The sequence below is a fragment of the Pleurodeles waltl genome, chromosome 7 (genome assembly GCF_031143425.1).
Source record: "Pleurodeles waltl isolate 20211129_DDA chromosome 7, aPleWal1.hap1.20221129, whole genome shotgun sequence".
Classification (NCBI taxonomy): domain Eukaryota; kingdom Metazoa; phylum Chordata; class Amphibia; order Caudata; family Salamandridae; genus Pleurodeles; species Pleurodeles waltl.
In genome coordinates this window covers 1120233082-1120305170 of record NC_090446.1, presented here as the reverse complement: position 1 = coordinate 1120305170, position 72089 = coordinate 1120233082, and the positions used below count along the sequence as shown (strand labels likewise).

Below are 72089 nucleotides of genomic sequence, written 5' to 3'. Positions count from 1 at the left end.
TAGGAAGAAGTAATTGTGTAATCAAGGATAATGTACAGTTGTTATTAGTGAATGAGTTAGAATGGCCAAAAGAATTGGAAGATTTACTGTGGGCTTTACAGTACGTACAACTCCCAGTGTGGTCACAGGGATGTCACTTTTTCATTACTCAAGGGAAGGGAGGTGGCAAATAAATTGGTGCGGACGTGGGTGATTGGTTTAGAAGTGTCAGAAGAAAAAAATGAGAGTGGAAGGAAAACGACTGGATGCGCAAAGGAAATATGTTGCTGAGAAAAATATGCGACGAATGCATGTCAAGGAAGGAAATTGGGTCAGGGACAGATTACCTGATATAATCACCGAAGAATATTCAAAATTTTAAAATCCCAGGAAAGTGATGTGTGTGAAGGAGTGTGTGGTTACCAGAAGATGCAAAGTGGTAGAATAAAGAAAAGTTGGCTATACAAAGAGAGACAGTGGTCACACCTGGTATGGAAAATTCAGATACAAGGGAGAACGTGGTTCTGATAACCGGAACCGAGTGTGCAAAAGAACACAGAGGGAAAGGGAAAAACAGTATTGTTGAAGAACTATGTGATATGAAGATTTTATTGTGCAAGAATATCTTAATTGTATGAATGTATAGTTTAACGTTTTTTCATATATTGTTGTGGAGGAAGTAGAGTGCTGTAGAGTGGAAGAGCGTAGAGTTCAGTGGTGTAGAGTGGAGTAGAGTGTCACAGAGTGGAGTGGCATAGTGTCATGGAATGGTGTGTAGGGCAGGGTGGAGTGGGATAGAGGGTGGCGCATAGAGTGAAGTAGAGTGTTGCAGAGTAGAGTGAAGTAGATTGTTGTAGAGTGGAGTGTCAGATAGTGTGGTAGTGTAGGAGCCAGTGGCACAGAGTGCACTGGCATATAGTGTTGCAGAGTAGAGTAAAGTGGCATAGAGTACAGCAATGCAGAGAAGGTGGCACAGACTGCAGTGGCGTACAGTGCATTGGTCTTGAGTAAAGTGGTGTTTAGTGCAGTGATCTAGAGTAGAGTGGAACAGAGTGCAGTGGATTGTTTCAGAGTAGATTGGAGTGGTTCAGGGTAAAGTGGAGTGGTTGAGGTTGGAGTACAGAGTTGTGTAGTAAGGTGGTGTAGAGTGAATGGCATTGGGGGGTGGTGTAGAGTGCATTTGAGTGGCATAGAGTTGAATAGTGCAGAGTGGAGTGCAGTGGCATAGAGTAGAGTGGTGCAGAGCAGAGTGGTTTAGAATAGAGTGAAATAGAGTACAGTGGTACAGAGTAGAATAGAGTGGCTTTGTGTGCAGTGGCATAGCATGCAGTGACGTAGAGCTCTGTGGTGTAAAGTATTGCAGAGTACAATATCATGGCATAGAGTTCAGTGGTGCAGTGTATTTGATGTAGAGTGCAGTGGCAATGGCAGTGAGTGTATTGATATGTAGTGTATTGGCATAGAATGGGGTGGCATAGAGTGCAGTGTTGCAGAGTAGATTGGCATAGAGTGGAGTGACGCAGAGTGGAGTGGTGTAGAGTGCAGTGGTGAAGAGTGCAGTAGTGCATAGTAAAGTAATGTGAGGTACAGAGCACTGGCATAGAGTTCAGTGGTGTAGAGTAGAGAAGTGTACAGTGAAGTGGCATAGAGTTGAGTGGCGCAGAATAGAGTGGGGTGGGGTAGAATGCTATGTGCCTGGTGTGCTAGCACACTGCCATTACAAACAACACATCTTCAGTTGAAATGACTATTACATCCAAAAGTGCAGTGAAGTGCACTATTTACACTCATCCACATATACAAAGAGATGTCTTGATCTTTATCGTAAAATACAACAGTCCAGGATATAATCATTGGGTATTGTGTCCAATATATTTTGTACATTCAGATAACTCGATTAAAACAGTTGACGTTTCGAACCTTATGTAATTTTATAGGGTTTTCACCAGGACAAACATGCTATTTAATAATTCACTTCTATTGGAAATGGCCCTTTTTTGCAGGGTTATCCCCAGACTTTTAACTTCTGATGTTCTGTTTTGATCCTGTACTGGATTTCGTCTTTGCTGGCTTTAGGACTCTGGGCACTTTACAACTATTGACCAGTGCTTAAGTGCAAATGCTCTCTGTCTAAATGGTATTGGTGATTGGTTTATTCATGATTGGCTTATTTGATGTACTGGTAAGTCCCTAGTAATGTGCACTATGTGTGCCCGGGACCTGTAAATCAAATGCTACTAGTGGGTTTGCAGCACTCATTGTGCCACCCACATGAGTAGCCCTGTAAACATGTCTCAGATCTGCCACTGCAGTGTCTGTGTGTGTAGCTTTAAACTACAAGTTCGACCTGGTATGTGTACCCACTTGCCAGGCAAAAAACCTCTCTTTTACTACATGTAAGTCACCCCTAAGGCAGGCCCAAGCGAGCCCCATGGGCAGGGTGAAGTGTATTCAAAGGTAGGATATGTACTGGTGTGCTTCACATGTCCTGATAGTGACATATCGCTAAATTTGATTCAGTTTTCACTATTGTAAAGCCTATCTCTTCCATAGGTTAACATAGGGATTGCCTTGAAATGTGTTTTAAGTGTCATTTCTCATTAGGAGCAGATAGAGATTTGGAGTTTGGGATCTCTGAACTCACAATTTAAAAATACATCTTGTGGTGAAGTTGTTTTTTAAATTGAAAGTTTGTAAATGCCCCTTTTAGAAAGTGAGAATTTTCTTGGAAATGGAAACTGGTGTCCTGAAGAAGAAAATCCACAGATCAGATCGCCGTGGCTGAAAACCGACACATCTCCTGTTCCACCACAGCTCTATCATCACAGTGCCTCTGGATTTTCCCATGCATCCTCCCTGGGTGTCATTTTCACATTAAATCCCGCACTGCAGCAAAGAATTAAGGTTGCATGCCTGAAAACTGACAGATCCCCCCGCCTGGGGGGAGAAAAGGAATGCATCACCTACCCTGCCAGTAAGGAACCAACGCATCAGCTCTACTGAGAGGAGAGAATTGAGGTATCACTTTCCCTGTCAGTAAGGAACCGACGCATCACCTCCCCCCTGCAGTAAGGAACCGATGCATCAATTTGTTTTCCGGCGCCTCACCTCCTCTGCAGTCCTCATCGTCTTTGTTTTTGATGCATTCCAGGAACTGTATGTTAAAAAGAGGCAACCATTGATTCCTCTGGATTAAGACTTTACAACTTTTTAAAAGTGATATCTTTGATTGTGTATGTTGGAGTTTTGTCGTTTCGGTCTTGTTTTATTGAGATAAATATTGGCTACTTTTCTAACATTGTGTAGAGACCTTTTGTAGTGTTTTCACTGTGTTACTGTGTAGGTGTGTGTGTACAAATACTTTACACATTGCCTCTGAGATAAGCCTGACTGCCTGTGCCAAGCTACCTAGGCGGTGAGCAGGGGTTATCCTAGCTGTGTGGCCCCCATGCCCTGACTACAGTGAAAGGCCCTACTTTGACAGGGTGCAAACTTCTGCCAACTAGAGATCCCCATTTCTACAACCTCCTAGCAGCGTGTGTATAGTTTCTGATGGGATACAGACACTAGTGGACATGTGCATTAAATTCTCATTGAAGTGCAGTTATTACACTAACAATGTGCCTCCTGGGTTGCCTGCCACAGAACGATGCCTCATCCACACACTGCGGCACCTTCAAAACGAATTGCGGTCCATTGTAAGTAATGCAGTTCACTACATTATGCACTGACTTTGGTCAAATATGTCTGTTGGCCCACCACTACATAAAAGCATTTTTAAAGAAGGCTAAATCTATATCATGGGCTAAAATATATGATGACTCAAACAAACTTTTTATCATCTTAGCTTGGTTAAAATTGTGACATTTGTACATTTTGTTCATTTGATAAATATTGAAATTACAGTCATTTGAATTTTCAAGTGAAACCCTAATTATGTAATGGTCTGACCACATGCAAGCAGAGACAGAAAGCTCCTCTATAATAGTATTATGAGTTCAGAGTAGATCTCGTATGTGACCGGAGTCTTGCAGGCAGGTAAATGAACAGAATATAATTTAAGGAGGTCAGTGTGTCTATAAATTCCTTGTCCTTAAACCCACTCAGTGTTCTTCAGCCCTATAATTGACATCACCAAATAAAACCAAATGAGAATGATTTATCATAAGGGAGAGAGTAAGTTTGTGAGAAATCCTCAGGGATATTTTACATGAATGACACAACAACAGACCAGTGGATGAAGAGGGCTAGCTAAAAGCCCCTATATTTGTTAAACATGTTTGTTTATTGAGTTTCTGCACAAGCATTTAACATATAACAAGTTCATGCATGTGTATAAAATACGTTTGCATAATATTTGAGATGATCACAAAGCCCAGTTGCCCGGAAGGGACTTAAAATGCATAATTCTGTGATATTCCTGTGCAGGAGGGTGGAAAGGACAGGGGACGACATGATGGGAATAGAGTGGGGGTAGAGATAAGAAACTGGTCTCCATTATCAGGGAGTGGGGGTGCCTTATGGGCAGGGAGTGGCCATAAGTGAAAAAGGAGTGGGCACTCATGGTTAGGCCTGGACAGAAAAAAATCACTCTGCTCACAAAGTTTGTGGAATTCAGGCACTCCGCGCTCTGTGGAGTAACGCAGAGTTCCCAAATTCTGCCGTCCAGTGCGTGGCAGAATTCTTTCTGATACCGCGCATGAGAATTGTTTTTGGCATGCGCTCGCGAGTGCCACAATAGTCACTAGCAAAAGCGACTGCGGCATTATAGTGCCTCTTCCAAACGACCATGAGTGCACATCGAGCAGATTCTCTACTTGAGAATCAGTTAAATCTACTTGAAAAGATGGTTTCAAGTGGATTTTCTACTCTAATGGAATGTTCAAATAGTTTTGTGAGTGTGAAAAGCCTTTTTTTACTTATTTTCCAACAGGAAGGAAGTGCCCCAGAGACTCCAACGTCCTGTTCCTGCCCAGCAGGCTCCTCCCTGTTTCTTTGTCCATCTTTTGGTCACTTTTCACTTGGATTTTAAGGTGGAAGGATCACGCTTTTTATCTGTGGAGTATATACCTTTGGATTTAAGGACTTTGATTTTGTGATATCGCACAAGTAAGTTACAAAACGTATTGTATAAGGGTGTTGTTTGTTTGATAGGGCATGAACCACTATTTATTTGTACTTTCATTTGATCTTTTAGATTTCTTTGTGGTGGGTTGCCTGGAGTTTCAGTAGGTGCCCAGTTATTTATTTTGCAGTTCATTTTTCACCTTTTGTAAAGGGAAAATGTTACACAGTTCAGTACCTTTTCTCCAAGTTTGCTACATTTGTAATATTCATTTATTTTACCATGTGGCCTACTCTGCCAACGGCGCATCCAGCCAGTAGGCTGTGTTGGAAAATGGGTTATTGGTAAGGGCAGGTAAGTACCTACACTTAGCAATAGGCCACTAACCTCCACTTAGGTCCAGTTAGGTCTCAGTAAATTAAACCCAGCTCAACCCTTGGTAGCTTGGCAACGAGCGACAAGGCTTAACTTAGGAAACAGAGTGTAAAGCATTCAAATATCACAAAACAGTAATTAAATAAAATACAGGAAACAGTTTAAAAATCCAAAACCAATTTATAAAAATAAATTATATTTTTATCTTTAAAATGACACAAATACGAATGAAATCGGATAAGGGGAACCGGAGATATTAATTTTTAAAGAATTATTGTTTTTTAGTGCCTAGAAACAAAAAGCGCCAATCGGGTCATCTGGTTGCACCTCGACCAGGGCAAAGTCAAAGTTTAAGGCCGACCGCGATGGAGCCCTGCTCAGATACAGCTCGCGGGACGCCTCAGTCAAAAGTTTACCTTCGGACTTGGTCTCTTTTCTGAAGATTTTCTTCAGCGGGACAAACCTGCCAGTCCAATCCGACCTCCTGGAACTCTTCTCCGGATACGTGTCGCGGGAACCCTCGGTGGAGATTTTTACCTTCGGACTTAGTTGTTTTTTCGAGGTGAAAATCCTTCTACCGGGGTAAACCTGGATCTTGATCCGACGTCCTTGGAGCCCTCCTCGGATACGCTGGCTGGGAGGTCCTTGTCAACTTTTTACCTTCGGACTTACTCTCTTTTTTGGAGATTTTCTTCACCGGGACGAATCTGCAAATCAGGCCGGCTAGAGATGCTGTGGTGGGTCGGTCCCTCTATGGAGCTTTTTTTCAAAAGTACTCCTAACTTCTGGGGCTTCTCCCAGATGTTCTTTTAAGGTTCTTTTGGGGTCCACAGCTCACCCCAAGGGTCCAGAAGCTCTGAGATGATCCTTTGGGGATGCGGACTACAACTCCCAGAATGCACCTGGTGCAAACTCCTTTTTGACCACTGGACAGTGGTCAGCTGGTCGGTTTCTTCAGGAGTTGGTGCGGGGGACTCTGGTTAGCAATTTGTCACCTGTAGCAAACAGGGAGTCCCTCCTTGAACCAGTTAAAGCCAGGCAAAACTACTTTGATAAGGTCCCTGCTTATAGTTACATGGCACCCAGCCCTAGGGGCACATAGGGCCCACCTTAGGGGTGACTTATATGTAAAAATAAGGTAGTTTAAGACTGTGGAACTACTTTTAATTCCAAAGTCGAATTCGCATATAACTTTAATATAAAAGCAGCCAGCAAGGCAGGCCTGCCTTTTAAATGACACTGGGCACCTCAGCAGTGCACCTATTGGTGCACTACCTATGCTGTGGTCCCTAAACCTACATGCCCTACCATATACTAGGGACTTATAGGTAGGTTAACTTAGCCAATTATAATTAGCCTAATTTGCATATTGATTTCACACAGAGCACAGGCCCTGGGACTGGTTAGCAGTACCCAGGGCACCACCAGAGTCAGGAAAACACCAACAAAAAGTGGGAAATGGGGGCAACAAGTTAGGGGGCCTCTGCAATCAGCCCTGTTTTTGCACAATATGTTGTTTAGTCAGCAACATACTGACCACCTGCAGAAGAATCTGCACTCATTTCAGAAATTCTTTTAAAATCCAGAAGAAGTTGAGGCTTATTCAGCGTGCTATTATTGTACCAATAATGCCCTCATTCAGGAAGTGTCAACAGGTTGGAACTCAACATGTTGCAATGTCTTGCAATGTCTGTTTGAGCACTACAGACAGATCAATGACTGTGTCATTCAAAGAGGAGGAGATGCAATTGGGAAAATTATGATGTGGATGCGGACAAGTGGAGCCTAGTCAAATACCTGACACAGATGCTACTTCCTTTTGAGGTTTTTACACTGGATGTTAGCAAGGAGGACAGTACGATGGGCCAAGCTATCCCATTGTTGTATCTGCAACAGGACCAGTTAAAGAAGGCGTCTGAAAGGTTCGCACTCACAGGTGTGATTGAAAATGCAGAAGTGCAAGCCTTGGTTGAGAGCTTAATCCTTCGCTTGGCTGTTAATGCATCATGTTGTCAAAAGAATACATGTGTGTCACACTACCTGATCCATGGTACAAAATCTTTCTGGCCACTTTCTTTCTTTTTTCTGAAGGGTTTGTTTCAAAATACAAGAGAGATATTGTTGAGGATGCCGGGGACCTGGAAAAAGATGTCTGGAAATTACTAGAGTCCCACTCCTGAAGAGAATTTCTGCGGTGCCACCTTCAACTTCCAGAGAGGGCAGTATTGTTTCAAGCAGCCAACACCAGCAAGAAGAACACCGGCAACAGGCACAACTACAGGAACAGAAGAATTTGCCTCAATCTCTACATTGGCTTGGTTTCAAGTGGCAGATCTTAAGTCCAGTGCTAAGGTGAAGGCAAAAGGGATCGAGCAAGTGGCAGCACTAGTGACCATAATGGACTTTCTGGATGACCCAAAAGAGGTCTGTGTAGATCAAAACCCATTGGTGTTGATAGCGCGTCAGAACCTTGATAAGTAAACTTACAAGGGGACACGCCTAGGTCAATGAACCTTCGGACCACGTTCAGGGACTTCCCAGTACGCAATATCTTTTTGGCATCACAAAATCAATAGATCAATAACCCAATCAATATTCATAGCAACTAATCAACAAGTTAATCAATTATATTTATAAGAATCAATCAAGTGAACACACCATGTCCTTTCAGTCATGAATAACCACACCAACTTAGTTAAGTGTTAGGATATTTATTTCCCTATTAGTTACAATCTAAAGTTATTTCCGTTAATCTCATTAGCAATTCATCTCATTAGTAACTCCTCAGATTTATATTAGAACACAATTAATCAATACACAGAGAACATTCATTCAGCATTAACACATCATTAATAAGAAGCAGCTTAGCAAAGTCTCAGTAGTGCATGATTGAACAAAGCAAGAACTCAGTCATGTATCTATTTGCGTCAGATATTAGTGAACACCTTAACTAACCTCGAATTAGCATCAGCATGTTGGGCTTCATGCAAAACAAATTAGCAAACACAAATTTGGAAAACATCTAATTATGGCCTCTATAAAAAGCGCAGTTGGTACCTAGAGAGAAAGGCAAACAGACAATTACAATTTTCATCAGATAGTTACCCATCCAATGAATCAACAAACAGCGTCAGCCTTCGTCCTCAGGACACCAATCGATTCACCATCAGCAAAGATAGGACAGGGCAAAGTCTCAGTATGGGATAGCTAAGGAATAAGACTCTTCCCTCATATGGAGGAGAAGTAAGTATCAGGTAAGAACGAATAGAAGATGGTTTAAAGTATCAGGAAGAATAAAGGCAAAGTCTCAAAAGAATGGCCTAAATGCCTCAGTAAAATGGCAAAGTATGGCTTGGAGTGGAATGTCCAATAATGGCTGATTTCTCCTCGGGTCATGCGGTTAAATCAATACTGCCTAATTTGCTCCTAATTCTTCATTGGATAATAATTTGCACATCGTTATCTCTGTCCAATAATTCTCCACGCATTTCACTAGAATTGTCCATAAAACACAGTTCTCATATTGTTGATTGGCCCATGTTATTGACGTCTTCATCGGTTGGAATGTCAGGTAAGAAAAGTTACACTTTACGCTCCACTCAGTAGCTCTATTGTTTTCTCCTACTCCAGGCAGCCTTGCACCTGTTACAAATTACACTGTTGCATTCAGCAAGAATGTCTCCTTGAGCAAGTCGGGTCCCATGAGAAAGAATTTACTACGGCTACACACACATCTATCTTCTGGAAAAGTACAGCGTCGTGTCCTTCAGGAAAACAGCACATTGCACGTTAGGAAAACACAGTTTAATATGAGACCAGGCAGCTAGGCCCAGACCCTCGCTAAACTAAGGCCTAGTAATTTAGTTAACAAACCCCAAATACATGATTCTAATTATGATATGCTAATACAAATTCAAAACATTAGTACATAATTCATTACTAATAAGTTTCATTAGTCTTTGTATACATTGGTAGCCACTCCCCGTGGGCACATTTCAAAAGTGTGCATTATTTTCTACATTAACACATTTTCTATGCAGCTTCATTACAGAATATATTGCAAGCTTTTCATGTTAATATTGCTTTTAAAAGACACACTCCAACAGTGTATTGGTATGCAAATATGCACCAATGGCCAGCGCTCAGCAGGCTGGCAATAAAGTATCTGGCTTGTCCAATAGCCAGTGTGTTTGCTAAGTGTGTGCTCAGTGCAGCTGGTGCAGTTGTCACAGTGAGAAGGACCCGTTTCTCACCTCAAATTGTGGAGAGATCGACCATGATCAAAATGAACCAACATTTCGTACCACACAATTACACTGTTCCTGAAACAGCACAGGAGGAGAAAGAGGATGATTGGTCAGACTCAATTGTGTTAGCTGACCAAGTCATGGGTGAATCACCCGAGTTTGAAGACAAACACTACTTTCTTGACTGAGTATGCCACAATAGTACTTTTTCAATTGTTTATTATCAAACTTCTTTCTATGCCAAAAAATATATATAGCTAGTGGAACATTATGTTTGTGTCTGATTTGCGCTGCCACACCATTTTTAGTCATATGTATGGCCAGATTGAAGTTGGACCAGTGACAACTAAATAAGCCTCCCCATTGCCATCAGGACATTAGAGACAATGCCTGCCTCCCTCCCTCCATGCCTATTCTTCTTTTTGCCTCACCTAGCAGGGCTGTCCCAGAAGTTCATTGATTTACAAGACTGACAAATTCCAATGTGTTGCTTGTAGCAAAGAGCAAATACAATTGTGTACCTACCACCATGCTTGGATTGGAAGAGATAGGTATTGCACCAATGAGTGATGATATATTATTGATTAATTATGAGTGAGGATTGTTGATTTATGTGGTGGCAGACAGTGACAGAGGGTGTTCAACTAATTAGTAAACCTGATTTCGATGATTTGCAATGTTTGGGGCCTGATGGGTGATCATTTTTGCTGAACGCGATTGTCCCTTTCAAACATAGTGAAATTTACCTGCAGGGTCCACTCCTTTTTTTCTGGTTCATCAGAGACCAGACTAGTCACTTAGTTAACAAACACAAATCTACACAAAATACTCTTCTAATTCTGTTTCTCTTCTTGTTCTTCAAAAGCAGTGCACTACAGGTCTCTGTCGCTCAGGGCGGGAGTGGGACAGAGTTACTCGGAGTCAGGGGGAGAACAGAAGGGCTCTGAACGGGACTATGTCAACAGTCAGAAGAAGGAAGTTATCGACTTCAAAGGGAAACCATGTTAATGATGACTCTGAGGCCTAGTACTCAGCTCTGTGGAATGGAGAGAGGTGTGTTGATTTGGGAAATGCTGCTGAGTCTTCTTGGTACACTCCTCATGAAGCATATCCTCCTTCTGTCTTTTTCTTGACTCTGCAATACAGTTTCTGTTTTACAGTCTGCAGTCCTTCTCTTCTCCTGCACAAACAAAAGGGAAAAGTTGAACTCAACACTACTGCTTACCTACAGGACTGCCCAGTTTGGCAATACAGTATAATTTTTCTGTTGACAACTGTATTGTTTAGAACTGGATGTGTAAACTTCACTCCTCCATTATTTGTATTTTCCAAACCTAGGTGACAGAACATATAGATATCTAATAATAATTACTTGGACTTCTGAGGCAGAAGGACTGTTTACAATGCATTCAACTAAACAGTGTCATACTCATTCCTTCATTTCCTTCCACAACACACTGATGATGATGTACTGCTCATTGCCCCGATGAATATTGTTGTTGTGTTGTTTAGAGTTTGTCTTTGTCACACCTTTCCCCAAGTCTCCTTTCCCATCCATTCATAAAACCCCTAAGCCTCTTCCCCATAGCTGTGTGATTTATTGAGGTGTGACTCAATTTATGCCAATTGGATCACACACTTAGTGGGGGGGTGTGGTTAAATGCAACACCAACTCACTGCATGATCTGCTATCTCCTGAGCGATAGTTCATACCAGCCCCACTTACCCAACCACGCATAAAAGAACATTATTTATCAACATCAACATCATTATTCCTGACTGAGGATTTCCTAACTTTGGCTTTCATTAAAGTCCATGATTCCTATTACTTAGAATAATTTACTATTGCTAGTTTTTGTTATAATATTTGGTATTCTTTGTTGTGCCATGGTAGTAGTAGTCTGGTCTTTATAAAGCTATGATATAAATGTATAAGCCACTAAACCTGTGTTTTTCTTTCAATTTAGTTGCCTGTGATGGATAATCCTTTTAATTAATCCTACATTTGAAGCACACCCAGGTGGTAGTGGGACCTTGCTTGTGATGCCTTCCGTATTAGTGCACTACCACTACCATTAAGAAGGCACCTTCAGAAACCCTCCACTAAGGTTTTGGAAGATTGAGAGAAGTAGTAGCCATGGCTTCATCTATTTAGGTAAGAGAACTATGGAGTTAAATGAACTAGATTAGTTAGTATGTAACTAACTTCTACTGCAGATAAGTAATTGATTATCTAGGTAGCTGTAGACAATATAGGGAATGGCTGCATACCCCCCTAATGGTCAATATAATTACAGAGGTTAGTAGAACAACGTTATAACTAACTATAACTAACTGGCATACACTTTGAGAAGCAGATTAAAAAACACAGGCTGTGCAAGAATACATCAGTAAAAAATTAAAGTACAACACAAAAAAACTTCTTCATGCATAAAGTATAATAGACATTTTCCCTTTACTCAAAACACTCCCAAACAACAAAAGTAAAATCACCCTCTCCACCCACAACATGCCCACTTATCTCGCTAAATAATATCTCCCCAACCAATATGCAAAAGTAAATGTCCAAGTAAAAGTCCAAAAGAAATTGCCTTGCCCATTTCCCACCCTATCCACACACAACAAAACTCCCTCCCACCAAAACAAAAAATGTAAAAAGGGCTCAGAGAAGGGCATTCTATAAGAGGGTCCACAGTTCTTGAAGCTGGGCCTCGAGGCATGTCATCCAACGGCATAAGTGCGCCAGCTCTTGTATTACGGAGCCATGGACTAGGCGGTCTGAGAGGGGGCAGCAATGTTGGTATGGGCGGCTGATATCTTCTGGTGGTGCTGGCGTTGACGTGACCTGAAGGCTGGAGGTGCAGGCAGCTGGCTAGAGGAACTGGGACCTTGGGTAAGGGCATGTACTTTTGCTGGTTACATGGATAATTGCACTTTTGCCGGTAACATGGATAATTGCACTTTTGCTGATAAGTTTCACTGCGAGCGAACTTCTGTTTCCTTTTCTGTGTCTCCTTCATGCTTATGGCGACCATCGGCTCACATATGTGAAACTGTTTTACTTTTCATTATTAGTTTATGTGGCAAGAGAAGTCCAGTTAGGAGTTTAAAATGCTAATAGCTCTAACGTGGGCAAACGTGAGATCGGTTGTATTGCAACTGCTTGTTTTACCTATTAACAAAAGTCTGCAAGGCCAAAGTGTGGCATCATTGACTCTACAGAGAGCTAATGGCCTTTAGAATGAAAAGTACCATCCAGCTTCTTGAATAATTTTTACAATTTGGCTGTGGTCCATAATCTTTCTGGTCAATCACGTATAATTCTTTTATCCCTAGGTCTATTTATGAACACCTAATTTCGTAACACCTAATGGCCATTTTAGCCCATGTAGATAGTTATTTTCTGAATTTACACAAATCTGGTTCCGGTAACTATTTTGAAACTGTATTGAATTGCAATGTTATAGAAAAACTTTCCCCCTCCTGCACCGGCTTCTCAAAGAAGCCGTGATCTAGTGTCATATCAAACCTTGACAACTTGTGAGCTATCACAGTGCAGTGCCCCTTCACTGCGCCTGCGTCGAGCTTCAAACAATAGGTAAGAACATGAAATGTGTGTTTCAAGGTGACAAACGATCCCTTCTGGGAAAGGTTCGAGCTTGTTCACAAATGTATTAAAGGCTTCAGTTTATAGTGATATATGCAGTAATTCTAGGATACAAGTTTAGGGGTGCTCCTTCAATTTATGTTAAAGTAGATATCTCTTCAGGGGGATCTATTGTCAGCGAGGGCCATAGTAACCTGCAGTTTCAGTGTGAACGTTTCAGAAAAATCTTCTAATCCCTGCAAACCCCCAAATCTTCTAATCCCTGCAAACCCCAATTTTTCCGAAGAAGCCTTGATCTGGACCTGCTGTCCGTAAGTGAGCAGCGTGCTGACTATGGGAGCCTCTGTCCTGACTACTTTTTGTGTGTTTTAAGTCCTAGTCGACTGGCTTGTCCTCCCATCCTTAAATGGTGAATGAGGCTCACGGCACATGGCATATGTTCTTTTTGGATTAAGCCGAAGACTGTAACTTGTGATCATAACTTTACCTAACATTGTTGACCTCTGTCAGTGATTGAAACGGGCGAGGCAACATGCCAAGTCGAGTGACAGGAACACAAGGGCCCATCTCAGCCACTAGAAGTAATTTCATTTCCCCTATGTTTTTTAATGCCATGTTTCCTTTTTTCACACCTCGCTTACTGAGGATTTTCTGATACTCAGTAATGCGAAGAGAGATGCCTTAGTGCTGGTGTATTTGTAGTAACACCCACCCGCTGCTACCAGATAGATGTCAGAATGGCAAATATGATCATAAACTGTCTCTGATGTGTCTCTCGTAGTGGAAGCTTTATCTCAGTTATGTACCTGATAACTGCCCACCCTAATGCCAGGAGACCAGAACATGGTTATAACTGGGGTATGGTTGGGGTCACAAGTAAATCAAAGAACCCCTGGGTGACAGGTTGGAAATCTGAACAAGTCATCGCGTGTTTTATTACTACTCACATACCTGTGCATCTCATTGTATCTGAATATATGAGCCTCATCTTTGTTCCAGCCAAGCTATGTCTGGATATTTCACAATATGTAGCGGGGAGAAGATTGTGCGCAGAGAGCCAGAGTAGAAAAGAGACTGAGACAGATGACAGAAGTCAATACACCAGAATACCAGGAGCAATGGAAATTACACAACACACCCTTTGATGCCCATTGATTTGTCGGATTGAGCCGTTGTACACCCCTTAAACCCGTCGAGTTGATTTAAGCTAAAGTAAATAGAGCTCTTAAAGAACTGCTTCCTCTCTCTCTTCCTGCTGCCGGTTCCAGGGCTCCTCAGACCAGTAGGAAACATTGGTAGTCCCAGGACCACCCGGTTTGATCTGCTGACCCTTAGTTCCATGAATTAGCAGGAAAAGAGGAAAGGCACAGGCAATGGGTGAGAACTCAGATGGGGGTGTGATGATGTGTGTGTGTTTGCATACATGGGTGCATGCTGTCACATCTGAGACACAAATAGTAGGAGAGGGCAGTGAATGGGAAGGAGACTCTTTGCTTTCTGCCCTAGACTATGTATGACACATTTATTGTGGAAGAGACGACACTGCAGAGAATGATGGATTTTGTAATTTTATAGTATCCCTAAGGTGGCAGGTGGGATGACAATGGTAAAACATATAGAGCGCACTGTACATGAACACAACCCTGTTCACTTTATTTACTAAAAGTATATGAATCAACTAGGAAAAAATTGAAAATATGCATTCCTCCAGTTGTATGTTGAAGAAAAAAGCTCCATACCTATAGTAGTTTGGTGGAAGGGCTACTTGTAAAATAGGTTTTTATTTCTGAATCGCAAAGCTTTATTGGTTTGTAGAAAAGTAATTTTCTTAGTCATGGTACACATCTAAGTCCTAGAGCAAGGCATCTATCCTAGATGTGACTTGCAGATGGTGGAATTATATTCTACAGTGTAAAAATGCAAAGAGACCTTCGTAGACAGATAGTTAATCTAACTCCAGCATTTGTTGCAACCCAGAGCTTTACTAGCTGGTTTCAATAACTCCAAAATGTAAAGACAATTGTGAGACTGAATCTGGAGTTCACCCCAACACCCACCACAAATGTGTCAAGCAGGGATTTATAATCAAGATTAAGGGGTCATTATGAACACAGCGGGAATCCCTGCCGTGTTCATACTGGCGGTCTTTTCACAGACCGCCAGCCCCCTTGGGGCCCCGCCTACCGTATAATAGTCATTCTGCTGGGCTGGGGGGCAGAAACAGTGTTTCCACCTGCCGGCCCAGCAGAATGCAGGGCCGGGACATTGCCGACGGCTCCATATGGAGCTGTCATCAATGCAGGTGTGCGGCGGGTGCAGCAGCACCCGTCATGCAGATCACTGACCATGAATCGGGCAGTGACTTGCGTAACGGGGCACTGCACGGGGGCCCTGGAGCAACCCTTCCGCTAGCCTTCCCCCGCCAGGGAAAGGCTGGAGCAACAAGGGTTCTTTATCCGCAGGGCAGCGCTGCCCTGTGGATAAAGTATTCCGCCATTGTCAGGCTGCCTGTTGGCAGTAGCCTGGCGGTGGCGGAGGGCCGCCTGTAGCTGCCCTCCCTTGTTCATAAAATGGCGGTTCAGACCGAAAATGCCGGTGGCGGTATTTTCCACCAGCGCCGGCATGGCATGTTCGTAATGAGGGCCTAAGTTTCCTAGCTTTGAGATGGTATCTGTATTTGTAAAAAGCACTATCACCCACAAGGATATCCTGGTTCTGCACAGGTGTGTGTGCCTATCCCTGCCTGTGGTAAGTTACTTAATTGAAAAGCTAGGTCTTCAGATTCTTGCAGAATACAAGAAGAGAGGAGGAGGCTCTGATTTGGAGTCGGTGGTCATTCCATGCTTTTGGAGCGGTATAAGAGAATGCCCGTCCCCCTGATCTGTGTGAGATATGTGTGAGTGTAAGTCCTGCGGAGCAGACGTGTCGGGTGGTTGTTGGAAGGAGATGTTACTGTTCAGGTAAGTGGGGCTGAATTGTGTAGTGCCTTGAGTGTATGTGTGAGGAGTTTGAATTGAGTGCATTTGTCTATTGGGAGGCAGTATAATTCCCTTAAATGCGATGTGAGTGCTGTGTGGGGGATTAAGGATGAGTCTGTGTGCTGAGTTCTGGAAGGTTTGTAGTCTTCTAGTAAGTTGCTTGGTGATCCCGCCATACAGGGTTTTTCCACAGTAGAACTTGCTGGTGAGTGGTAGTTTTTTCTAGTGGTGCTTGGTAGCCATTAGAAGATCTTCCTTGGCATCTTCAGGGTATGGAAGCAGGATGCAGTTGCAGCATTCACTTGTGAAGTCGCGTCCATTTTTCTGTCGATGATTATTCTGAAGTTCCTTGTGTGAGTTCTGGGTGTGTGTGTCCAATTTTGACCAGTGATCAGATGGAGTCCCATGGTGTGGTGTTCTTGTCAAAGACCACTACTTCTATCTTGTTGGTGTTGATATTGAGACAGCTGGCTTTCATCCACTGCAGGCGGTGAACTTGTTGCTTGTGTTGGGCGTCTCGTCTGAGAAGGAGAGTATGAGTTGTGTATTATCTGCATAGGAAAGAATGTAGATATTGTGTGCGCAGATGACAATGGCCAGAGGGATAATGTATGCATTGAAGGGGTTGGGGATAAGCAATGAACCTTGAGGTCCTTTGCAGATGAGTTTGTGGGCTTCCGAGAGGCTGGTGGGAGCTGCTGTAATTGGTGAGGTGTTAGTTGATTAGTTTCTCTAAGACCCTTGCTGGGTATGGTAGAAGGGAGATGAGTGTGTAGTTGGAAAGCGTAGGTGGGTCAGCAGATGGTTTCTTGAGCAGGGGCATGACCGTAGCATGTTTCCATGTGTCCAGTAATATGGCTCAGTCGATAGAGGTATTAGTGCCACGCCGATTGGTAGGGGTAATTTGATGAAGTGTGGTGGGAGTAAGGGTCAGATGAAGCCCCCAAGCGGATGGCCTTCATTGTAGGAGTGATTTTGCCTGCGTTGACAGCAGGCCTCAAGGTCATGGTTCATTCATCAGCCGTGATGGGAAGTTGTGACGGTGACAGGGTCCAGTTGAGGGTCGAAGCTGCTGTATCTGGAGATGATTTTGTTATAGAAGAATTCTGCAAGCTTGTTGCAAAGGTCTTGTGGGGGTTTGATGTTGCTGGAGGCTACCAGAGGTGTGGTGACATCTTTGATTATGGAGAAGTTTTCCTTGCTGCTATTGGTACTGGCTTCAATGTGATCTGCAAGAGCTGTGCACTTGGTGTTCTGTATCTGCTGCTGGTAGTGTATCATGGCTGATTTGAAGATGAGCTAAAGTTAACAGCATTGGCTGGGACCTTGCTTACCTGAGGATTAAGTAAAAGTTGTGCATCTAAGACTACTTCTGTTACTTTTGATTTTTAATGGGAAGTAATGAACCGGCCAATGAGAGTGTGAATAGTGTCACACAGGCACACCTGTCAGTGTCTCAGTTGTCCCAATATTGGCTTGTGACCAGCTGTGATGCCTCTAGGATGTCATATCCTTAAAACACGTTTGAATGATCTTTGTTTGATTTGGAAAATCACTGCAAATTTCCTATCATCTTGGTATCTCTGTCAGAAGAATCCCCATCCCATCCCTGGTTGATGTGTACTAGGAGATGAATGTAGCTACTGAAAAGGCATGGCCAATGGAGAAGCCCTATGGCACACTACAAATAATTTAGGATGATGTAGAAGAGATGGAACCCATCAAAAGCATGCTTTATTGGCCTAGAGGAAAGGATTGAAACCCCCACAGTGTTGTGACGTTCACGCCAGCTACTGTCATTGGTCTTTCTGTGGTATGGCCAAGTTAAGAAAAGGTCTGATTCAATTAAAGAGCACTGTGACATGATTTTCACATCAGAAAAGCATAACAAAAAGAAAGTATCAATAATAATTTATTTCAGGAATATTTCACAAAATTATTTCACATAAAAATAAATAAAGATTGCATAGTATGTACAATTCATACACTAGCCAAATTCTAGTATCCTGGGCATGATCTGTGAGTGTGATGTAGAATGTACAAGGGAGAATGCAGAACCATTGTGGGTTCTAGAGGTTCTAAGGGTGGCTGATGAAGGAGAATAAAGAAAGAGGAAGGAGCTCTGAAATGGCTGTGGTGTTTTATGTCTCTGAACTTAAATAAAATAATTTGGAAGATCTTTGCATGCGTGTGAGATCATTTTCCACATTGGCGACTAGCTGAGAGAGCATTGACACCTCAATACTGGAGCTATTTTTTGCAGTCTAGTGTTCTGGATGAGTGAACACTTGTTGGAAGAAGACATTGGAGAGAAACCGCTGTGGCGAGAAGCAACCGTTCCTGATGTTCTATTGTTTTATCAGACTTGTTGGTGATTTACTGTGGCTGTGCTCTTACAGTATTTGGCATTTTGGCATCCAAGTACAGAAAGTTGGATGTCTGAATTTGTGCTGCTCGGGGAGAGACGTGTGTGTCATTGGCTCAAGAGAATTTTGCGCAAGCCTGCATTCCCTTGCGTGTCACGCATTCCTTTGGCGCTTCAGTGGCTCCAGAAGCGGGGCGAGTGGTGAGTGCCAAATCTTTAAAAAAAACAAAAAAAAAACAGCAACATTATGTAAACAACTTGGGGTACTCACATTTGGGCCGAGATTTCATCCTGGGATATATCCCTCCTGAGATCGGTAACTGAAGTTGGGAACAGCGTTGTATGGATAGAACCATCCCCGCTTCAGTACGTCATCTACTTTACAAGGACGCCATTATAAATTGGGAAGCATGAGGTTTCAAGTTACTGGTGCATGTCTGTCTACACTTGGCCAATTGGTGACATGCACATTGATGAGCGTTTGTAGCAGGGCGCATTAGTCAACAACCTTTTGAATAGTGACACACACAGTTGTCTTGGAGTTCCAACAGCATGCTTGTGACAGTGGCATGTTGATCAGTGACACGTACACTTAGTAGAAGCCATTACCAGCGTGTCTGTATCAGCAGCATGATGATCAGTGATACGCATACCTTCTAATTTTATATTCTTTATATTGAGTTTTATATGGAACAGTGACATACTCTTATTGAACGTACTATGTGCTTTGCGCTGAAAATTAATTTAGTGTTCAGTGATGTGCATAATGTTCTATGAAATTGCAGGTGGTTACAATTTAAGTGTGGCATATTTGGAATTTTCAGAATTTACATGTGTGGTATAAATATTTTGGTACAGTGTAGCACTAGATTTTAGTGACATACAGGATAAACAGTTATATGTACACTGATATGTGTATGTCTAAGGATCTGTGACATTTAGGCCCATATTTATGAAAAATGGCCCACAACTGAGCAAGTGCAGTTGTGCGTCATTTAATTTAACGCGAGCTAACGCCATTTCCTAATGCCATCCGTGCGCCATATTTAAAAAATGACACAATGGCGCTAAAGAATGGCTAGCGTCTCAAAAAAAGACACTAGCCACAGACGTTTGGGGAAATGGCGCTACTGGGTAAAAAAAGATGGTAGGCTGATTAGTGGAAAAATATCTGCCACTAGTCAGCCTAGAGTCATTTGTTGATGCACAAACAGCTGAAAAATTACTCCTGTCTAAGTATAGTCAGGAGTCATTACCACTACCCCAATGCCTACCACAGAGGACCAGTGTCCCAAGGCCAAGCCCAACATACCCAATGGCAGCCAGGGGGCCTCATGTAAGGGGCCCCCAGTGGCACACCATACTTATGCACAAACACTTACCTGTAACTTACTTGGGATGGGCTCCCTCCTCATGTAGTGTCCCTGTGGTGTGGGTGGCGGTGATGCTGGGGATTGGCGTGGGCATCTATGTGCCCATTCCATGGTGTTTTCTCATGTAAATGGGAATACCTGCACTTTAACGAATGGTCTGACCAGACATTAAGTAATAAAGCTAATTGGGCTTAGCACCATTATTTAGACCCGCCTCCCAGTTGCACGTTGTTTCTGCGTTGGGTGTTAAATATGGCGCTAGGGGGGCTAGCATCATTTTTAGGAAGGGAATGCCTACCTTGTATCTCATTGACGCAAGGTGGGTTGGCAATTCTTAGAAATGGCGATGGCTCCAATATTTTTGATGCTAGACTGGTCTAACGTCAAAATATAAATATGGAGTTAAATTGCCGCCGCTTTAGCGACAAAATAAATGACACTAAGGTGACGCTAACTCACCCTAAATATGGGTCTCAATTCTTAGCTGAACTTGATTACTGTGGTGCATACGAGAGTCTCATTGGGCACTGCTGAAACTGAGTGCTTTATTATTTTCTTGTGATCGATCTGTAGTTCAGTGAAACAGACCTTTGAGTTATTATGCAAAATATAACTCCTCCTTAATTCTTTTTAATGTCACCAGGAGAACCAAATTTGCAATTGGTAAAATGGAAAAACATTTTTTTGCACTATATGAACAAGTTTGTGGGGCAACTTTAAGTGTGAAAAGAAAGACTTCCTTGCTTCTTTATTGTTTGGGACCGGAAGGTCAGGAGGTTTTTGAACACCTGCCAGGACTATGCGATGAGATGGAGGGTCTAAATGAATTTGATGTATACAGAAAGAAATTGGACAAACACTATTTGCCAAAGGTAAATACGATATTGGAACAATATAACATTGGGAGGAGGGTTCAACATGCACAAGGGTCGGTGGAGAATGATGTTACATATTTATGAAAGTTAGCGTCATCATGCATATTTGAAGGGAATGTGGAAGAGTGTATCAAATACCAATTTATGTTGGTGTGTAACATGTAGAAAGAAAGGGATGAGAGTTAGCAAAAGGATGACCCTAAATTAAACGAGGTACGAATGATAGCAAAGATGATAGAATATTACCTAGCATGTGTAGACATAATTAAGAAAGAGAACCATAAAGAGAACGGACATGTAGGAAAATAAAGTATTCATAGTATAAATAAAACCAAGGATGAAATCGCTCAAAAGAAGAAGTCTACAAAATGCACCTGGTCAATGACAAGAAGTGTTCTGCCAGGAATGTAATATGCAAGTTATGTGGGATTAAAGGCCATTACTCAAAATGTTGTAAATCAAAAGGGAAAGGTACAGAGAGTGAAAGAAGTCAGGATTAGTGAAGGATATATGGATGTTGCTAACCATGATGATGACTTTCAAGTAGGGGAAATTGTTCTTCAGGTTTGTGAAAAAAAGAAATGGCGGGGCCAGAAGATATTGTATATGTGAATGGTTGTGAGGTCAGAATACTATTTGACACAGGAGCAAAAATAACATTGGTCCCCAAGAAATATTACTCTGAAAATCTGGTAGGTCGAGTGAAATTGTACAAACCCAACATTAGACCATGGATCAACCCATTACATTATTGAGTTACTTATAGGAGTAATAGAATACAAATAATGGATCACTGCTGGAAAAGTGTATGTGTCCTGCAGAGGAGACAGTAAAATCAGCTGGCAGCAACAAGCTGATCTGGAGGTGATGCTGGACCCTAATATTTCACCTCCCTCATTCTGTCAAAAAAAAATAGGAAGTACAAGATGTACAGGAACAAAATGATGCATGGAAGGAGTGCATAGATTCAGATTTGACATGGGAATGGTGCCTGGATTCAGAAATGAGTACTGTGGGTTCGACACAATCTAAGAGCAGTTGGCAAAGGGAATTCCCTGAAGTATTTTGTTATAGGATGGGATGTCTCACGGGGTATACGCATGAGATCATATTAAAGAAAAATGCTATACCTTTCATGGGTAAAGTGCAAGGGGTTCCATTTACTATGAGGCAGCTCATAAAGGAGGAATTAGGAAGATTGAAGAAAGAAGGGATAATTGAAGCAGTGGAGGTCATGGAGTGGGTGGCTCCAGTGGTGCTTGCACAGAAAGCTTCAGGTGAAGTTAGTTTTTGTGTGGACATATGAGGATTGAACAAGGAGGTAGTAGTATATGTGTTTCCTTTGCCTAATATTACAGACATGCTTACATGATTGGATGGAGTGAATGTGTTTTCAACTTTAGATCTTTGGGCTGCATACCATCAAATTGTGTTGGCAGAAAACTCCAGAAATCTAACACAACACCCTTTGTAGTGTTTAGATTTACCAGGATGGCCTTTGGGCTGATTTCTGCAGCCTCACAATTTCAGAGGGCAATGGAAAATGTTCTGGATGGCCTGGTAGGGGTAAAGATATACCAAGATGATGTCTCCAAGAGGTTTCCTGAAGACCAAAGACCTCCTTACCTTCTGGAAACTTCTCAAGACCTGGCTGTTCGAGCAGTAGCAGCACCTCCCCGCTGCCTTCTCCCCCTCCCCTCCTCAGCGCCTTGAGACCCTCACGGGTGAGTAGTGCACTTTACAAATCCCTAATTGATTGATTGATTGGTATATGGTAGCACTAGAGAAGAGCATGATCGAAAGTAAGTGCAAATTTGGTTGTGAGGAAATAATTTATCTAGGACATATATTGACATGCAAAATAATTTTCCCAGAGCAATATTTGGTGGACACCGTTAAGAAGTTAGCAATTCTGAAGAATAAGGAGGACTTAGTTAAATTCCTTAGGATGGCAAAGTATTATCACAAGTTAATTTCCCATTTTGCAGCAAGGGCCTACAATATGAGAAAACTATTGAAGAAGGGAGTGAGGTATGAATATTCAATGCAGTGCAATGGGGAGTTCATGGTCCTTAAGGAGGCATTATCTAAAGCACCCTCATTAGGCAGTTGTAGAACACAAGACAAATCAGTTTTGATTACAGATGCTAGTGCAAAGGAGTTGGGTACTGTATTAAAACAAGGACAAGGGATTAGAGAAGGCACCATAATGTTTGTGTCAAGAAGCTTGAGAGCTTGAGAGGCCCAGAGACTCGCTATTCAGTGATGTTTAGAGAGGCTGTATGCATATTTAGGACTATTAAAAAAAAGTTAAATATTATTTTTCTCGGGTACAGAGTTTACAGTAAGAACTGACCACAAATCACTCAGGAAAATATTTGTAAAAAAAAAAAAGAATTGAAGGGGTGTTGAGCAGGATCTGAAAATGGGTGATTTCACTTCAGGATTACAACTTTAAGGTGGAGTACATATCTTGGATGGAGAATCATGTGGCAGATTGTTTATCAAGGTTAGTGGAGATAGATGAAACAGAGTCGGAGGATTCAAGGGAGGATTAACAAGAGGAATTGGATAATAGTAAAGTGTGGGAATTCATGGAAGGCATAGTGTGTGAGGAGGAGTGGAAAGAGCAGGTCACAAAGGATGAGGAATTACAACAAGTGAGCAAACACATCAAGGAAGTGTGGGGTGAATGTAAGAAGCTGGACCCATCGTGTCTGGGGTATTGGGAAGTCAGAAATGAATTGTTGGTGCAGCAGGGATTGGTATGTAGTGGCACAAAATGATTACTGCCCATGGAACTAAGGAAAAGAGTAATGGAACTGGCACACCAAGATAATTTGGGAATTAGCAAAACTAAAGAAAGATTAAGATTACATTTTTGGTGGCCTTGGTTAAACACCCAAGTGGAACAAATGTTAAGAAAATGCATAGATTGCAGGAATAGCGATAAAGTATGCAAGACAAGAACGCAACCCTTGACAATAAGGAAACCACACAAATAACATGGAGACAGATAGCCTTAGATATCTTGGGAACGGTAACCAACAAGGCGGGCCAATTTGATATACCAGTGGTTATTGATTTAATTGATTGATTTGTACTCTAGGTCGCCAGAGATTAAAATAACCCAAGAGATAGAGAAAAGACGTTATACATTTCCTCAAAGATATTTGTGCTAGGGTAGGTATCCCAGAGTCCATGTTGACAGACAATGGAGTACAATTGGTCTGCTATAAAATGGAAGCTTTCTCTTGCAAAGGGGTATTCACCATAAGAGGTGTGCTCTTTTTCACCCAAAAAGTAATAAGGTAGTGGAGAGAGTCAATAAAGTAGTCAAAGAAGCCATCCAAATAGCCAAACAAGAAGCAAAGGTTTGGAGAGAAGAAATTCAAACCAGGGTGGAGATATATTGTCTTCCACCACATACAGAAACAGGGAGGGTTCCTTCTCATCTGTTTAGAGGAAGGAAAATTTACTTGCTAATGTTTCCTGCATGAGTTAATCACTTTAAGGACATTTTGTGAAGGGTAAAGTAGATGAGAAAGAGTGGAAGGCTAAACAACAAAAGTTGGTCCAGAACCAGGAGATGTATGATGCAAGGAACTCTGTAAGATGGACGGATGTGTGAGTAGGAGAAAGAAAACTACCAACAGGGTTGGATAAGTCCTCAAAGTTTGAAAGTCCTCAGGTGGTTAAACTATTCAAGAAGGCGGTTAAACTGGATGATAATCACATTTGGAATTTAAATAGAACTCTGACCTGTTTCAGGTCCTGAGCTCGCCCCCCACGACCGCAGCACCAACCTGCTGCCTCCTGCCTCTGTCCCACAACCACGCTGCCGTTTGCGTGTTCGAGGCGCTCCTCCACCCGCAGGCATCCTCCTGCGCCTCATCCCTGGTGGCTAGTGGGCTCACTTGACCCATGTGCCGCTTCCGCCGTCCCGTAAGTTGTTTTTCGTTTTTTCTGCGCCTCGCCGCCAGCGCTTCTGCCCCCATTGTGCCCCCCTGATTGCTGTCTCCCCGATCGTGTATTGTGCCAGTATTGTATTTCTTATTGTGTATTTTTTCGTATTGTGACTGCCTTGAATTTTGCCTCGATTTCTGTGCTTTTTTGCTCCTTGTGCGCTCCCCGATCCCTGCCGCTGCCTCCCTGCGGCCCCGCCCCCCTCGCGCCCCCATTTGCCGCTCCCGCCCGCCTCCCGCCTCCCAGCTGCTCCTCCCTCCCCCCTCCCTTCTTAATGGCTGGCGCTGCGCGTCGCGAGTGAGCGAACTCTGACCTGTTTCAGGTCCTGAGCTCGCCCCCCACGACCGCAGCACCAACCTGCTGCCTCCTGCCTCTGTCCCACGACCACGCTGCCGTTTGCGTGTTCGAGGCCCTCCTCCACCCGCAGGCATCCTCCTGCGCCTCATCCCTGGTGGCTAGTGGGCTCACTTGACCCGTGTGCCGCTTCCGCCGTCCCGTAAGTTGTTTTTCGTTTTTTCTGCGCCTCTCCGCCGGCGCTTCTACCCCCATTGTGCCCCCCTGATTGCTGTCTCCCCGATCGTGTATTGTGCCAGTATTGTATTTCTTATTGTGTATTTTTTCGTATTGTGACTGCCTTGAATTTTGCCTCGATTTCTGTGCTTTTTTGCCCCTTGTGCGCTCCCCGATCCCTGCCGCTGCCTCCCTGCGGCCCCGCCCCCCCTCGCGCCCCCATTTGCCGCTCCCTCCCGCCTCCCGCCTCCCGCCTCCCAGCTGCTCCTCCCTCCCTTCTTAATGGCTGGCGCTGCGCGTCGCGAGTGAGCGAACTCTGACCTGTTTCAGGTCCTGAGCTCGCCCCCCACGACCGCAGCACCAACCTGCTGCCTCCTGCCTCTGTCCCACGACCACGCTGCCGTTTGCGTGTTCGAGGCGCTCCTCCACCCGCAGGCATCGTCCTGCGCCTCATCCCTGGTGGCTAGTGGGCTCACTTGACCCGTGTGCCGCTTCCGCCGTCCCGTAAGTTGTTTTTCGTTTTTTCTGCGCCTCGCCGCCGGCGCTTCTGCCCCATTGTGCCCCCCTGATTGCTGTCTCCCCGATCGTGTATTGTGCCAGTATTGTATTTCTTATTGTGTATTTTTTCGTATTGTGACTGCCTTGAATTTTGCCGCGATTTCTGTGCTTTTTTGCCCCTTGTGCGCTCCCTGCCGCTGCCTCCCTGCGGCCCCGCCCCCCTCGCGCCCCCATTTGCCGCTCCCTCCCGCCTCCCAGCTGCTCCTCCCTCCCCCCTCCCTTCTTAATGGCTGGCGCTGCGCGTCGCGAGTGAGCAAACTCTGACCTGTTTCAGGTCCTGAGCTCGCCCCCCACGACCGCAGCACCAACCTGCTGCCTCCTGCCTCTGTCCCACGACCACGCTGCCGTTTGCGTGTTCGAGGCCCTCCTCCACCCGCAGGCATCCTCCTGCGCCTCATCCCTGGTGGCTAGTGGGCTCACTTGACCCGTGTGCCGCTTTCGCCGTCCCGTAAGTTGTTTTTCGTTTTTTCTGCGCCTCGCCGCCGGAGCTTCTGCCCCCATTGTGCCCCCCTGATTGCTGTCTCCCCGATCGTGTATTGTGCCAGTATTGTATTTCTTATTGTGTATTTTTTCGTATTGTGACTGCCTTGAATTTTGCCTCGATTTCTGTGCTTTTTTGCCCCTTGTGCGCTCCCCGATCCCTGCCGCTGCCTCCCTGCGGCCCCGCCCCCCTCGCGCCCCCATTTGCCGCTCCCTCCCGCCTCCCAGCTGCTCCTCCCTCCCCCTCCCTTCTTAATGGCTGGCGCTGCGCGTCGCGAGTGAGCGAACTCTGACCTGTTTCAGGTCCTGAGCTCGCCCCCCACGACCGCAGCACCAACCTGCTGCCTCCTGCCTCTGTCCCACGACCACGCTGCCGTTTGCGTGTTCGAGGCCCTCCTCCACCCGCAGGCATCCTCCTGCGCCTCATCCCTGGTGGCTAGTGGGCTCACTTGACCCGTGTGCCGCTTCCGCCGTCCTGTAAGTTGTTTTTCGTTTTTTCTGCGCCTCGCCGCCGGCGCTTCTGCCCCCATTGTGCCCCCCTGATTGCTGTCTCCCCGATCGTGTATTGGGCCAGTATTGTATTTCTTATTGTGTATTTTTTCGTATTGTGACTGCCTTGAATTTTGCCTCGATTTCTGTGCTTTTTTGCCCCTTGTGCGCTCCCCGATCCCTGCCGCTGCCTCCCTGCGCCCCGCCCCCCTCGTGCCCCCATTTGCCGCTCCCTCCCGCCTCCCAGCTGCTCCTCCCTCCCCCTCCCTTCTTAATGGCTGGCGCTGCGCGTCGCAAGTGAGCGAACTCTGACCTGTTTCAGGTCCTGAGCTCGCCCCCCACGACCGCAGCACCAACCTGCTGCCTCCTGCCTCTGTCCCACGACCACGCTGCCGTTTGCGTGTTCGAGGCGCTCCTCCACCCGCAGGCATCCTCCTGCGCCTCATCCCTGGTGGCTAGTGGGCTCACTTGACCCATGTGCCGCTTCCGCCGTCCCGTAAGTTGTTTTTCGTTTTTTCTGCGCCTCGCCGCCGGCGCTTCTGCCCCCATTGTGCCCCCCTGATTGCTGTCTCCCCGATCGTGTATTGTGCCAGTATTGTATTTCTTATTGTGTATTTTTTCGTATTGTGACTGCCTTGAATTTTGCCTCGATTTCTGTGCTTTTTTGCCCCTTGTGCGCTCCCCGATCCCTGCCGCTGCCTCCCTGCGGCCCCGCCCCCCTCGCGCCCCCATTTGCCGCTCCCTCCCGCCTCCCAGCTGCTCCTCCCTCCCCCCTCCCTTCTTAATGGCTGCCGCTGCGCGTCGCGAGTGAGCGAACTCTGACCTGTTTCAGGTCCTGAGCTCGCCCCCCACGACCGCAGCACCAATCTGCTGCCTCCTGCCTCTGTCCCACGACCACGCTGCCGTTTGCATGTTCGAGGCCCTCCTCCACCCGCAGGCATCCTCCTGCGCCTCATCCCTGGTGGCTAGTGGGCTCACTTGACCCGTGTGCCGCTTCCGCCGTCCTGTAAGTTGTTTTTCGTTTTTTCTGCGCCTCGCCGCCGGCGCTTCTGCCCCCATTGTGCCCCCCTGATTGCTGTCTCCCCGATCGTGTATTGGGCCAGTATTGTATTTCTTATTGTGTATTTTTTCGTATTGTGACTGCCTTGAATTTTGCCTCGATTTCTGTGCTTTTTTGCCCCTTGTGCGCTCCCCGATCCCTGCCGCTGCCTCCCTGCGGCCCTGCCCCCCTCACTCCCCCATTTGCCGCTCCCTCCCGCCTCCCGCCTCCCAGCTGCTCCTCCCTCCCCCCTCCCTTCTTAATGGCTGGCGCTGCGCGTCGCGAGTGAGCGAACTCTGACCTGTTTCAGGTCCTGAGCTCGCCCCCCACGACTGCAGCACCAACCTGCTGCCTCCTGCCTCTGTCCCACGACCACGCTGCCGTTTGCGTGTTCGAGGCCCTCCTCCACCCGCAGGCATCCTCCTGCGCCTCATCCCTGGTGGCTAGTGGGCTCACTTGACCCGTGTGCCGCATCCGCCGTCCCGTAAGTTGTTTTTCGTTTTTTCTGCGCCTCGCCGCCGGCGCTTCTGCCCCCATTGTGCCCCCCTGATTGCTGTCTCCCCGATCGTGTATTGGGCCAGTATTGTATTTCTTATTGTGTATTTTTTCGTATTGTGACTGCCTTGAATTTTGCCTCGATTTCTGTGCTTTTTTGCCCCTTGTGCGCTCCCCGATCCCTGCCGCTGCCTCCCTGCGGCCCCGCCCCCCTCGCGCCCCCATTTGCCGCTCCCTCCCGCCACCCCCCCTGGTCCTCACGCCCCCCGCATCCGCTACTCGGCCAACGAACTCCGCGCTTTCAACCCCGGCTCCTCCACGGAGTGCTTCCTGGCGTCCCCGAAGCACACTAAAGGACCTTTTTCCTGCCGACCCTGCAATTTCTCCTGCATCAGAACGACAAAACCAACAACTAAAACTCTCAACCCCAACCACCTGAACTGCATCCTCATCAACACCCGCTCCGCACGAAAACACGCCATCGAGCTCTGGGATTTGCTCGACTCCACTGCACCCGACGTGGCCTTCCTGACCGAAACCTGGTGGAACGACTCCTCGGCTCCGGACATCGCCATCGCCATACCGGATGGTTATAAAATCACCAGAAGAGACCGAACCAACGGAATCGGCGGCGGAATAGCCATCGCTCACAAAGCTACCCTCAAAATCCACACCCACACTGACGACACCCTCAAGACAGCCGAACACCTCCACTTCCAGATCCACACGGACCCCAACACGACCCTCAGAGGAACCCTCATATACCGCCCTCCAGGACCAAGAGCCCCCTTCAGCGACACCATCGCCGACCTCGCAAGCACCCACGCCCTCGCTTCCCCGGATTACATCCTCATGGGAGACCTAAACTACCATCTGGAAAATAACAACGACGCCAACACCGCAGCACTGACCTCCAACCTCCTCAACCTCGGACTCCGCCAGCTGGTCAACACTCCCACCCACATCGCCGGACACACCCTCGACCCCCTCTTCACCTCAAGCAACCACATCTGTTTCAGCCACACCTCCGAACTCCACTGGACCGACCATCACTGCGTCCATTTCTCCTATAAGAAAATTACCAAGCAGCATCTCATCCATCTACCCCCCTACCGCCGCTGGAGCAAAGTCACCCAAGACCAACTGACCAGCACCCTCGTCAAAAACCCTCCACCCGGCGCAGCTGACCCGAACACAGCTGCCATCAACCTCCATCAATGGATCCTCGAATGCGCTAACACCTTAGCCCCTCTCAAGAAACCCACCGCCAACCAAGGAAAGAAAAAACCAGCCTGGTTCACAGACGAACTGACCACCTCCAAAAGCCTTTGCCAGAAGCTCAAAAAGAAATGGATCCTAGAACGCACACCCGACAACCTCGCCTCCCTCAAAGACGCAAACCGTGAACACCACCAACGGATCCGCGTCGCCAAGCGCGCCCACTTCACCGAACGCATCAACAACAACGCCCACGACTGCAAAGAACTCTTCGGCATCGTGAAAGAACTCTCAAATCCAAAAGCCAACGCCAACGACATCCCGCCCTCCCAGAAACTCTGCGACGACCTCTCCACCTTCTTCCACCAGAAAATCGTGACCATCCACAACAGCTTCAACACCGGCCCACCGCCAGACCCCACCCCCGACGTCTCCACCCGCGACTGCCACCTCACCGCCTGGTCCCACGTGGATGACGCAGAAACCACAACAACCATGAACACCATCCACTCAGGCTCCCCCACGGACCCATGCCCTCATCATGTTTTCAACTCAGCCAACGCCACCATCGCCCCCAAACTCCGCAAAATCATCAACCTCTCATTCACCTCCGCCACCTTCCCGGACAGTTGGAAACACGCAGAAATCCAACCCCTCCTCAAGAAACCCAAGGCCGACCCCAACGATCTCAAAAACTTCCGCCCGATCTCTCTCCTCCCTTTTCCAGCAAAAGTCATCGAGAAGATCGTCAACACACAACTCACCCACTTCCTCGAAGACAACTCCATCCTGGACCCCTCACAATCCGGTTTCAGACGAAACCACAGCACGGAGACTGCTCTCCTCGCCGCCACAGATGACATCAGACATCAAATGGACAACGGCGAAACCTCGGCCCTCATCCTCCTCGACCTATCAGCCGCTTTCGACACAGTCTGCCACCGCACCCTACTGACCGGCCTCCAGGAAGCCGGCATCCAAGACAAAGCCCACCACTGGATCTCATCCTTTCTCTCCGACAGAACTCAGAGAGTCCGACTCTCCCCCTTTCGCTCCAAAGCCACCAACCTCATCTGCGGCGTCCCCCAAGGATCCTCCCTCAGCCCCACATTGTTCAACGTCTACATGGCCCCCCTCGCTAAACTGGCCCGCCAGCATCACCTCAGCATCATCTCCTACGCCGACGACACCCAGCTCGTCCTCTCCCTGACCAAAGACCCACTCACCGCCAAAACAAACCTCCATGAGGGACTAAAATCCATCGCCGAATGGATGAACAACAGTCGCCTGAAACTCAACTCCGACAAGACGGAAAGCCTCATCCTCGGACGCTCTCCCTCGGCCTGGAACGACTCTTGGTGGCCCGCCGACCTCGGACCCCCACCCACCCCTGCCAGCCACGCAAGAAACCTCGGCTTCATCCTGGACCCGGCCCTCACCATGTCCAAACAGGTCAGCACCGTCTCCTCCTCCTGTTTCAACACCCTCCGCATGCTCCGCAGAATCTTCAAGTGGATTCCAACAGAGTCCAGAAAGACGGTGACCCAAGCCCTCGTCAGCAGCAGACTGGACTACGGCAACGCACTCTACACAGGCATCCAACCAAAGACATCAGACTCCAGCGCATCCAAAATGCTTCCGCCCGACTGATCCTCGACGTACCCCGCCGATGCCACATCTCCCCTCACCTGAGGGAACTCCACTGGCTCCCGGTGGAGAAGAGGATCACCTTTAAACTCCTCACCCACGCTCACAAGGCACTGCACAACACCGGACCTTCCTACCTCAACTCCAGACTAAACTTCTACGTTCCCACACGTCAACTTCGATCCGCCAACCTCGCCCTCGCCCCCCGAATCCAGCGCAAGACCTGCGGCGGCAGATCCTTCTCCTTCCTCGCCGCCAAGACCTGGAACTCTCTCCCCACATCTCTACGCCAGACCCAGGACCTCCTCGCCTTCAGGAGACTCCTCAAGACCTGGCTCTTCGACCGCTAACTGCAGCGCACCCTTTCCCCCCCCCCCAGCGCCTCGAAACCCTGACGGGTACATAGCGCGCTTTATAAATATCGTGATTGATTGAATGATTGATTGAGAGTGGTAGTTTTGCCAGGAAAACATTTAGGAGAAAAGAAAACTGAGAGTTCATGGAAAAGTAATAACCCACTAGTTGGAGAAGGGTAACAAAGCAACAAAAAAAGAGTAGGACTGCCACGATATTTAAAAGATTATGCTATGAGTTAAATCAGTATGCTGATCTTTGTTTGGTATCCCTTTTTTTCTTTTTCTTTGTTAGTTGAACATGTTAATGTATTATAGTTATAACTATACTATCAATTGTATTACAGTTATACTATCAATCCAAATGTTAAAGTTCTTTTTTTGTTATGAAAGAGGTGAGGTGTGCAGTATCCTGGGGTTTGATCTGTAATGAAGAATGCACAAGGGAGAATGTAGAACCATGGTAGGTTCTAGAGGTTCTAATGGTGTCAGTTGAAGAAGGAGAAATGAGAAGGAAGGAGCGCTGAAGTGGCTGAGGTGTTTTATGTCTCTGAACTTAGTAATTTGGAATACTTCATGTGTGTGAGATACTTTTCCACACAAAGGCATAGTTTTTTAAGGTTCAGGCTAGGCAACATTTTTCACATAATCCCATGGTGAAGTTTAATAAACAGTGATGTGTGTTCTTCCTTGCTAGACCAATTCAGATATAGTTCATATTTCTGAGATTTTTTATATGAGGACATTGGTCTACTTTGTGCCCTGATCTCATATGTGACACAGAACCACTACTGATTTTCCTCTTTGGTTTCAGGGACTTACTTCACAGTAATGGTTTTACTCTTCAGCTGAATAGCCTTTATTAAATAAAGTAGAACAAACAGAGAAAAATCATGGCAAGTGTTTGATTCTTGAATCTTTTGATTCCTGAACGGTTCTGAAAAGTCTACTTCATATGTTTTAATTGCAGAGTTTAAACCAAAAGGCGAGAAGCTTGGTTCAGACCCTTTTCAGGATGGAATCATGCCGTCAGGTTTACAGCAAAAAACATGTCCTCAAAGGTCCATTGGTGTCTGCGGGAAGAACCTTTAAAGTAGATGAAGTGTCTCTTCCTCCAGATCTAGCAAAGAACATTTATACTACATTAGTTTGATGGGAGGATATGATAGAGCTGCTGGCTGGTCTATTTTGAATCATTGCGAAGGTGCATCCCTAAAGAGGGGAGGCTTTACAAAAGGAAAGTGTAATTGAGCCTCTTTCAACCGTAAAGTCGAGACACATCTTTTGATGGAAAGGAACAATTAAGAATGTGTGGCTGTAGTCAGCCGTGGAGTAGTTACACATGCCCTGTGTAAGAGAAAGGATTAGACGTGTGAGGTCCACGTGGGACACTTTCCACCAACACTACATATGAGGCAAGGCCCAAGTAGGATGTCACTCATTTTCAGGTTGACTGCATCTGCTCAGCTAGGACATGATGAAGACTTCTACCAGGCTGGCCACCGCATGCATTCGGTAGAAGATTCCAAAGGGCAGGCAGATGTTGACGATGGCAGTCCACATAGTTTGCCCGTAGAACATCACTTCCTTCTTATGGTCGAACTGTGGCCTGCCACCAAATGCTGGTATGATCCAAAACTGTAAAGAAACAAATTTTATACTTGCAGTGAGGAGCACGTTGGTCATATTTAGTTAGAGAACATTTTAAAAAAAGTTTAATACATTTCTAGAGGCTCTAGTTTCACTTTCAACCACCTTCTCTTTCCTGCTACCCCAATACCCATGGTGCTGCAATTACTCCTTCTAGTAATACTTGTGCCCTCGGGTAATCCCTCTGCAGACAGTCAAATCACCCAAAAACCCAAATTAGTCTCAGTGACTGCTTTTTGAACATTACAAAATGTTATGGCCTTTGTTGAACCTCCAAGAACTCAAGGCCTTTAATACTATCTTATTGAAATTATGGCATTTCCACTTTGCTATAGTAAGGAAATGATATCACGATACCTGAGATGTACAAAAGAGATGACATGAACTAGACCACTTGTGTAGTCGTCTCTGTGTCCCCATTCCCTGTAATGTCTCAGCTTGTGTCTGTGTGTGTGTGAGAGGAGGGGAAGCTAAAAGATAGGGGCATTTGAGAATAAAGCCCTAACAGGACCCACCTGCTGTTACTGTAACCTGTAAATATTTTGGGTGGATACACACCTACCCTTTATACTATCTCATGGAGCTAATGTTGCAGTATGATCCTCCATCTAAAACGGGATGTCCCAGGTCTTTCCACCTTTCTCTTATGCAGGCAATTTGATTTGAAACAACAATGCTGCTTCCAAATTACTGAAGCCCTTCAGTGCTTACAAAAAGAAGCTACATTGGAGAAATGACTGTGTCTGCCGGGGGACACTTCTGTCAAAAACAAATGGAAATGGGCATATGCGGGAACTCCCTGTAAAATAGATAAGGACAATCTATTTAAAAATCTAAACTCGGGAGGAAAGAAGGAATTCCACACTATTAAGGCGGGTCACTTGACCTATCCTTGCTTCAGATGTGTGTCATGGTCCGCTTCCATGAAAGTGTGACCCAGCTCTCTTTCTTCACTCATAGATGTACTCTGCAACCCCTAATCTTCAAGAGAGGATCGAGGAAAGAGCGGCAGATGCAGCAACATTTCATGTGAAGATCTATGCAGGGCACCCGAAGTACATCTCACTTTTATCATTCAAAGAGCTTTGCAAGAACTCGCTGGTGAGACTAAAGTGGGAAGTGGGTTTCATGAAGCTGGCAGGTGGTACAAGTTAATAGAATTCATATTTATCTTTCAACTTTCAACTTGTACCCTCTGTTCTCTGCTTCACTAGACAAATCTGAATTAATTGACCTCCAGTGGATGGCACACACCACTCATCGTTTTCCTGGGCAGAGCCAATTAACTCTAAATGAAGGTCTGTAGTGTAACTCTGAATTGATCTGGCAAAGCCCCTTATTCCCAATCATTAAAGGTAATCCTTTGTTCGTTCATAAAATATGGCAATATTTATACCACCTGCCACCACCTCTCATATAAAAATATCCACAGTGATGGAGAGTCTAAGATGCCTTGCTATGCATGCAGACAATCACCCCTCAGAATGTACTTACAATGATGTTACTGAGAAGCAAGAACAATGAGATCTCCCTCAGAAGTGACTTCTTACAGCTGTCCTTCCTGGAGTGGAAGATGTGGTGATGTTCAGCTGTATGAATGCTGGGCGATACATTGGATATCACAAGCTCCTGCCCATGTGCCTCACTGAACGAGGAGGCATTCCCACTACTGACATTGTGAGAAATGGCAGGGTTGACGTAGATGAGTTCTGGCAGCTTCTCTTGGTGGGACTGAAAAGATCCGTCATGCCTGGGGTGGCCCTCATTAATGGGATAACGATGGAGACCTTCGATAATGAAAGTATTCTGGAAGGTGTGCTGGATGATGACGAGGATGGAGTAGACCAGATTGAGGATGCTCAGAAGATCTCTTGGAGTTGTAGCAACCATTGCTACAATGGAGTAATAAGAGATGCAATATTGTCCCAGTGCTGCACCCAAGAGTAATGCCACATCCAGCGTTCTAGTTGGATTCTTGTGGTTGTCCATGTGTCGGTCATCAAACCTGTAGATGATGGACCCTCCCAGGGACCCCAATGACATCAGAGTAAGGCTGACAATGTTGAAGATGTAAAACATGGTGAGGGCTTCAGTCTTAGTATCTTCTGAATTCACCTGCACTTCATAAATTATGAAGATTCCCAGGCCAGCCACAACAGTACATACCCCCATAATGAGGCCAATACAAAGGGTCCTCCAGTTGAAACGCATCTTGGGGTGGTGGGGGTGGGGGTCTATAAGACGTCCAACATTCTTCCACATCACATAGGTCATGGCAGAGGCGAAGAGGCTGTACTCAATATTGAAGGGATACAGGTAGTAATAGCCTGTCTCGAAGATGTCGCAGATGTTGGTTGTGCATAAGCATTTATTAGCCGATCCACCACCAGCTGTGGTTGAGAAAGAGGAGATCAGTGTTACAATACTCATGCTACAGCTCACTGTTAATGTTCCAGCCACAACTCTCCTGTTCATCTAGTCCTCTGACACATCTCCTAACACTCAGGCATCAAAACTCTCTGTCTGGCAATCAGGCCTTAAATAAGCATGACAAAATGTTTTCAGGAGAGAAGGGAAGTTAGCAATATCCAAGTGGAGAGAGATGAGGGGGCTTCACTTAAGGGCAACACTATAAAAGACTAGTAGGATTGAGGATCAGTTATCTGCTAAGCATATAGCCTTTCAAAGCCACAGATGGTGCGTGTGACTGACTTTATCCCAGCTTTAGAGGCTTTTGAGGAGATCACCAATTTCCCTATTGGTCAACCAGCCCTTACAAACTGCTGTATATCTCATTCCTAACGCAACTCCTTCCCCTTTCTTCAGGTTTAAGGCTCGGTTGCTTGATTGGTAAGTATGTCAATATAATTTAGCATCGGAGAAACTTTCCTGTCAATACTTTCTCTCCCTTCCCTTGTTTAGCATCCCACATTATTTTTAGATAAAGTCTTCTTGTTCCTGCTGTTTGTGTTGACTAGGAAAAGGGGCAGTGGGAGTGTAGCTTACCTCTTGGTTCCAGGTACTGGATATTGATCCCTGTTTGTGTCTGATTCTTAAATGGAGTTGTATCGAAATTGTTGGTTTGGTGGATGGACTCATCTGTCACTGCAGCCATCCACACAGCGAGGTTTGTGGTCAGGGTGAGCATTAGACCGCACCTGGAAGAGAGAAAAGACGCCCATAGGCTCAAAAGCAACATCCACACATTGCCTCCACTGCCACTCATGAAGATGCACACACATCGCCAGCCAAAAAAGAGTCAATTTTAACACTGAAAAGGCTGGACATTGATTCAGTTATTTGGCCACGAAAGTAGGCTTTTAATGAGTTGTGAGTGTTATTTAGTGAGAGAAGCCGAAGGCCTCTACCTAATTGCTTACCTTGTGTCCTTGGTTAGTTTGGTTGCTCATTGTCCTACACAGGCATATGTATGGTAAGCAGGCGAAGGTCAGGTCAGCTTTTTTTTGCTCAAAATCTGTCTATAGGAATTTTCAACACTTTGCATTATAGAGAGTAGAAGCACCAGGTAATGTTCACTTGGCATTGGCAATGCAATCAAGAAAAATTGCAGTGAATACTTGGGGGGCAGGGGAGGAGGGCGAGTGGGGCAAAAAGTCACTGCTTGGGTAACACCATGTCTCCAACAGGGCCCTGGTGGGGCAGTGTATTGAGCAAGAAGTGTATGCATCCTGGAATTGTCTCAAACCGGGGGTGGTGGTTTAAGGAGTGGGGTTTGTGTGTCAGTATTCTTCTGATTGTTAGGTAGTGAAATCCTATGAAAAAGGACGAGGCTTCAGCGTCACTGTGTGTCCATTAGGAAAGTGCGAGGAATTACCAATCAAGAATAGGAAGGAAGGGGGAAATTAAAAGGTCAAGGAGGGGTAAGAGGTCTTCAGGCGATTATTCACATCGGTAGAGATAGGGGGGGAAGGGGGACTTTAAGCACCAGGTTTGCTCCCCATTGTAGGCCCTTGGGAGGAATGGGAGACTCCTCCCTACTCTGGCTGGCTGAACAGGTGCAGAGCACATAGTCGGGGGCTGGAAGCATAAGTACTCTAGGTGGGACAGGTAGTCGATAAGAGACGTCCATAGGCACAAGAATTTCTGTTTGTAAAATATTTATGAGTCATCTGTTCCATTGCTATGGTCTACCAAAGCTGTGTGAACAAAGATGCTGTCGGAGAAGCAGAGGAGTACTTCCAGGCACAAGCTATAAGCTGTTTGGCAGCGCCAATCATATGGTGTATGAGTTACCAATCTGCATGTGTCATTGCTTCCAATGATGTAGGATGTATTGCTAGGATGATTGTGGGGTAATCTGCCGGAAACCGGTAGCCCATGGTGCCCCTTATGTGACTTAAGATCTTCTTCCAAAAGATGGCAAGTGAGGGGCATGCCCACCATATGTGATGGAAGTTGCCCAGGTGTGCTCCACAGTGCTAGCATGAGGCAGAGGCTTGTAGGGTAGATAGAATATAAGCGAGCTGGGGTATAATGTCATTGGAGAATTACCTTGTATGCTATCTATGGACTTGTGAAATCTCTCTGCACAGCTGCTCCCATTGTTTGCTGGGTAATGTCAAGAGTGTTTGCTGGGTCCCATTTCAACTGGTATGGGGTAGAAGGCACGTTTGTTGCAAGAGATCATGGCCTTCATTCTGAGTTTGGCAGAGGGCAGAGGCCGCCCACCAAACTCATACCGCAGGTAGACTACCAACCCTATTAAGAGTTCACCGCAGGGCCTTAACATTGATGCCAGCTTGTACTCGAGCCGGTGGCAATGTGGTGGTGCAGCGGGTGCAGCAGCACCAGTTGCGCTTTCCACTGCCCGTAACTGGCACTGTCCTGCCAATTTTCCCTTGGGAAGCTCCTTAAGAGCTTTTTGGAGCTCAGCTGTGGAGAAGGGTTCCTCCAGGGGGTTTAGCAGCTGCCAGGTGAAGTTCTGAAGATACAAGTCTACTGCAGCTTGATCTTCTCCCTCAGGAGCATAAAGGCACTGGTAGAAAGCTTGGAAAGCCTCCTGCATGCCCAAATTCCTTACAGCCCAGTCGGTGTCACCTGTCTTAATTTTGGCGATGTGGGACCTAGCATGTTGTTGGCATAGCCTACTCGCAAGGAGGAATTCCACCTTGTCTCCCCCATTATAATACTTTAGCTTGAGGGCCAAAAGAGAGCACTCTGCTTTGTTAACTCTATGTGCCTGGAGCTGTCCCTGCAATATGACCAGTTGCCGCTTGTCTCGCCGTGTAGGGTGCTGCTTATCAGAGCGCTCTGAGGAGAGGATGTCCTCTGTGAGTTTCATTTAAAAAAGGTGCACCTCCTGAGCCCTGGCTATGGAGATGGAGGATATTACTCCAAGTATGATGGCTTTAAACCCATTCCAAAGACTGTTGGGTGGGATATTGGGGAGGGAGTTAAACATGAACTATTCAGTGATACTGTCTTGTATAACCGCCTTGTCTACTGGGTCCCACAGGAGGTGAATGGAGAGGTGCCAGTACTGAGGAGCGTGTGTTGTGGCTGCATGTGATGCCCACATCAACTTCACATGTGCATGTTCCGAGATGGAGATGTCAGATAGTCATGCAGATGTCAAGTTGCGGAGTAAGGAAGAGGAGGTAATCAGGTGGTCAATGGGAGAGTAAGATAGGTGCACGTGTGAATAAAAAGAATAGTCCTTTAGATTTGAGCATAGTTATTGCAGGCATCGATTAGACCTGCACCCGGGAACTTTACGAGCATGGACATAGCCCCATACCCTGAATGTGTATTGTGTTTCTATCCAGATCAGGTTCCCAGTCCAAATTGAAGTCGCCCCCCACTGTAATGTTACCCTCAACTGATCTCACTTGATCTCTAAGTGTATGTCGTATGAATGTGTCTTGTGCTTCAGAGCGTAGAGCTTGAGGAGTGTCAGTGTGTTTCTGCCCCTCCCCACCATCAGGGTAAGGAAGTACCCTCCGGGGTCCCTGGTCACTTTGGCAATTTTCGTGTAGATACCCCTCTTACCAAGGATTGGGACTCCCAGCGTTTTTGAGTCAGTATATGCCCAGTGTTGGTGGGGTTATAAAGGGTGCGCCATGCGGTGATAGTCAATTCCAAGCAGGTGCGTTTCCTGTAAGAAGATAACATCTGGATCTTGCTGTATAAGGTAGTGCCAGACTTGTCACCATTTGCTCTGGGAGTTGAGCCCACAGACACTGAGGCATAATAACTTCATATCATGTTTAGAACCTATGGGAGAGGGGGAATGTTCACTACGACCTGAAAGAAGTACTCACCCACCCTGTGGGAAGGAGTCAACCCCTTTGCCGCCATGTTCCTATACGGGGTGTGGGGATGGTATGAAGACCTGGCAGGTAAGGTGCAAGTGTAAGGAGGAGGTAGTGAGAACCAAAAGGGCCACCAGAGCTCAACCTAGTGAACCTCTCCATAGAGGATCAAGAGAGATCGCCCCAATCTTTTAGATGTGTTGCCCTCAACGGTGGAAAGCCCATTGGGGGCAGGGGGCAGGAGGCCAGTAGCAGAGCAAAGGCACAGTCTGTGAGATAAGCTAACCCTAAAAAGAAAAAAACACAAATCACAAGTAATATCAAATGGAGCGCTGGACCATGAGAACTGCAAAGGATGGAAAAAGTTAAATGGGCCGGCGACAGTTCAAGGTTGGAGCGGGAGTACAGTCTGTGTACATCAGATCTCCTCAGCCAAGGATTGTGAGCGTTCTTTCTCCATCTTCTGGAGATGCGCAATAATGTCAGCTTTTGCTGTGTGAGAGGCTTGGGCAGCCTTAATATTACGGTTGCGCAATGTCGTTGAACCAGGTGCCTTTTTGGCTACTGTGAGAAAACAGGGCTGATTGCAGAGGCCCCCTAACTTTTTGCCCCCATTTTTCACTTTTTGCTGGTGTTTTACTGACTTTTGGCTGTGCCCTGGGTACTGCTAACCAGTTCAGGGCCTGTGCTCTGTGTAAAATGGATATGCAAATTAGGCTAATTATAATTGGCTAAGTTAACCTACCTATAAGTCCCTAGTATATGGTAGGGCATGCAGGTTTAGGGACCACAGCAGAGGTGGTGCACCCATATGTGCACTGCTGAGGTGCCCAGTGTCATTTTAAAGGCAGGCCTGCCTTGCTGGCTGCTTTTAAATTAAAGTTATATGCAAATTCGACTTTGGAATTAAAAGTAGTTCCAAAGTCTTAAACTACCTTATTTGTACATATAAGTCACCCCTAAGGTGTGCCCTATGTGCCCCTAGGGCTGGGTGCCATGTAACTATAAGCAGGGACTTTATAAAAATAGTTTTATAAGCCCTGGTGAGGTAAAAACTGCCAAATTCGTTTTTCCCTCATGGTAGTAAATGGCCTTCATAGGCTAGAATGGGGAGACTTTATTTTAATTTTTAGTCTCCTTAAATGATGCATACCAAGAGTTTGGTATCAAATTAATTGTTGTAATAAATCCCACAACTTCCAGTTGTTGGATTTAATATAACTTGTTCAGGTAAAGAGTTCTAAACTTTACCTAAAAAGTTGTCAATTTCAGCCCTGCATTGTTTTTGCTGCTGTACTCTGATTGGCCAGCCTTTAGCAGCTTGGCCAAGCTGCCTTGATGAGGTGTGAAGTGGCCTGGCTTCACACAAAGGAATGTGCCTGTGGGAGGGGATGTCCCCTCAGCAGATGGTGAGGCAGGAAGGGGGAGGGCTGCCAAACTGGTCTTCAAAGGCAGAGAAGGACATTTGGAGCAACCAGCAACACCCCCACATCCTGCAACCCCAGACAACTAGGTGCCCCCTTGATTAGATTAGGAGAGGGCAGGAGAGGGGTGTGTTTATGATTTTTAGCCACACAAGTGGGTGGTCTCAGCCAGATGTAACCTCCAAAAATCAGATTCAGTCATGGTGGATTTTTAGAGAATGTTGCCTCCTGGGATTGATTTTTGCCACACTTCCCAGGAAGTGGTCATCACAGGGGGAAGGACCCTGCACCTGATTGGAGAACCAGGACCCCCCTGCTTTTCACCCAGGAGCAAGGATAAAGTTCCCTACCCCATCCAACAAGGAAGAACTACAGAAGAAGAAGGACTGCCCTGCTGGACTCCTGGCCTGCACCTGGAACCTGCACTCAGAAGGACTGCACCAGCTGCACACTTGGGCTTCACCACAAGAAGGACTTTGCCTGGCTTCAACTGGTTCAAGGAGGGACTCCCTGTTTGCTACAGGTGAAAAATTGCTAACCAGAGTCCCCTGCACCAACTTCTGAAGAAATCGACCAGCTGACCACTGTCCAGTGGCCAATAAGGAGTTTGCGCCAGGTGCATTCTGGGAGTTGTAGTCTGCACCCCCCAAGGACCATCTCAGAACTTCTGGACCCTTGGGGTGAGCTGTGGACCCCAAAAGAACCTTAAAAGGACATCTGGGAGAAGCCCCAGAAGTTTGGAGAAGTTTGGACAACTTTTGTAAAAAAACTCCATAGAGGGACCGACCCGCCGCGGCAACTCTAGCCGGCTTGCCTCAACCGCGACCCGGCCTGATTTGCTGGTTCGTCCCGGTAAAGAAAATCTCAGAAAAAGAGACTAAGGCGGTCATTCTGACCGCGGCGGGCGGTGGTAGCCGCCCGCCATGCGGTCACAGCCATTTGCCTGCTCCGCGGTCAAAAGACCGCAGAGGCCATTCTAGCTTTCCCGGTGGGCCGGCGGGCGCCCGCCAAAGGAGCGCCCGCCGGCCCAGCGGGAAAGGCCCTGCAACACAGAGGCCGGCTCCCAATGGAGCCGGCGGTGTTGCAGGGGTGCGACGGGTGCAGTTGCACCCGTCGCGATTTTCACTGTCTGCTATGCAGACAGTGAAAATCGTGCTGGGGCCCTGTTAGGGGGCCCCTGCACTGCCCATGCCAGTGGCATGGGCAGTGCAGGGGCCCCCAGGGGCCCCACGACACCCGTTCCCGCCATCCTGTTCCTGGCGTGGCATGGGCACGGCAGGGGCCCCCAGGGGCCCCGCGGCACCCCCTACCGCCATCCTGTTCATGGCGGGTTTCCCGCCATGAACAGGATGGCGGTAGGGGCTGTCAGAATCCTCATGGCGGCGGAGCGCGCTCCGCCGCCATGAAGGATTCCCCCGAGCAGCGGTAAGTCGGCGGGAGCCCGCCGACTTGCCGCTTCTGACCGCGGCTGAACCGCCGCGGTCAGAATGCTCGTGGGAGCACCGCCAGGGTCAGAATGACCCCCTAAGTGTGAAGGTAAACTTTTAACCGAGGCCTCCCGCGGCCTGTAGCCGAGCAGGGCTCCATCGCGGTCGGCCTTAAACTTTGACTTTGCCCCGGTCGAGGTGCAACCAGATGACCCGATTGGCGCTTTTTGTTTCTAGGCGCTAAAAAAAAAATATCTTTAAAAATTCATATCTCCGGTTTCCCTTATCCGATTTTATTCGTTTTGGTGTCATTTCAAAGATAAAAATATAATCTATTTTTATAAATTGGTTTTGGATTTTTAAACTGTTTCCTGTGTTTTATTTCATTACTGTTTTGTGATATTTGAATGCTTTACACTCTGTCTCCTAAGTTAAGCCTTGACGCTCGTTGCCAAGCTACCAAGGGTTGAGCTGGGTTTAATTTACTGAGACCTAACTGGACCTTAGTGGAGGTTAGTGGCCTATTGCTAAGTGTAGGTACCTACCTGTCCTTACCAATAACCCATTTTCCAACAGCTACAAAGCATACGGGCGTGCAGAGGATAAAGGCATAGTGTCTCTGCTGGGGGAGGGTCCCCTGCCTGGTTAGAACCGTTTTAGCTTCAGCAAGAGAGTAGACTATGTGTTGCTTTCCATTCCAGTTGAACAGCAGACCAAAGGGGGGAGTCCAATGATGTTTGATTAATTGGGTACGCGAGTGCTCAGTCACAGGCTTAAAGACTCGCCTGTTCTTCAAAGTCAAAGTAGAGAGAGGTCCTGGAAGATCTGTATGGTGTGGCCAAGAAAGACTAGGTCTGCTTTGCCCCTCTTTGCCCCAAGCAATACCTCCTTGTCTTGGAAAAAGTGGACTCTAGTGATAATATTGGGAGTGGGGGGTGCCTAAGGCTGTCCAGGCCTGGTCGCAGCTCAGTGTCTCCTGTCGAGAACCAGGGGCTCACCCTCTGAATTGCCCTGGATGGCCCCCTGAAGGGTCATGACGTCTTCACGATGTCTTCACCCCCTGCGCAAAGGCGGATGCCTCTGATGGGCAGGTTGTTATGTTGACCCCGATTTTCTAAGTACACCTGTTTGACCTGGAGTGCGATATTCTGCTCTTCCAGCATGTTGACTCTTCTCCAAAGTTCCTACTGGTCTGCTGCACGAGAGTCTACAGTACCTTCTAGGTCCTCCACTTTTTCTCCCATGGACATCATGTCACTGTGAAGGCCATTAAGAGAGCTCTTAAAATCCATTTTTAGAAAGCCAATCTCCGCTGGATGACTGGCAAGAACTTCTTTCCATAGTCTTGCGTGATGGAGATGGTGGGGGCTGCGGGGTTCTGTGCAGAGGGATCCTTCTTGCCACTCATGTCAACTGCAGTAGTTTTGGCTCAAAGGGATACCACAAAGTTGTCTCTGGCGGTCTTACCTCTGGGCACAGCAGGCAAGGTAGCAGTCACGCAGGTTCCGAGGTAGCTAGGCAGGGAGTCACCGGTAGGCCTCTGTCCTCATTGTAAGGCTGAAGATTGAGGAGGCAGGGCAGTATAACCGTCCTGGGGTGGATGTCAGAAGCAGTGGTGGGTGGCTGCCCTTTAGAGTGGAGCAAAACTTGAGAGATAAGGGGGAGAGCAGCCAGCCAGTGCCCCCGGAGTAAACATGACCAAAGCCAGGGGGTCCCAGCCTGGGCATAACTGTTCAGGCAATTTCAGTCTGTGCATCCATTGTGCTAGCCCTCACCACTGCTATCAGGGGACAATGATAGAGAAATGCAACTTATGTGTGTGAGGTGCAAGCTCTACAGTAGTGTCCCGATCCCCAGGCCAAGCCGGTTCAGAGTGTAAATTAAATATGTTCTCCAGGCAATATCACAGGTTCTGGGTCAGTGTGCAAGTGAGGCAGGTAGCAGCCTCCCAACCCACCGCACATCTAGGAGAAGGGAGGGATCAGGCTCCCTAGGGTCCAGCTCTGTGCAGTAAACAGGCCTGGGAGCTGAGATCTCTGGAGAGCTGCGGCGGATGCCTCGATGTGCTGGTGCTGGGGGCCACCCGGCAATCAAAGGGTTTCAGGGGGTTCATGGGTGGGAGCAGCGCTCCAATGTTTCAGTTTCAGTGGGCTCCACTCAGCATTCCTTGGCCAGAGCCCCGATGCGGCTGCAGATAGACAGCACTTCTCGGCAGGCCAGTCTCATCTGGAGAGGTCGGGGTAAGATGCTGGTGCGTCCGATGCCCTGATCGGGTGGACGCAGCGGGGCCTCTATGTGGGGATTGAAGATTTTCTTGGTTGGTCAGACTGCCGTTGCCCCGAACAGGAATTGTATCGGCACAGCCGGCGGCGATTTCAGGCTGACATGAAGGCTGCTGATGGCTTTATGGCTCACGTGAAGCAGGAGCTCAGACGATCTGCGTCCTACGCCATTCCTGGTTAGGGCTGGCTTTTTATTATGTAAATCGGTCATATAACAGGAGTGAAAAAACCCTAAAAAAGTGCAAAGCCTAGGGTACAATATCTCGGATTTCCTCTGTTTCCCACGGCCCAAACACCAGGTACTGTTGTTCATTAATCTGTCTGCCCATGAAACAAGCACATTGGATAAAAGTATGCGTTACGAATAGTGAAATTTGCACCCAGAATTTTGCGTGAAAAAAAATGTCAGTGTTGTTGGGCTCTGATTTCATATCACTGGAGCTTTTAAGTTTTGCTGTCTGTGGCCTGGGAGGTAGAAGGTGCTGTGTTAATATTTAGATCCTAGGTAATTTTAGAAGATGTGTGCGGAAATAAGTCAGGGGGGTGAATATTGAGCAGGGAGAGTGCAAGAGGACATGAATGTTGGACTAACAGAAGAGAGAAAGAGTGATAGCGAAAAAAGAAATATTGTCAATAAAACAGCGTGATGAATGAGAGAGAGTACGAGGGAGTGAGAGAGGTGGGACAAGTTAGGGAGAGCGATGCACGTGCATATAGTGATTGTGAAAGGGAGAAACACACAATTCAGTGACATATTTATTTGGATATCAAGTAAGCCCAAATGGAATTTCAATTACACCGGAGTAATCAGAGTAATTGTGGTAATTCCCTATTACTCTTTGAAGCAGAATTACCAATAATAACCTAATTACCCCTGCTCGCTTGATTAAGAGTCATTTGGGGGAAAACAACCCTACTTCGAGAGCACATCTAGCAAGCATGAGCAGGCGCTCACACTCGCTATTTGTGTTCTGCTGCATTTAGGGGGTCATTACGACCCCGGCAGTCGGCGATAATAAGGCGGTAAGTCCTGCACAGTCTGGCAGTACTTACTGCAATTGTACCCCTCCGACCTCCACAGCAGTAACAGCTGCCGGGCTAGAGATATCCATCTCCAGCCCGGCGGCCGTCACTGTTCCGCCTGTGGGATTATGACCCCGCCAACCGCCATGGTTTTCGTGGCTTTCTTAACACCACAAAAACATGAAGTAACACAATTCCTTCCCTGTTACTGATAGGGGTCTCCCCCTCAAGTTAGCCCCCCACCCCCTACCTCTCCAAAGCCCCCCAACCCCCTCTACATTCACGACCCCTTCACACACACACACCCATTCCCACATGCATCCACGCATGCATACATCCATTCACACACACATCCGCACACACTTTCATACATTCACACAGATACGCATTCACATAACACAACATACACGCACTCACACCTCCATACATGCACACACGCATTCAACACACAACACATACACGCATGCACAAACATTCACACACACCCCCACACACACACAACACCCCCCACCCACCTCCCCTGTCGGAGACCCGACTTACCTGTGTTCAGTGGCTCCTCTGGCAGAAGATGGGATGGGGCGCTGCTGCCACCAGCAGCACCCGCCAGCAGAACACCGCCAGGCAGAATTATATGTCATAATACGGCTGGCGGCGTTCTCCTGGCATGGCGCTGCTGGTGGCAGCAGCCCCACCTTACTACTATCCGCTGGCATGGCCACAGCTGGATTTCCGCCATTCTTCTGGCAGAAATCCGGCTGTGGTCATAATACGGCGGACGGCTGGTAGCGACGGTCTTTTCACATCTGTCGCCGCGGCTGTAGGCGGTTTTTACCGCCAGCATCAAAATGAGGGTCTTAGCGAAAAATGCATTGTTCCGTCCATTTTAGAGGTGAAGGTGCATTTTGTGCTAAGAAAACAGCATCATATGCTAGGAGTAAGTTGGGGGAAAATCCTACACCAAGAGCAAATTTAGGAAATGGCTTCTTGCTATTAGTGTTCTGTTACATTTAGCAATATTTCTTTGCACAAAATTTAATTTTGCCCGCATCTTGGATATAAGGGGGCAGTTTTGCGCTAAGAAATTGCGTTAAATGTAGAATTACTTTTTTCCATAATTATGGTAATATCGCAGAATTCGTAGGTAATTCCAGATAATTATGCTACACTGATTTAAGCGAGTTACGTCCACCCCCAACATGAAGTAATTTGTGAGAAATGTTTGGCAATGAAGAACCAAAGAGTTAATTACATCTTTCAATACCATCTTTCCATACACATCAGCCAGAATAAACAAGAGCTCTCGGATAAAGCCTGTATTGGTAAGCGGGTCCAAAATCACACTATGTATTTTTAGTTTTGTGTACATCAGCCATTTACATTCCACAATCTGCATACTCTGTAAGGGCTCTTGAACAGGTATTATGACTCCCTACCTGATTAATACTCATGCTATTGACCTCAGATGGCTTGAAGGATAAGATGGGCATGCTGGGGATCAAACTTGTGACCTACAGTGAGGTGGGTGCTCAACCTTCTGAGCTATGTTAAATGCCGTTTTGAATAACTACATTCACAGTCAAAGTTTGAATGTCTGAACGTTTTGCAGAAGCCATAGGACTTGTGGAAACTTTTCTGGCTCACATGGGTCGGTAGGGCAATATCAAAAAAGCCTTTGCACTCACCTGTGCCACCAGCATTGCTGAGCAGTGACTGCTCTCACCGGGGCGCTCGGTTCTTGGTCAGGTAAAAGTCCATTATTAATATCTGTTTGTGGGATGTCTGCAGTGGTGGCTCGTGGGAGGGATAAGGGACAGGGCAGTGCGGCGTGTGGAGGGGGGAGAGAAAAAAAAGAAAATATAATAATAAAAAAAAAACATACCTTTATTGCCATGCCGATCTGCTCCTCGTCCTCGACTGCAGGAATAGCTCCCAGCCTGCCCTGCGCCCAGTCCTAACGTTGCTTTCATGCTGCTGGCAGCATGACAGCAGCATTAGGACTGCACAGAGCGCCCAACCAGGGTGCTCCGAGGAAGACTGAAAGTCTCTGCCTGTTGTCTCCAACCCAGCAATGCAGTGCCTGCGTTCCTGGGTTGGAGAGAGCCCAGTGCGCTTGTGCGTTTGGCCCACCCGAGATGGCCAGCCAAACATACATGCACACTGAGGGGGAGTGCATTGCAGTCCCACTTCGTGCTTGTCACAGCCCCATGGCCTGCCCCTTTTACAAGAAAATGATAATAAACATAGTTTATTATCACTTTCTTGTAAAACTTTTGCGGCTGCTGCTGCTGGTAGGGGGGCAACACACCTCCGCATAGCAGAGGAGCCACCCCTGGATGTCTGCCAACATGCACAGCTTTACCTTTGGAGGGCACCACCTTGCTTTTTTGCAGGCTACATTTTAATGGTTGGCAGATTTAACTGTATAAACCTTAACTAGGCAAGGATTGTCAGTGCAGCATGCTTTGTTCTGATAACTTCTTTTGTGTACGCAGAAAGTTTTTGGGTGCTACGTAAACACACCAGCTAATGAAGCAAATGGGAAAACACGCGAAAGGAAATGCATCTGCCTTATGTAGGAAGTTCCTTAAAAAACAAGCTAAAATTATTCATTGAGGTTTCTGAGAGTCGTCCCACATCCAGAGATTTTAAACAACCAGTCTGGTTTGCGAACAAATAACCACATTTTCAAGAGCTTTCAAAATGTAAGGATATCTTGGTGCAAATAGTGAAAGGCAAGGAAGCATAGACCTTTGGTGTGGACATAGAACATGATTTGTCAGTAAAAGTAATGTTTCTGGCCTTAGGTATGTGCAAGAGTGTCTGCTTTGAGTAGCGTAGTACTCCTTCAGGTTTCTGCCAACTAGAGGCCATATTTACAATGCCCTATGCGCTGCAGGAATATCATTTTTAGTGACGGTCCAGGTGGCACACACTACAGGGCCATATTTACAAGGCCATGTCAAGCTACAGCTTAGTGTTTATAAAATATCCTTTATTTTTCGAAATATATACTAAATTAGCATAAAAATTATACTGTAAGTGCGATTATTTTGGAATTATTTAAACAAATATTTATAAATGAATTCAATATATTTTAATTATTTAATAAACATTTGTTATTGTGCTGTAACATTTTATTTTATTAGTTCTAGGTTGAAAATAAATAGTAATCATTTTACATTAAAATATTTCTTGAATCAACTTTACTCATTTTCCTTATTCTTTCTCAAACAGGAATCTCTGACACGATGGAGGGGTGGGGGGTCTCCACCTACATATGAAAACTTACTAGTAGTAACTTTACACTAGTAAATCCTGGTATAAGAGGCTTTGCCAGGGCATAGAGACATGAAAGTCGCCATTTGGAGTAACTTTGAACTAAAAATATTTTACTAAGTGCAGTAGTGGATTTACACGTGAGTAAATTTACACATGTAAATTTACCTTTGTGAATAGGCACCATTAAGTTTTAGTAGCACTATATACACATGCTGTTATTCAAAAGAGGCCAGCAAGATGCAACTTAATGTTTGGTGATGCGTACTTTGCAAAAAGCTGCATACATGTAATTGTGATAAGGGTGCTTCCTGCCCATGGTGCTGAAGAAGAACCTGATGATGGTCCTCTTGAAGAAGGCCTTTGCCCCATAATCGAAATAGTTCATCATGCTGGGATTGCTCATTTGCTAGTGTGCACCACATCAACTGAAGTTTGCTCCTGTCAGAAACTGAGGAGCCTGACAATGGCTTCCCTTCTGTGTTTTTAGGATTGATTTGGAGGAATATTACCCACCCAATCCAGTGTCTCACATTTGAATGGATGTGTTTTACTGAGTGTTTCTAAATGTTCACATACTCATACAGACACGCACACACACGCTCTCTCTCTCTCTCACACACACACACATGCACACTCTTTCTCTTAGTTAAAGGTCACACTCCGTGCCACTCTGTGTGCCGCACCAGGTTGAAAGGATTTGGTTTAAGGAGTGGGCCGTGGACTCTCACCTGTTGATATTAAGATTTGCCTGCACGCAGTCTTTTGCAGAAACCCACAGAAAATAAGTCTGAAAAATAACAAAAGAGTGTATCAAACCACCTATTAAAGATCCTGATAATTGTGAGGTGTAAAGGAAAGAACAAAGAGTGGTCTGCATGGAAATATCACTGCCCAACTTCAGGAGTGCACATGTACTGTTGCTCCATACAACAGCTTATTTTTACACACACTTCATATCCCACCCCATTTCTGAACACTTTCTACCCAATTTGCACACACCTTTTTGTTGAGTTTAGGTCCACTGAAATCCTTGTAGCTCTGATGCACTCAGTGTTCCGCCAGTTTGTGACATTCTCCTCATTCCCCTTAGTTTCCCATCCTGCCGTAAGTGTTAAGGCATTATACCCCCTTAATGTTCATCTGGTTCGCAGTGAAATCCCACCCCACACTTTTCAGTTTCCCTCACAATTCTGTACCACCATGCACACCCTTGCTGTTCCATCTCTGACTTACTAATGTTTTGCTCTGCTTCCTTAACTTGACACACATTGAAAGGACACACTAACACACACACGGTGCTCCCTCTCTGTGCTGAATTATTACCTCTGTGGCAAAAGCTCGATTTTACATGACATAGATATTTGCAAACACTTCCACATTCATTGGCCCGTCTGTTTGCTGCATTATCACACATGGTTCCTTCTGTATGCTTATATACCTATCACACACACATGACCAATTATTTATCATTGTTTGTTAATTTCATATATGCCCTATTACAATCACAGACATTGTCTTTGTCTTCTGTAGTCTATGCATAGTCTTATATAACAGACATTGATCCTTAACTATACAAATTATCACACGCTCCCACATGCACATGCACATGCACACACATACATCTTGATTTATCACACACATGGCTTCATCTCTATCTAGAATGATCACACATATGGTTACAGCTCTAACTTTGAAGCATCACACACACTCATACAGATTCTTCCCTATCTTCATTTGTTTCTGTCTATTCATTCTCATCCTCCCACTATCTCACAGTAGTCCCCCACAAAAAACCCCAACATGACTGCCCGTGACAATGTCTTCACCACCTCAAGCTTCCATACCCTGAATATGCCGAGGAAGATTTTCAAATAGCTCCCAGTTAGCACCAGAAAAGCTGTCAAACACTCCCTGGTCACAAAGAAGCTGGACTACAGGAACACCAACTATGCCGGAATCAACGAATTACTCACCAGAAGGCTGCAGAACATTCAGAACTCAGCTGCCAGAATCACTCTCAACCTCCTTTGATGCACTCGCATCACACCACACCTGGAGGAGCTACACTCGCTCCCCATTCACAAATAAGCATAATTCAAACTCCTCACCCCCACTTTTATGGCACTACCTAACACTGGCCCAACATACCTGAACAATTGCAGCGTGTTTCACAAACCTTCCAGGCACCTCCTCTCATCTGACTCCTTTTTGCATGAATAACACGCATTTGCCATACAGAAAACCAGATCTGGAAGTCTAGCCTTTGCCTACATTGTTCCTGAAGCGTGGCATGACTTGCCGGTGCACAAAAGCACCACTTTAATTCTTGAATTTTGCAATAAGCTGTAAGCCTGGCTTTTCGAGTAGTCCCAGTAGGCCCTAGGTGTGGCTAGACTCACCCCTTTTCAGCGCCAAGATATCCACTTGGGCGATAGTGCGCTGTACAAATCTGCATAGTATAACATTATCTGAGGTGGCACGGTTGGGAATAGAACAATGGATTTGAATGCCACACCGAGTGATTTCCATCTATTAGACTTATTGCAGGCAATGCTCCCATACTCTATTATTGTGTATTTGATGTCCTTTCCAAAGAAACCTGAATACTTCCAGATGCAAATCTTACTGTAAAGTTTATAATAATCCTTCTATGAACTCTTTTGCCTACATCTTCCTCTTTCTCTCCCACCTACTACTATAATGGTGGGTGATTATGAGGAGTATATGGCGCTATCTGTCAGTCTACTAAGGTTCTATTAGTGTCCCGTATTTCCAGTAATAATGATGGTGCACTTAACAGAAGATCACCCCAAACTCCCTATGCTCAGTGATCATAAATCACTGATGTCAACATTGCTATATGTATAAGGCACACATCAAATAAAAAGTCAATTTGAGGTAAGTTTTCTTGTCTTTTATTCTTTGGATCTTGATTTCCAGCCGTGAGTCCCAATCATCACTTGCCACTTGCCGCCAACACGTGTTTCGTCAGGGGTGTACCCCGTGACTTCATCAGGGCTGTAAAATCCTGTCAATTATTCTCCCATATATTTTCTTATATTCTATAATGTCTGGTTTTTGTTCATTCCTCTGTGTTCAAACCAATGTGGGACTCCATCATATAGTGTATCTATATCGTTTGATTGCGGCGTCTTGTTGTTACCGCAAGTGCGCTCCTTGGATTTTTCACTGAAAATATGACCTTCCCTGAGTTTATCTTTAAGCTTGCATGTGGACAATGTAACCCAGTTGTCATGTACAGCACCAACGTGGATCAGGTTTGTTCTCTATGACTACACTCAGTATTAAACTTAAATTATCTGATTCTGTAGTCAGGATTCTTACACATATCACACAAGTTCTATTTTCAATGTGCAAAAGCATACACCCATAATGTTACATACGTATCCTTTTTGATCATGGCCATTAACACGCGGACCCCCTCTATCAGGATTATCAGTCATACCACTGTAGCCCTATTGTGCATACAACAAACATGGCTCCAGCCTTACCATAAAATTGCACACTTGTGGCTCATTCATGATTGTGACTTATTCCTGTAGGACCCCAATTATAATTCGAATCGTTCCCCACAATTGACATCTATCTTGTCTGGATGGCAACTGCATCCAGAATGAACAAAAACATGTGTCGGGCTCACCTGGAGGATGACAAACACCAGCTGCACTGCAGGGTACACTATCTTGATTGGAGACTCACATTCGATGTAGCCAATGTAGTAACCAATCTTGAAGACATCTAACAGCAACGTGCACAAACCGAACAATGCCAACCCGCCTGGAGATGAAGAAAGCACAGGGTAAAAAGACACCATGAAGGCCTGTTCTCCGAATCAGAGATATCAGAATAGACTGCTTTCTGATTCATAGGTAACCATGACATCAGAGTCCCTATGATCAACAGAGAAGCAGTCCACCCTCTGTATTTAGATTTGATTCCTCACTCTACATCAAATAAGGTATTTGCACCGTTAATAACGTTATCCTCTCTTGACTAGTTTCAGCGTTCAAAACGAATATGTTCAGCATGACAACTTTGGTGCAGATCGATCAAATTATTCAAGTATAAGGGATGTCTCGAAGTTTTTAACATTTTAATGACACAGCAACTTTTCCATCACGTGGCACCATTTCTTGATTTGGTAATTTTTTTCCATCTCTGCACAAGCAAATTATGAATTTTTTGTTTTAGGCTTGTGATTTCTGGAAAAATTAGAGAATTCATCTCCAACGGTAAAATATTGAGGTGCTTGTGCATGACATGTTCTCTTTCATACCTCCCTATGCCTGCAATCAAAATGAAAGAGGGGAGAAAAGTCAAAATAAAAGAAGCAGAATGGTTCATGACGTACGTGGGCAGGCCCTGACTCACTCACATATGCATATCTTTCACAAGACTGTCTGACATGCCAAGGAGTGATATAAACAAATCCACATTGGTAAAACCAATAGGTCTTGCCTATGCAAGAGCTATTGACTTTGCCAATGTGTTTGAAACATGCCGTATGTCAGCATGGCTACTGTTCAGCATGGCTAAAGGTTAATGGCATAGAGGAGAGTGGCGTTGAGTGGAATATCAGGGAGTGACATAGAATATTGTGGAGGGGCATGGAGGGAGTAGAGTGTCATAGAGTGGATGGGCATAGAGTGGAGTAGAGTGTCGTAGAGTGGCTAGAGGGTCATACAGTGGAGTGTGTATAGTGAAGTAAAGTGGTGTGAAGTGATGTAGAGTGAGTTGCGTAGTGTAGCATTGAGTGGAGTGGATTGTCATAGAGCAGAGTGGAACAGAGTGGAGTAGAGTTTCATAGAGTGGAGTGACAGAGTGGAGTAGAGGGCAATGGATGGAGTAGTGTTGTGAAGTGTCATAGAGTGGAGGGTCATGGAGTTTTGTAGAGTGGAGTAGAGCAGAGGGAAAGAAAGTGCAGTGGCGTAGAATTTAGTAAAGTGGTGTGGAGTGGCGTAGAGGGAGTTGCATAGAGAGGAGCAGATTGTCATAGAGTGGAAGAGTGGAACGTCATAAAGAAGATTGGAGTGGCATAGAATGGAGTAGAATGTTGCAGAGTGGTGTAAAGTGTTGTACAGTGGAGTGGTGTGTCATAGACTAGCATAGATTGGAGTGTCATAGAGTGGCATGTCGTAGAGTGGTATGTCGTGGAGTGGCGTTTCATAGAGTGGAGTGTTGTAGAGTGGAGTGGTGTGTCAAAGAGTGTTGTAGAATGGAGCAAAGTGGCGTAAAGTGGAGGGTAGAGGAATAGAGGGATATAGAATGGTGTATAGTGGAGTAGAGTGTTTTGAGTACAGGGGCGAAGAGTGGAGTGTCGCAGAATGGAGTGAGATGGCATGTCGTGTTGTAGAGTGGAGTGGCATGTCATGGAGTAAAGTGGCGTAGAGTGGAGTGGCATAGTGTGGAGTACACATGGTGTGGTAGCCTACTGCCATTGCTGACACCACATTTTCAACTGAAATTACCATTACCTGTGCACAGACATACAGTTTTACTTCTAAAACTATACAGCACCCAAACGCTAAAATGTGAAAAAAGCATCACCTAGTATATTGCTTTATTTTGATTGTAGTAAATATTTATTTCCAAAGCACTTTGAATCAACAAACGTGATTTATTTGCACTTTCCTAATTCTGATATATTATAAAATATCTGCACAGTTCCTTTACAGACATTCAAATTTGTTGTGTGCTAGAAAAAGGCCTTCGCTTTCATAACCCCAGATTGTCAGATAAATACTCTCACTTTGAAGTCAGCGAAGGAAAAGCAAATACCAAGCTCTCTCGGAAGACAGAGTCTGACATTTGACCTCTGTCTTTTCTACAGAAAATGTGACAAGAACAAAATCTAAAGGCCTGTTTGCAGAAAGCGAGCACTTGTTGAAGCATACAGTAAACAGGCCATGCTCCATGGGAGAAACTAACTTAAATGAATCCAGCAAATAGAAGATAAGTAATTGTGAGTTACAAAACACAGAGCCAATGGTAAGCAACAGGTAGAATGCATTCCTCGGGAAGCTTTCAGAATGTCCCCAAGATGTCTTTATCAACAAGATAGTTGTGCTGTCTGGGAGGCTTCGACCCAAAAAGGGCCTTAAACTCCAACCTCCTAGTCTTGGCCAAAATCGGGAGAGCTACACACACTCTCTGGCCTTACATATTGGCTTGAAAAACCCTATCCGGCTTGGTAGAACAGCTGGGAGGATTTTTTAAACAAATCCCACCTTGACCAAAGGCAATGTGCTGGGTATTTATTTTTTCCCTCCTCTGCCTTACATAAGGGCCACTGGGGATGAAATGTGCACTTACAATCCCATATTGCCCAAGGGCAGGAGGGCAAAGTTTGTGCCTTTCACTGGGGAAGATGTATCTCACAATAACAAGTGACAAAATATTGATCTGCCTTAATAAATATAAGTATATATGTACTAACGCTAGCAATGTCATACCATTTTTTAAAATGAATTCTTCCCTTATCTGCACCCTTGCCACCTGTACTGGCTCCCTCCATGTTGCCTCTGGGGAGCAAGAAAGAAAACGCTATGATGCAACCTGCGCCGGCTGTGTCATAGCGCTTTTTAAAGAAAACAAAAAACTTTTAGCCATGCTGCCCAGCAGATGTGCTAACGCATGGCATGGCTCCCACATCAATAACTCTTGTAAGCAAGAACTATTGACATTACTAATGCATGTTTTATTTACCCCCACCTTGCCCAAGGGCAGGATGTGGCTATTACTTTACACCCCATCGTTCATAAACTTGGGGAAAATTTCTAGCCCAAATGCATTTCCATGGTGCCGAGGGTATTTAAACTCTGCACTCACTAACTACCCAGCTGACCTGTGCACATTTGTGAATAGGTCAGCAGAGCAACAGAAAGGAACAGACGCAGGAAGACAGAAACAGAGGAATATGGGAAGAGGGACAGAGTTAAAGAGAGGAACAGGGCAACAGATAGAGAGAAGAAAGGGATGGGAGAGCAGAGAGAGTGACAGCGACAAAGACTAAGGGCCTGATTACAAGTGTGGTGGCTCATGGTGGCTGTCGGACCATCGGTGTTGTGGTGGTCTCACCGCCACATTACGAGTTTGGCAGGCAGCTCCGCCAACCTACTGCTGTCTGCCCCAGGATCTTCAATCCTGACGGGTTGACGGTGGCGGAGGTTGGGATCAGCCAGATCGGCGCTGTAGTCAGCACCTCTCTGATGATTACGACCTGGTTCCCTGCCAGCCTTTTCATGGTGGGTTCACTGCCATGAAAAGGCTGGCGGAGAAAAGGCACCTGGCATAGACAGTGCAGGGGTCCCCCTGCCCAGCACCCCCCCCCAATGCTCACTATCTGTTGTGCAGACAGTGAGCATTGCAAAGGTGCCGGTGCACTCTGCAGGCGGCAGCATTGCCGCCGGCTTGATTACGAGCTGGAGACAATGCTGCAGTCACTTGTCCGCTTCCGGTTCCGCCTGTCAGCCCAGCGGGAAAGCCGTAATGGATCCGGCAGGGAGGTAACCACTATAATGCAGCAGCCTCCCCGACAGACGTTCAGCGGACGGGTCATCCTGTCCGCCAAACTCAAAATCAGTCCCTAAGAGTAGATATAGGTAGAATAATATGTTGCAGAAAGTAGCAGCAAGTGTAGGCCTAAGAGTAATTGTAGGACAAAGAGTAGAAATGACTAGTAAGTCTAGGACTAGGAAGGGATAAGTGTAGCATTAAAAGTAAGAGTTGTATAGGAGTAAAACTAGGAGTAATTAGGAGTGAGTGTTCCTAAGAGTAAAAGTATAGTAAGTAAGATACATTCAAATTCCCCAAAAAACTAAAATTGGAAAGGAGTTAGGGTTGACAAATGTACTGACAATGTCTAGGCCGTAAAAACTTAAAAGGCAAGACATTCAAAAGTTAATACAGGCCCTTGCTGCACTATCATTCAGCATTACCACTTTTCAGCTCCCTGAAACACTAAGTTAGTACCACACTGCTACTCCAGAACAGCAATACTGCACAGGAAAACTCCACAGCCATGAATAAAACACAATTTCATCTTCTTAAGCGTAACTATGTCCAATTATTCATTGGATTATACTGCTCAGAGGATTGTCATGGATGGTCACAGACAGCATGCCACCCCTTCTCTTTATAAAAGTATTGAATATAGATCAATTTATATTAGTATTTTTAGATCAGATTGCTTTGCCACATTTCTGAAGGCCTCATTGCATTCTGTAACACGGGGTTAATCTTGAGAGTAGTAACATCATTGCATTGCATCATTGGTCTATACATTGCATCAGGCCACATAACACCATGCAAAGTGGCAGCCATCTTGAAAGTATAAGAAATACACTTTCACGTTGGATTGTCGCTGCTTTGGCTTTGCCAAAGTTGGTACATTATAGAAGCACCAATAGAGTCAGCCAGTGTCCAGTGTAGAGGAGCAGCTGGGCAGGAGGAGGGTCACTTAGGAGGGAGAGAAAGCCGAGGAAAGGTAGAGAAGTGGGTAAGTGGAGAGAGAGGCAGAGGAGGGCAGAGAAAGAGCACGACACCAAGCTGCGTCAGTGCTTGATGTCTGGTGCTACGGTAGAGGATTGGAGGAGAGGGACAGGGTGGGGGAGACTGGGGCATAGTCTATATGTGAAAAAGTACCCTGCGCATTGCAAATGAATAAACAAAGTTTCATTAGACAAAGGCTAACCTAATTTAGCAGAGAGCAACATGTATTAAACTGTTCGAATTGCACAAGTACCATGGACCATAAGCAATGAAACACTTGACAAAGTAAATTTAAAAGTACGTGATGACAGCATGGCTGTTCAATTGGATGAAATAGTATCTTTGACTGTGAGATACCAATGGCAGTGCGTTGCTTCATTCCTGTGTCACAAACATGATTAACAGTGATGTGTTACAGCTCTAGGGCGTAATAGGCAGGTATAGTTTTTTTCCGTAAGCTCCCAAAGGACAGAAGAAGATGCCCCATAGGTCTCTACTATATATTTAGCTTTTCCAGGTCTCAGCCCTGGCAGCCACTGTCACACTTAGAGCCCTGGCACCATGATTCAGAAAGCTGTTATAAAAACAAACACAAAGTATACATACATGAGTACAAATGAAGTACGGTAGTCTATGGAATTATATTGTCACAGACAGCAGTGGTTCACGGAGTTTTCAAAACAGAAATTGTTTTTTTGCTCATTCCCCTGTTAGGAATTGTTTTGTGACAGCACAGTGGGTGTTTTTGACCCACACATTCCAAGGCTACCTAGATGTACGTTTTGCGAAGTGTAAAAATAAGTCATGATATAAACATTAAACTGGAATAATAAAGCATTTTTGCTAGGTGGTGCAAAAAAGTTAAAAGGCAGATTGAAGAGGACAGGATCTTTGTTGCGTGATTACGTGACCTGATATCAAACCTCAAAGAAGCCAGACTTGCATCGGGCTCCAGAAAGTTCAACAGCATCTCGCTCTCACAGTTCTCAGTTGAGTAGCTACAGCCCTTTCACACTCGTAAATCAGGCAGTCTCTTCTCCTCCTACTATATCTAACTAATAAATACCAAGGGAGTAATAGGTAAGTGGTAATGCAAAGGAAAATGCACATTGAAGGTATTTAAAGGTACTGCATGAAGTAAAACAAGATTCAGCACAAACAACTGGGTGATATCACTAACTGGATCTTATTGCACAATACACCGATATTCTTTAATAACTGTGTCAACCTATGTTCTGCTCCTATTGTGCTGCTCCAGTTCCATACCTACAGGCCAAAAGGTCAACCTTCTGGTCGACCAGTTTAGTTCAGTACTTGTAAACTTAAGAGAGATATATGAACTGCTGCCCGTAGTTTTTCTACCCGTGCGAATTTCTCCCCTGCAGTAGAGTACAAATGTGATTTCTAATCAATGTGTCTAATATGTTCTTCATTATAAACAACATATCTACACTCTGATGTAGTACAAACGACCCTAATTACTAAATTTCGAGGCACATTAATTAACAAGTCAAACAGCACAGCAAAGCGCACAAGTCAATTTGCTGCGCTGCGCCCTGTGACAGGGAAAGCGCAGGAATGCACCGCATCTAACATTATACGGTGCGTTCCTGCCTTTTCCCGGCGCTGGCACACAATGTGCTGCCTAGCACCAACACAGGCATTCTTGCACCATGGTGCAAGGGTGCTTGTGTTGTAAGCAGGAATGTCCCTGAATGGCCCTGAGGCATTTGTCTCTTTCTCTATGTGCTGCAGAATACAGCACACGCAGAAATATATAACAAGCATTTGCAATGCATTGGGTCTCGCTTTTGCATGAGTTAGAGCAATTAGCGTTGTAAATTCCTAACTGGACTTTTCTTGCCACATAAATTTAAAATGAAAAGTAAAACAGCTGGCATAAGCAAGCCAATTCAAAGCGCCATGGCCGCCATGAGCACGAAGGAGAGACACAAAAGGAAAAAGAAGTTCTCACTCAGTCAAACGTATCGGGAAACATGCAATTATCCATGTAACAGGGTCAGGCGGTAACAAAACTGCCCAAAGGATGGACAAATGTAAACCATTTACCAGTGATAACAAAGGAGTTTTGAAAGGCAAGACCTTGAACGAGTGATAGTGATGGGCCTGCGTTGGTCGTGGTTAAAAGCCCACAGATAGATTACAACAGGCCAGAGCACTAGCGCACTCAACCTAAAAACGAGGAGAAATAAACACATTTCTCCTCGTTATGCCACACCTAGGCAGGCATAGCAGTTTTGGTGCATTCCCAGGTATACCACTTATGGTAAATCTGGGAATGCATCACAATCCAGGACTGTTGTGTGGAAACACCCATGCACCACCCATGGAATGCCTCTCTGGTGTAGGGCAGCCAACACAGCAATTTACACTAGGTTGGATTTGTCAAGTCACCCAGGGCTATGCAAGGTGGCCTCGTGTGGCTTGATAAATCTAATTTTAAGAGTTGCGTCGCTTTTCCACCCCATTGTGAGGTGCAAAAGTGACAGAACCCTTAGATAAATTTGCCTCACAATTTATTACAGCATGCCTGTAAGTAAAATGTATGTTTGCAATTCTTTTAATAACTATATATGTTCTGCCTTCCTGTCTGCTTCTGAAAGGCAAGGTGAAATTTACTGATGTGGGGATTGACCCTTTGTGCCTAGTGTCTCAATTATGTACAACCACAGTTCAAAACCCCATTAATGTCTGAATGTATATGTAGCGTGTCTTACTTATTGCTGCGCTAAGTGCATTTTGATTGCTTTAGTAATGTTGCATGCCTTTGTATTGTTTTGATGAGAGAAGTGAGTGCTCATGGTATGAGGTGCTGATTATTTATATATTATTTTTTAAAGATGCCAGTGCACACAGTATCACAAAATGATGTGCTGCAGCCCCTCTTTAGTATCACAGTGCAGCAGATTGACCTTCGAAATCTAGCGGGTGTAGCTCAAAGACACACATAGCGCAGATTTCACTTGAGTCCACACATACCTCCACCTTGCCAGTGGTCAAAGGGCTGCTGGTCGCCAAATTGTGGTAATGCTCCACACAGAATGTAGAAATGAAACAGCCTTTATTGACCAGATTAGATGAAGACCTTCCTTGTCAGCTACAAGCTGCCATATGATCAAAGTGAACCCTATCCTGTGACAGCACTGGAATGTAGCTGACTTCAAATTTCGTAAAGAAACAGATTGCAGCAATATCATGAGATTTTTATAAATTAGACCAAGTTATTGTTTTTATGTGTGTTTTATGTCTCTATGTATTACCACAAGTATGGTGCTTGTTAAAATGGCAATATCTTTTAGGATTACAGTCTTGTAATTGATAAACTCCAATGGTCTCTCCTTCGTGGGCTTTGTTAGGTGATCTGCCTCAATTCTTTTCCAAGTGAGTTTGGGATTTTATTTGATCCTGTGCATTTCATTTCATTCCACCATAGGGTGAGGTTGAGGTTTAGGTTATTGAATGCTTCAGGTATCCCTTCCAATGGAAGCACAAACCTGCAATATTATTGTGGGTAATTCCCTCCTGTACCAAGTGTCTATCTCATTTTTAGGAGAGGCTTTACTTTGTATGTTGCCTAGAATAATCTCAACACTACCTCATTATTCATAATTAACTTCATGCCAAGATACATGGCCAGTATTGGCCCATGTCCCTCTTGGATTTGTTTCAAAATACCTGGTATTGCAGCTATGGATGGAGACGTATATATAGCAGTGTAAATGTTAGCAAATATGATTCCTCATATTGTACATTCTCTTGGAGGGGTGATCATTCATACTAGAAGATGCATTTTCACGATTGGATGCTGATATCTGTCATCTACAAGATGTGTTTTGCAATAGATCCAAAAATGAATGTAATTTCACTGGGTCGAGCATTTATTCATTGCAGTGTGAGTTCCAGATTAATGTTTTACTGATTGGAGCCTTGATGTACATGTGGTGCCCATTGTTTGTAACACATACTGCCTCAACTGTTTGCACATACTCACTACCTCTTCTTGTATAGTGTGTGCAACCTTTACATTTGTAAATTCCAATCTGGGTGAAAGGTATATCCAATTAAGACTGATCAGGTTTTACCCTGTACTTTGAGAATATCCATTATGTTGGGAATAGCATTAATTTTTTATTTCAATTATTTTTTGGGGAATGGGTTGCTAACATTATGAGATAGAGCATATAAGGTGGAGGGACTAGATGCAACATAGTCAATATTCAACAGCCAAATGATGGGGATTTTATGGCTCATGTGGTAGGGATGAACAGTGTCCAGAGGAATCAGCCATTGACTAGGTCTAAAACATGGCTACTCGCCTTGAAGAAGAGCAATTGTCTGTTAGCCTGGGTAGGAAAGCAAAAGACGACTGACTAGTCAGGAATTGGAGATCCATCTGGAGAGGTTTTGTTGATAGGAGGATGTGAATAACCAAGTTCAAATGTGAATTTGAGGTATACATTTTCTACTTTCAATTGGAGGGGTAGTGAGTTCCCCAGGGAATAGTTGTGGAGGTGTACAGATTGACCATTTTGTCTCTTGTGTCTGAATTGTGTTGACAGTAGAGACAGGTCGGCAGACCTGAAGCTTGTGGTCACTTTTGTGAGATCAATCAATGCACCGCTATGGAGTTCTTTTGTGGATGAGTCAGAGTGTCTGAGTGGTTGTTTTTTTATGGCACTAGAAGGGATTTCAGTGCTGCAACTTTTAAACTCACTAGAACCTAGAAACAGACATGAGAGAGTCCTGTGTATAGGCTTTCTACATTGCCTATCACAGCTGTCAACCCGCAGTCTATGAGATACACATTAAGTGGTGGGAATACATTATCTAGTATAATTACCACAGCCGTGGTTTAGAGAAATTTACTAACAATTAATAGACACTTCTTGTTAACTACCAGGCTTAGTAAAACTTAGGTGGAAATTGTAACCAATTTCCGTTTTCCAAGGAGGGAATTCATGTTTTAGTCAGAAGTCACCACCATTGTATAATCATCTTCCCTTTTCAAATGTGAAATCCTTGAAGAACCTAAACAAGCCCCTGTTGTTTAGATGCCAATGGAGCGAGAGAGAAGTGATTTGTCCCCCTAGCCCCACTTCACATACGTTTTCCATTAGCCCTCTCAGACAATTGTTTCACCTGTGATTCTTCAGAGCACAGAAAACACATAGTGGATAGTTCACAAGAATGGACCAGTACAGAGACTATGTCAGACCTTTGACAAACTCAAAAGGCTAATATTTACTTATGTGAGATCTCTCATTGTTCTAATAAGTCAAAGACCATATTAGATGCAAGAAAAGGCTAATGAATATTAAAGCCAAATTAGCACAACTGGACATGCAAACAAATATAAGATAGCTAACATTTTAATAAAACATAACAAGAGATTGCATTTGAATTTCTGCCAATTTGGTTGAAATGCACACCTTCTAATCCCGTCATACCCCTCTATCAACAGTGGTGGTAAGTGACCGTGCATCAGTTCACTGCCCCATATTCATTGGTAGTGATATTCATGACAATGTTAACATGAAGGAAAGTTTAGCCTTTTAAGCAGAAGTTCATGAGGAAGAGTAAGGGATACAGGTCTCAGACTTCAACTGAGCTCTGAAATCACAGTGCAAAAAGGCAAAAGTTTTAGAGATTTGACAAAAAATTGATTGAATCCTCTATACCCTGTTTTGACCCCTGAAATTCACATTAGGACCTGTGAACCGTTGTTGTTTTACATTGTATTGCTGCTTTAGTAAGACGAGTAGTTTTTAGTATTTCAGAGTAGTTGCCTTGTTCCAGAGATTGTTATATTGATTTGAAATGCTCTTCCTTGTTGTCTAGTAAACAAGATTTGAATCAAAGGCTACTATTCACACCCTCATTCCTGCACAGTACTTCAGTACTTTTCCCTATTAAATTGTTGAGAACCTGCATATTCACTAGCAGCCTGCTCTCCCCCTCCCCACCTACTGTGACCATCCTTTACCTCTCAGCCAAATAGGTCCAGCATGGGAGTCTTTGCAGGTGGTATCATTGTACTTCCTGGCAGTGTATAACACGTAAAAGAGCATCCAGGCACTGGACAGAATCATGAGCGTGGTGATAAAAGCCAGCACCTCCACTTCCTGAACAGCCACTTCCCCGAAAGCCCCGCTACTGACTAGTGCACAGCCTAGCAGCAGGAGGTTAATGGTGAGCAGGGCAGAGAACAGGCGGCCTCCCTTCTTCCAGGCCTCAAAGGTGCCAGAGAAAGGTGACTGCTGGGGGATCTGGCTCTCCAAGTGACCAGCAGGGAATCCAAGCGGTATCTTTTCATGTCTGGGTCCAGCATCCTCTCCACAGCAGCTTTCTTTCTTCACAGTATCTTCAGACATGGCTCACACCACCACAACACTATGGAGGGAAACACAAGAGTAAAGAAGAATCAAAGAAGTCAAAGATAATGTTGGCATGCCTGAGTAATAATAATATGGATGCAGGGAAGGGGATAGTGAGATATGCCACTAATAACGGAGGATGTATGGGAAGGGCGTAGTATAACAGACCACTAATAAACGGGAGTGTAGAGGAAGAGTATTGGTGGAAAAGCCCCTAATAATGAGGGTTTGGGTGAATGGTAAAGTGAGAAAGGTCAATAATAAGGAGGCAGTGGAAAGTGACATAGGGCACTAATAATGGATCAGGGGTCCTTGAAGAAATGTATTCACTATAAAGGTAGAGGGAACAGGAACAGTACGAAAGGCCGCTAATAAGGGGAAAAGGAGAGCACAACAGGATACTAAAGAGGCAAGAAGACAGAGCACTGAAGTGGGGTGTAAGACAGGACTCTAGCATGAGTATACGGGGGTGTAGGGTCAGGGACTAACAATTGGGCAGAGAGATAAAAAGAGAAGACAGGACACTATCAGTGGTGGGATGGTAGTAAGAGTACGATAGGTCACTAAAATATGGGAGATGTGTAGGGAAATTCATCCTTTCACATGATTTCCTTAGATCTTGTCTTTTTTTGTGGAATGTGCTGGCTTATTTAGATTCTTAGCACTGGGAGGCTGTTTAACACCTCTCAGTACACGTGACACCTAAAACACAGCAAATAATTGTTAGCCTTAATTTGTTAGGCTCAATAAAGCTACTGAAATAATATGAAAAGTACAACAGTGGCATAAATGTCTAATTTCTCATATGGGCCACAGTGTGGCTTAGTACTATTCACAGAAGTGAGACGTGACAATCATGTGTAACGTGATTCAAAACAGCTACTTACTGCACAGGCTAACACAGCCTTTACCTTTACAAAGACTTATGTATAAACGTCGCATTTCTATGCAGTGTCATAGAAATAAGCTAAGGAATGTCTATGCAGTGTATTTTAATTACCTAGGGGCTTAGAAGTGCAGTATAAATTTAGTAAAGATGCCTAGGCCCTGGCAGCCCCAAGTTAGATCAGCCAGACTCCTACCGTCTTCAGTGATTGAAATTAGATTTTCTGTAGCCCAGGGAAGGGCGGGAGTAACTATTATCAGGGCTTGCCTGGAGATTGAAATAGCATTCTTGGTTGCCCTCCTGAAAGATGCCTATCCGGAAGAATAGGAAAAATAATTACAGGGCCTCACGCTCCCAAGAAAGATCTGCTTGCACTTATCTGAAGAATGTGGAGCAGAGGGAAGATGAACCCAACTGATGCTCACAAAGATCAACAAGAACCTCTGGGAGTTTCCGGGCAGATATACAAAGCTATTTAGCATCTCTTAATGGTCCGAGTTGCTATTTCGGGCCGTTAAGAAATGCTAAATGGGCTTTTGAGATGTACAAAGCACTTCAGGGAATCACAAAATGCTATTTCTACCCGGTGGAAATCGCATTTTGCGATTCCCAAATAAGAAATCGCAAATAGGGATTTCCTATTTCCGATTTCCAAAGCACATGTCCTAAGTATTTCCTAAATGCAAAATGGGCATTTAGGAAATGCAGTTACCACCGACTCCAAGTCGATGGGAACCATGTGCAAGTTTAAACAAGCATTTACAATGCAACGGGTCTCGCGTTTGCTCATGTTAGAGCTGATCGCGTTGTAAACTCCTAACCTGACTTTTCACCTATCGGGCAAAAGTGCATTTATGTACATAACCTGAAAAAGTGAAATTAACTATGTAAAGCGCTCAACTTCTGCCAAGCGAGATCGCGCTGGTAAATTAGAGAAAAAGGAGTCCACGAGCCCGATGTAAAACAGCGAGCCTCACATGTTTTTCTGTACTTGGTCGCTGCGCTCGAGGAGGGCTAACCACCGGAAAAGGCATGACGTATGCGTGCCTTCGACTAATGAAAGTAAGCAGATTTTACTAGGCAAGCCCACGAACCAATAAAAAACACTGACGTGAAGTTGACAGGGCTCCGAGCCCTTTTCTAAATACTAAAGCGTCTCGCTGCGAGCGCATGCAACGCAGGCTCGACCCTAAAAAGCAGGCAAGATGCTTTTTGTAAAGTGCAATAGAACACACAGATGCCCCTAGAGCATCTGTGTGCTCTACATATGCACCACTATTTTTTGGTTGCTTCAAAGAGCCTTTTGCCCATATCTATCCTTGTTTGTTTTGCAAATGCTAAACTGGCTCATTGTAATAAATGGCATGGGATTTCTTAATAGAGATTGCCTAATAGTGATTTCCACTTTGTAGGAACTGCTATTAGGAAATTGGTATTTTGATACATATCATTTTGCATTTCCTAAATAGCGATTACTATGGAGTCTCTATTTAGGAAATGCAAAATTGCATCTACGTACATCCGGCCCTTCACGTTTATGACTCACTGAGCAAACAATGAAGGAAATTAAATCCAGGGTGATTGCCATTGGTTAAACTAGTTGCAACCATTCCTCTCATCACATTTGTGTGCTTGATTAACAATCCTAATTGGCCAAGGGTTTCCCAGATGTGGATCCCTTGTTCATGATCCAGGATATACCTAGTTGATGAGACCTACCAAGGCTGAAAATGGTCTGGCGTTGCTTCTGGAGGGAGTCTCATCTGTCAACTCAGCATGGGCTGTTGCCCTGAGGAACTGGGTCAGTATTTGTAGGTATTCCTCGTTCCACCTTTAGTGTGTTTCATGTTTATATTGACACTATGGCATAGAGTGGGCCTGAATTTGAACCTATTTTTTTCTCAGCCACACAGGTACTTGTCACTATGGGGTATCATAGATATAGCATCAGTTTGAGTTGATATCCTACTGGGTGGGGGGAGAGAACAGATTAAACAGCATTCCACTATCATACATATCACGATTAGAGATATACTAGGGATATACTAAACCATAAGGGGAGGGAGTTGGTGTACATTTGGGAAGGACCAAGCTTGGGAACTCTGTGAGTATAGGTGCAAAGCCTTGGACACAACCATTGCCACCTTACCACAATATCTGGGGCTTACTCATATCGCAACTAGAACACTACTGGCCTCAGGAAGGAGAAGAAGAAGTAGTAGACGAGGTCTGCTTGTTGTCTGCTTGAGGGAGGGCTGAAGATTTATATCCCGCTTCTTCTGGAATTCCAACTCTGGAGGCAATTCTAAAGAGTCAAGTCATCTGGCCGAATATGTGACAGAACAACTAGGTCCTAAACAACTATAGCCTAACCCACTACTGCTAAACAATTAAAAAGTCTCTACAACTAAGTACTGAACAACTACTGTCTAAACAACAGTTGTGCCTGAAAAACAATTGCCTGAACAACATGTATATATACATATGTATTCTAAACAACTAATAAACCATAAAAACCAAAAAGAAAACCTTACCTTAAAATTAGTTGTTCAGGCAATTGTTATTCAGGCACAATTGTTGTTTAGACAGTAGTTGCTCAGTACTTAGTTGTAGAGACTTTTTAATTGTTTGGCAGTAGTTGTTCAGGCAAGTAGTGGTTTAGACATAGTTGTTCAGGATGTTTCCCCATCTGGCCTACTGAATTCCATTCTCAGATGAAGTATAAGAAGGCTATCTTCGGAGGACAGAACCAAGGGAATTGGTATTTCTGATAGATGGATGGCTGAAGAGAAAGGTTGAGCCTTTCCCCCACTGCCCCCTATGCCCTGGTATCCTAGGAGCTGTCCCTAGCAATTTGGAGCTTTCAGAGTAAAATATCTAACATCCTGTAAAGTGGTATTCAGACTTTTGGCTGTGCGCCCTCAAAACTAGAGGTGAGAAGTCTCTCTCTCCTTTCCACACATGACCTTTGCTCCCCAGAAAAGGCCCTGAAAGTTTGGAAGTACGTGACACACCCACTGAAAAAGATAATTCTTCACTACAGGTAGGGCGTGTACTGTGCAACAGCCTTTGAACACATAGCCTCTTACTCACAAAGATAAATGTACACATGCATATTTATTCATGTGTAAATTTACTCTTACATTTAGGGGATAGCTAGTAACTTTTCACACATAGCCAGAGGTCTCCACTACCAGGCAGAGATCTCCCAATAGTAAATTGTAGGGAAAATCTAAAATGTTTCTTAAACTTTAAAAAACGCTGTAAAAAAAGTTCATATTAAATATTAATGTAAATTAATGTAATATATTTATTTTAAAGGGAGAACAAAACCAAACAATGCTACAATACTAATAAAGTAGGCCTGATTTATTTCTGGGCAGACAGCCCACAGTTCCGCCATGGTTATGGAGTAATTTACTCTGTCTGCATGGTGGAGAGGATGCCCACCTATTTATAAATGACCGCCAAGCAGTCATTTATAAAAACAGTGCCAGGAACTGCTGTCAAGGCATCACCTAGATGAGAGAAAGCTGCCTCAAGCTCAGCTCCGACAAGACAAATCTCATTGTGTTCGGAAATGCCACCTCAGCTTGGGACGACTCATGGTGGCCCACATCCCTCAGCGCCCCCCCGCTAAGCCGACCGAGCATGCCCGCAACTTAGGAATCATCCTCGACTCTTCCCTATCCATGACCCACCAGGTAAACTCTGTCACCTCCTCCTGCTGTCACACACTCTGCAAACTCCGGAAGATCTTCAGATGGATCCCAGCAGACTGTTGCAGGACAGTCACCCATGCCTTAGTCACGAGCAAGCTCGGCAACGGCAATTCCCTCTATGCTGACACCTCAACTAGGAACATCAAAAAACTTCAACTCATCCAGAAAGCCGCCGCCAGACTCATTCTGGACCTCCCTCGCCAAGAACACATCTCCCAACACCTGAGGACCCTACACTGGCTCCTGGTCGAGAAGCAAATCACCTTCAAGCTCCTCACCCACACGTGCAAGGCCATACACAACGCAGGACCAGCCCACCTGAACCACTGAGTCTCTTTCCACACCTCCGCCGGATCGCTCTACTCCGCCCAGATGGCCCTGGCCACCGCCCCTCGCATCTGCAAAACCACTGCCGGAGGATGATCTTTTACCTAAACTGCAGCGAAGAGCTGGAACAACCTCCCCCTGCACCTCAGACAAAGCCCGTCCCTCACCATCTTCAGAAAGAACCTAAAGACGTGGCTCTTCAGATGAGGCCAGCGCCTTGCGACCCTTACTGGTGAGTAGCCACGCATTACGAATACTGATTGGTTGATTGGTGTAGATTTACTACTGTTTTGGGTCATTTTTATTTGCAGTAAATTCAGAAGTGCAGTTTGTGAATAGGAATGGGCTTACTCATTTTCCATAGTTTGCATGTACCTCCCTAAACTCTTCCTAGCCCTCCTTTAACCCTCTCCTTCCTCCTTTCAAAACCTTCCCATTTAGTAGTAAGTATTTCTCATTTTCCAGCCATTAGCCCCTTCCCAACTTCAATACTTCACTAATAAAACCTAGGCGTATATGTGCAGAGATCTCTGCATTTGGGGTGTGTTAGAAATGGGGTCTTTGGTTGACAGTCAGGTTACCCCCTATTCAAGCAAGTACCCTCACTCTAGTCGGGGTAAAAGAGAATCACCCTCAGCTAACCCCTGCTTATCCCTTTGGTAGCTTGGCAGAGCAGTAGGCTTAACTTCAGAGGGCTTGGTGTAAGTATTTGTACCAACACACACAATAACTTAATGAAAACAGTACAAAATTACATAACACAGGTTTAGAACAATAGGAAATATTTATCTAAACAAAACAAGACCAAAACATCAAAAATCCACAATACACAAGTAAAGTTATCAATTAAAAAGCAAAAAGAGTCTTTAAGTAGTATTAAACACACACTAACTCTTTTAGTGTGAAAATGTACCTTGGGTGTGTCAAAAATAACCCCGCACAGGCGAGTGTGCGTCAAAAAAGGCTTGCGATGGGTCAATTTCACTCACGAGCGCCAAATCTCCTTTCGTCGGGTTAGGGCACGTCGTTTCTTCTGTCCGCAGGAGAGCAGTGCGTCGATCCGTTCAGCCCTCTCAGGTCCGGACAGGCCTTGCGTTGTTTTTACACGCCCAGCGGTACTTGTGCCAGAATCCAGCCGCACGATCTTTTTAAAACCAAGCAGCACGGTTTTTGATCTCCGAGTCTCCGTCAGCGATGCTGCACATCGTTTCTCCAGCTCCTTGCGTAAATTCTTTGGTTGCGTTTCCAGTGAGTGTCGATATTCAGCTGCAGAGCCCATGGCGCGTGGTTTCTTCTCTTCAGCCGCAGATCAGAGTTGCGTCGATCTTTTCCCCGCACGGCACTCTGTGCGTGGATTTCTCACTGTTGGGCTGCCAGCTTCTCCTTTCAGGGTCCCAGGAACTGGATTGGCACCACAGGGCAGAGTAGGAGTCTCTCTAGAGACTCCAGGTGCGTGCAGAGAGAAGTCTTTGCTGTCCCTGAGACTTCAAACAACAGGAGGTGAGCTCTAAATCAAGCCCTTGGAGAGTTCTTCTCAAGATGGAATGCACATAAAGACTAGTCTTTGCCCTCTTACTCTGGCAGAAACAGCAACTGCAGGATAGCTCCACAAAGCACAGTCACAGGCAAGGTAGCTCTTCTTTCTCAGCTCTTCAGCTCTTCTCCAGGCAGAGGTTCCTCTTGTTTCCAGAAGTGTTCCTCCTGTCTGTGGTTTTGGGTGCCTTTCTTATACCCAATTTCTCCTTTGAAGTAGGCCTACTTCAAAGTAAAGTCTGTTTTGAATGTGAAATCCTGCCTTGCCCAGGCCAGGACCCAGACACTCACCAGGGGGTTGGAGATTGCATTGTGTGAGGACAGGCAGAGCCCTTTCAGGTGTGAGTGACCACTACTCCCCTCCCTCCTAGTTCAGATGGATCATCAGGAAATGCAGACTACACCCTAGCTCCCTTTGTGTCACTATCTAGTGTGAGGTGCATCCAGCCCAATTGTCAAACTGACCCAGACAGGGAATCCACAAACAGGCAGAGTCACAGAAATGGTATAAGCAAGAAAATGCTCACTTTCTAAAAGTGGCATTTTCAAACACACAATCTTAAAATCAACTGCAATAAAATATGTATTTTTAAATTGTGAGCTCAGAGACCCCAAACTCCATATTTTCATCTGCTCCCAAAGGGAATCTACACTTTAATCAGAGTTAAAGGTAGCCCCCATGTTAACCTATGAGAGGGACAGGCCTTGCAACAGTGAAAAACAAATTTAGCAATATTTCACTGTCAGGACATGTCAAACACCTTAGCCATACACTGCACCCTGCCCTGGGGGCTACGTAGGCCCTACCTTATGGGTGCCTTACATGTACCAAAAGGGAAGGTTTAAGCCTGGCAAGTGGGTACACTTGCCAAGTCGAATTTACAGTTAAAACTGCACACACAGACACTGCAATGGATGGTCTGAGGCATGATTACAGAGCTACTCATGTGGGTGACACAACCAGTGCTGCAGGCCCACTAGTAGCATTTGATTTACATGCCCTGGCACCTCTAGTGCACGTTACTAGGGACTTACTAGTGAATCAAATATGCCAATCATGGATAAGCCAATTACATACACATTTGTAAAGGAGCACTTGCACTTTAGCACTGGTTAGCAGTGGTAAAATGCCCAGAGTAGCAAAAACAGTAAAATCAGAGTTCAGCACACATCAACAACTTGGGGAACAGAGGCAAAAAGTTAAGGGAGACCATGCCAAGAATGAAAAGTCTAACAGGGCGAATATCTACTAGAGACAAAATAGGTGATGGAACAAAGAGCACTAACTGCAAAGCAGACAGTGAACATTGCGACAGTGCTAGGCAGGGAGGCCCCTGCACTACCCATGCCATGTGCCTGTGGTCCTCTGCACCTGTTCTCCGTCAGCCTTTTCACGGTGGTGTTACTGTCATGAAAAAGGTGGCAGAAAAAGAGGTCTTAATCTGCAGGGCAGTGCTGCATACAGCCCTGCCCTGCCCTGCAGAATAAGGTCTCCGCCACGGCCAGACCGTCAGGATCCAAGATCCTGGCAGTGCTGGCGGTTCTCCGGTGGTCGGACTGCCTGGGTTGTTATGTGCCAGACTGCCACCGCGAGTCTGGCGGTCGTAACACTGCTACACTCGTAATAAGGCCCTTAGTGAGGTCAACATCTTGATTACCATTTAATTAGCTAGTAAAGTTAGAGGCCTTTCCATTTTTTAAACAATTATTTAGCAGTTTCTTTTCTTGTGAACATGCCA

The 72089-nt window shown here is 45.3% G+C and overlaps 1 protein-coding gene across 1 annotated transcript; it reads right to left on the bottom strand.

Annotated features, from left to right (window-relative positions):
- Positions 1–32501: 32501 nt before the first annotated feature.
- Positions 32502–63897, bottom strand: LOC138247365 (proton channel OTOP2-like). The gene is made up of 6 exons (XM_069202027.1): positions 63492–63897; positions 52638–52774; positions 49705–49763; positions 36276–36427; positions 34764–35659; positions 32502–33257 (listed from the first exon to the last, which is right to left on the bottom strand). The coding sequence occupies exons 1-6, from the start codon at positions 63877–63879 to the stop codon at positions 33087–33089; spliced, it is 1803 nt and encodes a 600-aa protein (XP_069058128.1). The 5' UTR covers positions 63880–63897; the 3' UTR covers positions 32502–33086.
- Positions 63898–72089: the final 8192 nt, after the last annotated feature.

Bases quoted from the DNA above. Each gene is read 5' to 3' on its own strand.
- LOC138247365 (XM_069202027.1), bottom strand. From the start codon at position 63,879: ATGTCTGAAGATACTGTGAAGAAAGAAAGCTGCTGTGGAGAGGATGCT. The intron at 35,660-36,275 runs GTAAGCTACACT...TCTCAACCACAG, and splicing joins CCAGTACCTGGAACCAAGAG to CTGGTGGTGGATCGGCTAAT. The intron at 33,258-34,763 runs GTAAGTACATTC...GTTTCTTTACAG, and splicing joins TGCTTCTCAGTAACATCATT to TTTTGGATCATACCAGCATT.